The following is a 72,089-nucleotide window of genomic DNA, read 5'->3' as shown; positions in this document are numbered from 1 at the left end:
ATGTTTATTTTGTTAGCTGATTGTGTAAAGAGGAGAATGTGATATATATGTTTATTGGGAGAAGATTTTATCAAAGTTTTACTAATTATGTATTTTAAGGATTTTTGTAAACATTTGGAGTATTTGAGCATAGTTTTTATATATCTTAGAATTTTATGAATTATAAAATTTGAGTTACATTATATCGTAATAATAATTTTCTCGCATTTTTGAGAAATGAAATTAAATGCAGTTTTATTATTATTTATTTATTTTATTAATTAAATTCGTAATATCCGACTATGATGTTACAAAGGCCAAACAATGGAATTGGTGCATCATCATTCTCTTGATGTTCACTGAATGCTTTTCTTAACATTCGAAAAGGATGATTAGATTGTAAAACTCTCAAACGACGCAAATATATTATCTTCCTTCTATGTTTGAATTGGTGAGCTGCAATGTTTTTCTCATATATAGGGCATGCTTTATGACCCTCGACATTGTACCCTGAAAAATTATTGTAAGCTAGGAAGTCATTAATGGTGCAAAATAACATTTCATGCATCATGATAGTTTTAGAAGCAAAAAATCAATTATTTGAACCTCATCAACCCACAACAACTTCAAGTCTTCAACTAGTGGACTGAGATAAACATTTATGTCATTTCCAAGTTGCCTTCAACTAGCAGTGACAGTAGTAGCTATTAGCACAAGTGACCTTAGTGCATGGATTTGATGAAGCTAATGCATGAGATAATGTGTGGTTGATGAAGAATTGATGTGATTCAAGCTTGAGGTATGATGAATCTGGAATTGACGTGAAGATCACAAAGCTTGAAGTTTGGACTCAATTTGTAGATTGTAGGACATATGTATAGATGTGTTTTTCAATCTATTAAAAAGGGTTTTAATAGGTTAAAAGGCTTGTTGCATATAGTTCTAATATGAATGTATTCAACTAGTTAAATTGTTATACAATTGAGTGATTTCACTTAAGTCAAGTGAAATCAACAGATTGTACGAACAAATCAACTTGTCCTAGTATGAATGTATTCAATTAGTTGAATTGTTATACAATAGAGTGATTTCACTTAAGTTAAGTGAAATCAACAGATTGTACGAACAAATCAACTTGTTGAGTTCACTTATGATCAAGCTATATTAGATGGTTTTTTAGAGAGTGGAGTAACTTTTGAGATTTCTGAACGCGAAACAATGAAACCAATTTGGAAAGTTCTCTCTCTCTCTCTCTCTCTCTGAATCACACAATGTACAACTCGTGAGTGGAAGATCTTTGTATCTTGGAGAAAATTTTGCTTCGTTTTGAAGCTTGAAGAATGCATTTTGGTTGGCTATGGAGAGCCACCCCTAGAGTGTGTTTGGATAGAGTATTTTAATGAAGTAATTCATTTTTTTGAAGAATTTAGATTTCTTTGTAATGAAATGCTTTGTTTGGATAGATAAATTAAAAAACATTTCAAATGCAAGCATTTTTTTGAAGGATTTCAATTAGCTAAATTAGTAGAAATTCAAATACCCTCAAAATAGGTGGAATTTGAAATTCTTCTCACTCAACCTCACATCTGGGTCTGCCCGTAGTTGGGTCTGCCCGACCCATCTGGGTTGTCGAGCATGTTTCCAAATTTATCATGAACTCAAAACATAATTAAGCGTAAAATAAATATTGTTAAAATTAAATTTTATCTGACAATAAATTCAATTTTTTTTTCAAACAAGAAATTGAAATTTCAGGTATTTTAATTTCCTTATCCAAACAAGTTATTTAAAAAATGAATGAAATTTAATTACAAGCAATTCAAATACAAAGCATTTCAATTTCTAAGCATTGTTGAAATACTCCATCCAAACACAAGTCCAAGGTTTTATTGTTCTTGTGCTTCTAGGTGTTTCCTGGTATAATTCTAGGTCTGCAAGTGGGATATTGCAGTGTAGGGTTAAGATTATTGTGGGATTCAAGAATCTTGGTATTTTTGTTATATTCAAAAGTGTCATCTTTGAAGGATTTTCTAATTCTTTTGATATAATGTTGTATCATGCTCAAGTTGTCCTAATATACTAGATGTAGCTTAGATATTGAGTGAACCAGTATAAAAATTATTGTGTGATTCTCTCTCCCTTATCGTGTTCTTCTTTCAAATCTCAAGAAAACTCATTAAATAAATCTTTGTAAGGTTTACCTATGCTTTTATGTAACCTGGTGATATAACTAAATTTGTTATATCAATTAGAATCAATCTTGTATGGTAAAGCATGTTGTTTGAGTGAGTTTGGTGTTTTTCGTGTTTCTGCTGAATTTCCCATAATTTCAGCTGATTGTTTTATATTTAAATATGTTGAATCATATAGCATGAACAAATTAAACTATTTTTTTTTATGTTTTTCAATCGACTGAAATGTATGGTCCTGCATCAATAAACTTATGATTTGTTGGTCAATTGAATTCAAACAGAAAGAGTTTTTACAAGTTTTAATTGAGCATATTTTTAAGTACTCAACTAATTTATCCATCTTTTCTTGGTTAAGAAAGACATCTTAAACCTAAAGTAGCATGGAGGTGTGGAGGAGAGCGGAGGGAAGGGATGGAAAGGGAGTAGTGGTGTGATAGCAACGACGAAGATTTTGGTTTGGCAATTACCAGAACGAAAAAAGGGAAGGAAAGGGAAGAGAGTGGCGATAAAACGACAACACAGTATGGATGAGTGTGGAGGAAGGAGATAATATTGACAATAAAAAGGAAAGGAAGGGAGTGAGGGAGTGTCCAAAACGGTGTTCGCAGTGGCGCAACAAAGGAGTGAAAACAGTGGGACCTTCATAAAATTTTGCCTAAATTTACCCTAGGGAACCATTTAGGCTTCAATTATTTGTAAAATAAAGGCCTATATTCGAATAAGCTTTGATTATGCTAATAACCGAAGCCTAAAGGCTACTACTAAGATAAAAAAAATTTAAGTGACAATTTTGAAATTTTAACTTTTAGGTTTCGGTTCCCTAGTAGCCGAAGCATATAGACTATATAGGCTTTGGTTCCTCGATAACTAAAGCCTATATCTCTCGTTTAGATAAAACAATTGAATAATTTACTATAAGGATTATAATTAAAGATTAAAGTATCAATGTATATAACTTGACAATCAAATTAATTAAACATTCAAATTATTCAAATATTATTGATCAACATTCTAGCATTTAAAAATATGAAATTGTGAATATATATAATTAGTAGTAATAAATAAAATTATTAAAAAGCATTAAAAAAAATTGTAAAAAAATGTTGGTAGGTTAAGTTGGTCAACCCACCCTCAACCTAACTCAAACCCGTTTAACTTGGGGGTTAAGTGAGCCAAATTGAATTCAATCCACTTTTAAAAAATCTAAATTTTTCTCAACCCAACCGACTTGAACCCGTGGTGAGCCAGGTCAAGCCGGGTTAACTCATGGGTTGAAACTCATCTTAACATCTCTATTTTGCACGGAGATTAAATATCATAAACTATATTTAATTCGAATATATTTTTTTACCTTCCAAAATTTTAGCTCAAAATCTATCTATAATTTATTAAATATGTAATGTGATAATAAGAGAAACATAAGAAAACAACGAAGATTTAATATATTCGTATAGCCAAGATTATTATATTATAGCTATGAACCTATGTCTTCATCCTATCCTATGTAGAACTAGTAAATTATTGGAAAGGGGAATGCACTAATAATTATCATCATCTATATATATGTATATAAAAGGGAAAAATATATACACATTAAACATGTACAAAATTACCATTTGATCTGTTTCTTGGATTTTGTTTCGAAATAATGCGAAGGTTCGTGAGTGAAACTGTGATATTGTTCCATTGCTGTATCTCCATCCATCAAAAATTTCCTTTTAATGACTGACACGATAGCTAGAAGTACAGACAACATCACCTTCTTTTCTTTACACCACCACTCTTCCTTACCCTACTACCTTGCCTTCTCTTCTTTTTCATCTTCGCACGCAAAGGCTTTCATCACGCAAAGTGAAAACAACATAAATTTTGGAAGCCTTTCTTTTCTTCATCAACAAAAACCCTCACGTGCTCTTGTCTGACACCTCTCGTTTTTTTCCACCAACCTCAATCAGAAATTTCGAATGCCTTCAATTACTTGTCTCCTTCACTCCTTTTCTTTTAACCCCACCATGCACCCTCCTAATTAAACTCTCGCTGTTGTATTTGTTGAGGTTAGTGTTCATCTATATAATGTAAATAGAAGTGTTTTATCATACTTTGGTATCAATCAGGTTCTGTTATAGTGTTACAAAATACTTTGATGATAGAGGTAACTTCTGCTTTGCATGTGTTACGTACGTTTTAAAATTAATCTTCGTAGGAGTATGTTTATTTTACACAAATATATCTACAAAATCTTCAATCATTCAAGTATTTATATACATTGTATATAAATATCGCTTGTAAGTATTGCTTATCTAAATTGTACATAGCTTATAAGTTTTGCATATTTTGAGATTTGTTTGTAATTAACTTAATGTTATAAAGCTCGTTTAAAATGATATTTACTCGTGATTTATAATAAGTAAAAAATGTTTCACAACGTGCAACTTAATAAAAAGGTAAATTAATGTTTACCTGTGAGTTTTAAGCATAATTTAATGTTACAAAAGATAAATAAAATAAAGTTTGGATTCATTGATATTTTGTTAAGTTATCTTTATTTATAATCGATGTGAAATTTTCAACACATTATTTATACCAAGACACATATATCTTAGTGTAGAACTAAACATGAATAAATTATTCAATAACGATTCAATAATATGTGATATAATAAATTCAACAAATAATAAATATTGCTAAAATATACTTCATATAATTAAGATATTATTTGAAAAGGTAAATTATAAACTTAACTCAAATTTATAAAAATTAATTTGTAAAATAAAGTTTATACACACTTATGATAAATATATCTTATTTTAGTTGATATAGCATCTCTAATATTTCTATTAAGATATCATTTACATCTTACTTGTAGGCTATAATCTAACTATACATGAAATATTTCGAAAACAAAAAACTTCTCTTTCTATAAACTTTCTTCTATCAAAAAGTCTTGAAATTGTGTGCATCCCGTTGCTCTTTTTTGTTTGGGATCACTGTTTTCAAAGAAATGGAAAATGAAAATGATTGTATTTTATGTTTGATTTGGAAGATCGAGAAAAGAATGGATAAGATATGTCTGACGCGAAAGGCATGTTTTTCTACCTTACCACTTTCTTTTCCCTGACTTTCCTTTTCCGTCTTTCCCGTGGATTTTGAATTTCTAACCCCTAAATCTTTTCCTTCCCCCCTTTAACCCTCTTCTCTTCTTTCATCACGTTGAGACAAAAAGAGGTTTCTTGCATTTGGGATTTGGTCTTCGTCTATGGTTGCTGCTACTGTCCTTTTTCCCTTCTTGCAGATTTGCTAGGGATATGCAAATCAAACAACTTCTTTCTGCACCATGCTTTCCTTTCTTTTCTTCACTTTCCAATATACACATCTTATAATTAATATATATATATATATATAATACATAACCATAGCATAAACATTATTAGTTATTAATCCATTCTGTAAGATAAATTAAACATTAAGATTGTTGTTGGTCTTTTGTCACTGACTAATTACTAGTAAATCACCACTTTTTATTTAATTTCATATTTGACAAGTTTAACGTTTAGTGTCAAAAATATATTGAAAGCTATATCAACTAAGAATATCATTAAAATATAATATATAATAATACAAACCTAAATTATTTTACGATTAATGCATCAAAGTTGTAATAATGTCATCTTTAGATTGCATGAGGCAATATATTGTGTCCTATATTTAGAGGATCTTAATTAATATCTACGTATTTAACATATCCTCTTTGTCTCATCAAGAATTTAGTATTTTTTTTATGTATGCAATTTGCTATAATCTATATGACTATTTCAAATGCCACCAACTCCAATGAATATAACTTCTTTCCCATAATGTTCCGTGGCTATTTGAGAAAGATAACCATTTAATAAATATTTCGGATATGCATGGAAAATTAAAATATATTAGTTTTTAATAAAAATAATAATATTTTTACAGTATTTTATTCTTTAACTTTTTAGTTTATTTATTAACAGATATACTCTGCATGAATAGCTAAATTGACCAGGACAATTTCTCGCTCATTTTTTTTAAATAAAACATTCTAAAATTTAGCAATGTATTCTAACTATTTTGTTATTTCAAACATTGCTTTCTTATACTTTTATACGAGTAATTAAAAAACAAAAGAAATTGAACTGTAACTACACTGTATGAAACTATTAATCAGGTAGAATTGATCAAAATATCATGTGTTTTCGTTGACAACTTTTTTGAGGAGTTTATTTATATGATGAGTAGAAAATTGAATTGTATACTGATGTGGACAAGGCTTATATTCACATTGGAAGATGCTTTGTGGATAATCCATTTTGTCCCAGTTTATCACCAACACTAGAAAAATCAAATTGAATAATCAAACACAAGTCCATTCCAAAATGGAAAACATAACAAATAAAATTTAGTTCACACAGGAGAAGTTAGGTCACCTTTTTGTTTGCATTCATTTGTCTTGGGATATGACGAGGTCTAAAAATTCTCATTGCAGAGGATCCCAATGTACTTGAGGAATATATGCTAGGAAAACCCCCTAATCCTTTGTACGAAGCTCTAATAATGCAAATTAGAAACATTTTTAGAAGAATAGGGTATCCAGGTTTCTTCGATTCCCTCAACCGATTAAAAAATATACATAAAATAATCAAACGTTCTAATTAACCATTACTTACTATGCATGGCATTGACTTTTGTTGTATCATTCAAATTCAGTGCATTCCAACACCTTATTCGTATCTTTGAATCATGATAAACGAATCTAAGCTTGATTTTGAATTATATATACATTGCAACCATAATATAACTCAACTAAAAAACTTACCTTTTTTTCTCTTTTTCCATGGGTAAAGACAGAAATTCTTGTGCATTTTTTCTTTCTGTTATGAAATACGTTATCACACACTAAATGAGTACATTTTTCTTGGCAAAAAATTGTCATAATTCAAGACTAACTGTTGCACTGAACCTAACCTATTAATATGTGTTTAAATTATATGTTTAGAACATGTCAAAACTGTACAACGTTAGGAAAGTGAAACGAAGTTAAGGAATAAAGGAACATGATATCTTGAAGGGGATTCAAGAAAACTGGTTGGGAAAATTAATAAAGACAATTTCTTGAGGACGGTACGTTTTGATTCCCATTGACACTGCTGTCTCATGTCTAATGCGTATGGCATCTTGCAAGCGTTCTCAACTACCGAAGGAGTAAGAATTAATCTAAAAGCCAAACATAGCATAGATTTTAAAAGCAGTCCAATAATAAAGACACATCAACGTGTTTTCCTAACCCCAAAAACACTGATTCTAGAGAATAAAAAGATACCCTTCTTAATCTCTCCGTCTTATTTGAAAACAATAAACAAGAAAAATCTCGTATTATCACTTTGTCGGTCTTGTTTATATATATACACACCATGTCACAACGCAAAGTTTGTGAGCTGTTTCCCAGGTAAAGCCAACAAACACGGAGAACATAGCACAACACTTTGTAATACGTTCTAGATCTATTGATCATTCTTCTTTCACATACAGATAAATGGAAGATTCAGAGGAAGAAGAGCTTCTAAATCTCACTCTTTCGGTTGCTGCAGGTGGAGAGAGGAAAAAGAAAGGAAGGACAAAAGATGATACAAATTCTCTTGTTATTCCTATGAAGTCCAGTGAAGGGTATGAAGGGAAGATCTTTAGGCTGCTACAGATGAGGGAGCTGATGCTAAGAGAAGATCACAGAAGAAAAGGAGTGGTTGAAGATGGGAATAATAATGGTCTTCCTTTGATTCATTTGCTTCTTTCAACTGCCACTTCTATTGATGAGAGAAACTACTGTGCAACTCTAGAGAATCTGATTGAGTTATATCAAACAGTTTCCCTAATAGGTGATTCAGTTCAACGTGTGGTGGCCTATTTTGCTGATGGTTTGGCTGCAAGGCTTCTCACAAGAAAATCCCCTTTCTATGACATGGTCATGGAGGAACCAACAAGTGAGGAAGAGTTTCTTGCATTCACAGATCTCTATAGAGTCTCACCCTATTACCAATTTGCTCACTTCACAGCAAACCAGGCTATTTTGGAGGCCTATGAGGAGGAAGAAGAGAGGAACAACAAAGCACTTCATGTCATTGACTTTGATGTCTCCTATGGCTTCCAATGGCCTTCTCTCATTCAATCACTTTCTGAAAAAGCAACCAGTGGCAACAGAATATCTCTCAGGATAACAGGTTTCGGGAACAACCTTAAAGAACTGCAAGAAACTGAGGCCAGATTAGTTAGCTTCTCAAAGGGTTTCAGTAACCACCTAGTGTTTGAGTTCCAAGGGCTTCTAAGAGGCTCATCAAGGCTCATCAATCTGAGGAGGAAGAAAAATGAAACTTTGGCAGTGAACCTTGTTTCTTACTTGAACACTTTGAGTAGTTTCATGAAGGTGTCGGACACATTAGGACTTGTTCATTCTCTTAGCCCCTCCATTGTGGTGTTGGTGAAACAAGAAGGTAGCAGGAGTCTGAAGACCTTCTTGTCAAGGTTCACTGAGTCTTTGCACTATTTTGCTGCCATGTTTGATTCACTAGATGATTGCTTGCCACTTGAGAGCGCTGAGAGGTTGAGGATTGAGAAGAAGCTTTTGGGGAAAGAGATCAAAAGCATGCTGAACTATGACATGGATGGTGTGGATTGCCCAAAGTATGAGAGGATGGAAACATGGAAAACAAGAATGGAGCATCATGGTTTTGTGGGAAGAAAAATTAGCTCAAAGTGTGTGATCCAAGCGAAGCTGCTTCTGAAGATGAGAACCCATTATTATCCTCTACAGTTTGAGGAAGAGGGTGGAAGTGGGGGTTTCAGAGTTTCTGAAAGGGATGAAGGAAGAGTTATCTCTTTGGGATGGCAAAATAGGTTTCTTCTCACAGTCTCAGCATGGCAACCAATTTGACAGAATAGATACTCCTTCATTCCTAGGTTCTAACTTTCATCATTTTGGTAAAAATCTGCACTCAAGATGATGAATTTTAACTTATATTTTTCTATATATTTCTTCGGCTAAAATATGTTAACGTTGTTGACTAGAAATATATATATAAAGAGCCTTTAGTACTACTTGCTAGATTGTCTAAGTAATTATTAAAGTAAATAGATGAAATATGTCAAAGCAAGTTATGTTTCTCTGCTTCCCGAGATTGGTTCGATATGAAGAACCCTAATTTAATTTTCCTTTTTCTTTCTTCTTTTAGCTAAAAACAGAAAACCCTAGTTTGAGCCATCGACATATCTATTGCCCAGAAATATAAATGTATAAACATATATTTATTAAAGTTATATATAGCTTCTCTTGAGTACTGTAGTAGCCATAAAAAGCGCATGGCAAGTGCTCTTGCTGATGAAATAATTGTGTACCTATATAAGTAATAGAAAATGTTATTATGTTAAGATATCAGATTTGTAAAACAGAATGTACAACGTTTGGTAAGATTTCATATAAAAGTATTAGTATTATGAAACTTATTTGTTGAGATTCTTTAGTAGCATTAAAACATGCTTGTAAAGAGGTAAGTATAGTTCGCTCTCAGAGCATATAATTTATTGTTTACAAGGTAGGTGGTGGATAACGTGTATATTAAATAATGGAGGGGGAAATCTTCATTTTAGGAATACTTTATATAGTAATTACTCATTTTCGGAAATAATAAACTATTTTGTCACAAAAACGATACTAAATATAGTGATAATAGAATTTCGGATGTATATATAAAATTTGTGTAGTTCTTTTAGTAATTAGCATAACATTCATCGAAGTATCTTTTCTAAATCCAAAACAAAAGTATGAAAAAAATTATTTATATAACGAATTATGAACATAATAAATATTATTAGGAAAGGCCAGTGATATTAAAACCCAGATGACGTGTTGTTGTTGGGAAGATAACAAAACAAATAATAAAAAAAAAAACAAATTAATTCTTTCCTTATATAAATAATATGTAAAACACTATGATGCAAAAAACAAAGAGAAATCCATTAACAGAAAAAAACTTCAATAAGAAAGAAATTATTCATAGGACTTAGTCTAGTAAAAACTTTCACTAATAATAATTAATGTGTAAGCCACAAAGTTCTCATAGGACTTTCATGAATCAATTGATAACTAAACAACAAAAATAATCCAATATATGACATGTGGTATAATTCTTCTCTAAGCTAGGTTCTCTTCGTACCATTTCACATGATACATTGATTGTTCTTTTCTTTTTCATTCTTGTAACATCCCATTTAATAAATAAACTTACTTAAATGATACATCACACAATATAATATTACGAGCAAGGTTCGGAGCATAGAATCATTCCTTAAAGATGTCCAAACTTTATAAAAGGACAATTTTGAGGCACACCACGATGTCAATACAAGACAGGGTACAAAATCTAATAGTATTTAGAATTAAAGCCCAAAGACAAGAAATACGTGGGCTATAGCCCTAAAGAAAAGCCCAGCCAACATAATCCAGCTCAGACAAGCTATGCAGCGGAACCTCCATCACCCTGATGACCAAAGTGTTTCTCACATCTGCTCACATCAACAAGTTGATGATCATCGCAAAAGAGAAAAACCACACCAGACAAACATACAACAAACAAAAGGGTAAGCTAGAGTAGAAAATCATTCATCTCACAGTTGCAGGCAATTTAATAGTTCAAGATGCATATATCAACCAATCATGTTATGACTCCTCAAAAAATATACTAAGACTCAGACACGACTCATCCGGATACATATAATTAGTCAGATTCGGCAGATGCTTACACTTGTGGTGGATTTCCGCTCACCCCCGAGCTGCTCACCCTCGGGCTAAGTGTTACAATGTCTCAACCCCCACACACAAGGTTAGTCCTTAATGGGTTTCGGACCTCCTGCTACTCTCACCACAAGAGTTAGTCCGCTCTATGTGAGACTAACTGACTCCTTAGAGCGTCAGGATGCAACCTTACCTTGAATTCTTACTAAATTATATAGATGGGGCACCACCATGGACTCCCACTAACAGGGGTCATGGAATTACGTCAGAACCACTGAGGCACCACCATGAGGTCTCACCTAGAGGCTCATGGAATTACGTCCTGACCACATATCAATCACATTCAACCAACCAAGTAATACTTATCGTGCACATAAATCTCATGCCAACCATTTATAACCAATCATCATTCATATTCCATGTTGAATCCATACCAACTCATCCTTCCCAAACCATGAATATAGAATTGTATTTTGTACCAACACCATGCCACTTTAATAATCAACCATCCCATACATGCCACATGCCAAGGTCATGTTAAACTTATCAATCACAGACCATAAACCATTCTACTCATACCCATTTGATAATGTTTAATTTTTACCATTATCCAAGCTACATTTTCATAGCAAAATCATCTCTTCCAAAGCTTTTAACCTACTTAATCCTCAAATTTATCTTACTTTTGTAAATAAACACATTTTGGGTTACATTGATCTAAATATACCATTAATCCCCATTTTTTATGTCTATTTATAGATTGGAAGCTTTGTTCCAAGAGTCCAGACAAATGAGTAACCCGGAACAGCAAGGAGAAGTGCAAAAATGTCAACAGGAAGCACTTAGCGACACAAAGGCAGTGCCAGGCGACAGATACCGTCAGCGCCAGACGCCAGACTAGCGCCAACCAGGTGCCACTGTTGGTCACCGCCTAGCGGCACTTGGACGCCGACGAGCGATAGCGGGAAGATTTGACCCTTGTTTGATGGCTAGCGCCTGGCGGTGATAGGCTTCCACCAAGCGCCAGTTTTCGCTGATGTGTCAAGTGGCCCTTTTTCTTCTGTTTTCGCAATGGAAAACGGATCTTGGACATTTTGGAGCTCGAGCAACGCAATTTGGAGAGCTTGGAGGAGTGCTAGGGCTTGTGGGAACAACTCCATCTTCCTCTTTGTATCTTTTTCTCTTTCATTTCCATTGTGTAAGCTTGAGCTCTCCATGACAATGCAGAGCTAAACCTATTTTTGTTGGGGTTAGATGTAGCCACTGAACTTTCATGTATTTTTGAATGATTTGAATATATAAATGCTTCTTCCATTGATTGCTAGTATATTTGTTTATGTGCTTAAAGCTTGCTTTGTTTTGATTATTCATTGCATGATATTTGGGTCATTAGGTATTGGAAAATATCTCTTGAAACCTAGAATTGGAACAAGATACCTAATGGAACTTGTATCTAGGAATGGAACTTTACCCATTAGTTGTCTTAAACCCTAATTTGTAAAGTGAGTTTGTTTATTTAGGGATTCAAGGAATTGACTCTAAATAAGGAAACCTAGGCTCATTCAACTAAGGGATTAGAGTTTGAGTAGACTTGTGGGTTGACATTAGTAATTAATGGAGAAGAGTTTTATTGTTTAATATACATGAGAAGTGAAGTAGGTGAAGTCTAACTCCAACAATATCAATCCATTGCATTTCTAATCTTTACCATTTTCTAGAGTCTTCAAATATCCAAATTCAATTTTACTTGTTTATGAAATATTTACTTTCTTGCATACAAAAACCCAAATTATGGATTTATTCATTAGTTTAAATTAGTCATTAATTACGTAATTATTTAGTATACACAAGTCTCTTGGGAAACGATATCCCGGTCTTACCGGTTACTACTTGCGCGACTTGGTACACTTGCCAAAGTCTTAACACCATTCGCCCAATTCATGCTTTTAAAAGTAATCGAATCAATCCACAAGTTCAAGTTAAAGTAAGGAATTAAAATTCTGCAGCAATTCTCGCTTAAGCTAGACTGATATCGCTTAAGCTAGAAATTCTCGCTTAAGCTAGATTTATCTCGCTTAAGCTAGACTGATCTCGCTTAAGCTAGAAATTCTCGCTTAAGCTAGACTGATCTCGCTTAAGCTAAAATCTCTCGCTTAAGCTAAACTGACAGATTTTCACTAGTTTCAACATGTAAGAACACAAAATTCCAAACAACAAAAACTAAAGAAAGCACAAACACATTGCATAAAACGTTGGCATCATGCTTTAAAAGGGTAAAGAAATCAATCATGGGAGCATACAAGTATTTAAACAATTTTGCTGTCAATCTCGCTCAAGCTAAGGAGTTCTCGCTCAGGCGAAAGGGGTCTCTCGCTCAAGCGAAAAGCTTTCGCTTAAGCGAGTTTGAAAACAGAGAGCACTTTGAGTTCTCGCTCAAGCTAGCCCATCTCGCTCAAGCGAGAGGCCTTTGCTTAGGCGAGCACTTGAAACCAAATGTGGCGAGTTACTGCCATTCTCGCTTAGGCGAGAGCTCCTTGCTTAGGCGAGAGCTTCTCGTTTGGGGAAAAAACAGCTTTCTTAGGTGATTTGGTCTTTTACTTCAATTTCTTGAAACGGGTCGGTGATTCTTTCATTAAAATTGAAACTTTTAATATGAATGATTTGTTTTGTTGATGTGATTAATATAATCCTAATATCAATTTTTTTGACAAAAACAGGAATCAAAAGAGAAATTAAATCTAAATATTTTTATTCTTTATTATATATTAACATTAAATATTATGTTTTATAAAAGCAATAAAAAAAATACACAATTTAAGTTTCACCCATATCTAAAATATATTACCTATAATTTAATAAATTTAATAAAATTTTAATATTATATATATAATTAAAAAAATTTCAAAATTTTGGAGGGGTCATGGCCCCTCCCTGCCCCCATTAACATTCGCCCCTGAATGCAGAGAAAAGGATCAAGGATAGCATTCAAAGTGATAAGAAAAATCGGCCTTGTGACGTTCCATTTTCATCAACACCATATGCCAACATTCTTGTAGTGATTATAATAAAAATAATATTAAAAGTTGAAATTAAACATAAATTCAGAAATTTTTTAGCATTCAAAATATATGTAAAAATTGACATAAAAAATTGTATCATACTTAAATTAAAATCTTAATAATCAACAACAATAATTGAAATTTTAAATTTTTATGCGATTTTTTTTTTTCAAAATTTGTATAAAAATTTGCAACGAATGAGTTTTCTATAAAATTTAGTTCAAATGTAATTTATCCATGGATAATCAATCAAATAGAAATTTAAAATTCACAATAAATCACCTGCAAAAGAAATACATAGGAATTTTGCCTCGAACATTTTTGTCCCAAATGTAAGGCCCACTTATATTTTTGCCCTAATGTTTAAGGGATGCCCCAAATCAGTTGGTGGGTTGGCCTATAAGGAGCCAAAGACCCTAAACCAGCTAACACACTCTCATTCTCTGCACTTTCATAAACCAGTTTACCTCTCACTCTCTTAGAACAACAATTGTGCTCTGATAGGGTTTGAATCTCATTCATCGTCAAGCTAGCTCAGTCATGTTTTCTAAGTCACGTAAGTGGTTACTGTCCCTACTCTTCCTCTCTGGTTTGGTTCTTCGTGATTTTTGTTAGGGTTCCTTGTAATAATCTCGTGCTCCATCTGTATTAAGGTTTTTAGCTCTTAAATCTGCTCTAGGAGCTGTCGTGCTCATTCACTTAAGTATCAAAGTCATTTGGCTAGCTCTTTCCAAGTAAGGGAAGCTAGGGTCTCGCCTTTTTAAATAAATCTTTGCTTGTTTTTGGGTCTGTTTCGTATTTTTGAAGTGTGCATGGTATTTAAAATGATATGAACTTGAACTGTGCATTTGCTCTGGTTGAATCTTTGTGCTGGCCTGTGTGAACAGTGGAGGATCTGATATCCTCGCCCAAGCGAGTGGTGCTCGCCTAAGCGAGAGTATCAGAAACTCCTCCCAGGTACTGCACGAGCTGTCGCTCAAGCGATGAGCTTCTATTTGAGCGAGAGTTCATCTCACTCAAGCGAGGAGGTCTCGTCTAAGCGAGAGAGCGCGACAGCGCCACTGTTCCCTTTTCGAGCTCTCGCCTAGGCGAAAGGAGCTCGCCTGAGCGAGGGACCCCTCTCGCCTGAGCGAGACCCTTATGCCTGAGCGAGAAGTTGGGCGAGAATGCATTTAGTGTTGTTTTTCCCTCTATACTTGGATGTTTGCAGTATGTTTGAATTGATTGATCTGGTAAAGCACGAATTGGGTGAATGTGTATGAGTAAGATGATTTATGGTCTGTAATGGGTAAGTTTAACATGATCTTGGCATATGAAATGTATGGGAAGGTTGGTTATAAAAGTAGCATAGAATTGGCATGAGAAATGATCCTATATTGATTTGTGAAACATGATTTGTATATGGTTAGGGCGTAATTCCACGATAGTTTCGTGGTGGTGCCTCATTGGTTAGGGCGTAATTCCATGAGTCTCTAGGTGAGATCTCATGGTGGTGCCTCAGTTGGTCATGACGTAATTCTATGACCCCTGTTAGTGGGAGTTCATGGTGGTGCCTCATTTGTGTAATTTAGTAAGGATTCAAGGTAAGGATTACATCCTAACGCTATAAAGAGTTAGTTAGTCTCACATAGAGCATATTGGCTCAAGTGGTGAGAGTAGCAGGAGGCCTAGAACACTTTAAGGGCTAACCTTGTGCGTGGGGGATGAAACACTGGAACGATTAGCTCGGTAGAGCAGCTCGGTAGAGTAGTAATGGCCACCACAAGTGTAAGCATCCGCTGAATCCGACTAATTATACGTATCTGGATGAGTCGTGTCTTGTGTCTAGTGTATTGGTTGAAGGTCATAACATGATTGGATGATGTATGTATTTTGGACTGTGAAAGTGTATATAATTGTATGATAAATCCTTTCCGCTCTAGCTTACCTTTTCTGCTTGTTTATGTTATGTGTGTGGTTTTCTCTTTTTGCAATGATCATCAATTTATTGATGTGAGCAGATGCGAGAACTCCCCGTGGTCATCAGGGTGATGGAGGTTCCGCTGCATAACCATCTGGGCTAGATTCCGTTCATCGGAGTTTCTTTTAGAGCTATGGCCCATGTATCGTCTTGTCATTGGGCTTTGTTTTGAAATATTGTCGATCTATTATTATACTTTATTACTAACATCGTGGTGTGCCTTAGTTCATTTCTTGTTTTCTTTTGGACAACTGTAAGGAGTAGGGTTTATACTTCACGGCTTTGCTTCTCATATTATGTGTGACATTTTATTTAATTAAAGTCATTATTTAAATGGGGTGTTACACAAAACTTGTAATATCCTTTGTTGCGAATTATATTTGTTACGAATTTTAAATCAGAAAATAAGTTTCTTACAAATTTTAAACTCGTAAATTTTAAAACTAAATTGATGAATTATAGATAAGTTCATGTCAATTTAATTTGTAAAACAATTCGTAGAAAAATCATGTAAATTAATATTTTTAAAATAGACTTTTTTTCTTAAAAAATTAATGTGTAAATTAAAAATAAGAGTTTAAATAAATTTACGAGATAATTGTTACAAATTAGTTTAGAGTCTATTTAGACAAGTTTATTAAAAAAAAAAACACTTATAAAAGGAAAAAATATTAAACAAATATTTTTTCGTAAGTTATTTAACGTGTATACAAAGTTTATAATATAAATTTAGAGAAACTTTATATGAGAACTTATACAAATTAATTTATGCATAAATTAATTTTATTCTATGAAGAAACTTATTCACTTTTCCTTATTATTGCTCTCCTAAAAGTTACACTAGAGAAGTTTTTATAAACATTACCTTGTTCGAAAACTAATTTTAACTTATCACATATTTTTTTCTAGAAGATCTTAAAAAATCATTTCAAACATGATTTATTTTTATAAAATTAATTTTTCAAAGAGTTATCCCTTTATAAATATAATATTTTAATAAATCTCTCTAACACATGTTATTAGATATCTAGAAGTAGTTTGTTAAAAATCCTAATGGACATATAATATGCACTTGTGTTGCTCTTTAATATTTTTTCAAAGAACATTTGGTTGAATTACATATCGAGGACTCTCGAGTCATGATGGTATTTTCAAATATCAACGAATTATAATATTATTGGAAAATTTATCAACACATGATATGTATGATTATATATGCAATGCTCACGTGCTCCTTGCCTGACCGAAACAAATGTAAAAAATCAAAACTTGGAATTAGAACAAACAAATTTTTTGGCGAACCAAAAAATCACTTAAACTCTTCACTTCCCCAACCCCTCCAAAATACAAAATTCCAGACCACTTTTTCAAAAGAAAAAAAGTTATTTTGATACTATAATTCTCAAATAACTATCATTTGATATCAACTTTTTTTAATAAAATATTATTATTTAAATAAAATATTAATTCATATGAATGTTAAATAGTAATATTGGTGTCAAACTACTACAGTCCTTTCTAAACTAATTAAATGTTTAGACTCTCTATTTGCCTTTTCTTTTTTTACCATTTTTACCAAACTTTTTAACCTTCGTTCACTTGCTCTTGATATAAGAAGTCGTGTTGACCTTTTTCTGCCTTTCCTTTCAAATTTGATCCATATCTTTGATTTCTGAACGCACATGAGCATTCGAGATTGAATGCTGCTTCTGGCTGCCTCTAAAATTTCTGTGACCTCTTTGATAGGATCCTGTATAACAAGAATTCATATAGTGTTTCACGTATAGCTTTTATACTAATAAACAAAAATATCCTACAAGCATGCATTATCTTTTAAATTAGCAAACAACAATTACAACACAATTATTTACTACAAAGTTGACAAACATGACACAAATGTGACATATTCAAAATTGAGATTCATGACTTGTGATGAACCAGATTAGTTTTTGCACCACTCTCTGTCTTTATCTACACTCGAACAGAAATTTTATATTTATGCTCTAATTCTTCAAGGTAAGTGAATAAAATTTTGTACCTTTCCATTTGCAGCAACTCGGTCACCATTGCATAATAAGTATCAACATAAATATGTGGTTATGAATTTTGTACCTTTCCGTTTGCAGCAACTCGGTCACCATTGTTTAACTTGATGTACTTTTTACTCCTCTGGCAGCAAAATGTTTACAAGAGATGAGATACATGACACGTTTTTTCAAAAAACTTAAATAAAATTAAAAAAAAAAAAACTGTCTTTTTTATAAATCAATCACAACCATCATCCGCGACTAGATCAAGGACAGCTGAGTACAATCTAAAAATATTGAGTATCATTAGAACCAAAACCAAACAAGAAAAAACTAAGAACACGAGAATCAATGGATTGTATAAATAAACTGAATCATACATGTTGAAAGTCATAACATAATATACAAGCAAAAAAATTAAGTATCAAAACACAGACATAATCAGCCAAAACTTTTTTTGTTTCAGAAACATAACCACCATGAATATAGGATATATTGTACGATGAAGTATGTAATTCGGATAGAAACTTACTTGATTTTTTGGAATTGAACTTATATATAGTGATCTCTCATCCTTGAAACTCAGGGGCTTTCTCTTAACCACGTGCTGCTAAAACTCAACTTAACAGAATCAAAAACTAATCATCATATTTTTCTGATTTAACTATTCTAGTCTTCTTTCACTCAAATCCTAATAAAAGCATACCCAAGCAAAATAGTCCACCAAATTTTCTATCAATTTTAACCTACAAATTCTTATAAATGACACGGGGGAAACGCATTTCCTGGATGCAATAGGGAAAGAAAATTGCATATCAAACTCTGGTAGAGCAGGCAGTTTTCACAATTTTCTATCAATCATACAGTATATTCAGTGGGGTGGCATGTGAATTTCTAGTGTGATATACTTGAAAGAACGTAGTGATGTAACCACCACACAATATTTAGTATATATCTGTTCTGTACGAGTAGTCAACTACTTTCTTCCAAAGGCATAAGGCAGTACTTAATACAAAGAGAAATACAACCTGGTAAAGATCATTCACTTTAAAAGTTGAAAAATACAATGACCAAACTTAAAGAATATTCAACAACAATATAAATGAAATAAAACCTTTTCTGCCTTTTTCCATGGGAGTACTGATTTCTAATTCGATTTCCTCCTGCAATCAATATATATACATATCCCCAAGAAATTAATACCTGAAAATGAACATCTAGAATAAAATTATCGAGATTGATTCCAAATTCAAGTTTCAGCAGTAGCCACATACCTTTTCCTTATTATTCTTAGATTGTTGTTCCAGAGAGATATATTTTCTTATTATCTTTTTCATTAAAAAAGCACCCACTTGTATTTTTTACTTTATTTTTTTATCTATTTTATAAATTTATTCATAACTCCTGTTTGTCATGTAATTAAAGTCTCAATTCTTCTCTTCTTCTAAATTTTTAAATAAGTTGATTCAGACTTTCTAATTGACATGTCTACATATTTTTATACAAAATAAAAAATTATAATATATAAAACACTATAATATATCAAATACTATTAAAAAAAGATAAGTATATAAAACGAATGAGTTAAAACAATAAAACCTGCTCCAGACTGTCAATAAAGTAAATTCGATAGTAGATTTGTAGTGTCTTAAAGTCTCAAGTTTTTTTTCTCTTCCTCAAGTCTTAACCTTTTTTATAAGCCTGCAGAGTTTATTTTAAGTTTAATCATTATAAAAATAATTAAAAAAAATTATTGTTTTTCTCAACTTGATAGTAAATCTTTTTTCCCTTAAATTATTTTTCTACCAAAAACTCAACTTTAAATTATGCCTCAATTAATCTATTATCTAAAAAAAGACTAAACCTTAATATAATTAATAGTTTTGTAGAAAAATTTTAACTCTTTATCATGATATATGAAAAAAAAAAAAACTCTTGAGAAACTTGTAAATCTAAAAGTATTGGAAAAACAAAACTTGATAAAAGCAACTCATTTCTAATTAAAATACAAATTCAACAAACAAAATAAAAACAATAGCAATACAAATAAAAAGATAAAAGCATACTAACCATAAATAAGGATGAAAAGGTAGGTACACACAAGTAATATGAGATTCAAAAGAAGTAATATGCCACAATAATATGAGTATAAAATATAAGAAAATAAGGAGAGACAACAAAAATTAAAGAGAGATAAAAGAAAAATAAAATCAATATTGATTATAAAAAAATAAAATCATTGTCTTTTTTGTAAACAAAAACATAATTTACTAAAAAAAAGATTTTAATTCATTAAATATCATTTTTAATATCGATACAAATTAATAAATATTATTAATAATGTAATTATATTTTATTCTCACATATAAACTTATAATTAATTTAATAGAGCAATAATTATAATAAAATATTACTTTTAAGGTTTTTTTATTAAATATAATTTTATAATTAATTTAATAGAGATATATTGATATTGAAAAAAAATTAAGCTTTTTTTTCTTAAATATAATATTATAATTAATTTAATAAAAAAATATCACTATAAAAAAAAATTTGAAATTTTTTTTTTTGAAAGACCTAAAACAAATATTTTTACTTACTTTAGTTTTGAACCGGCCGATTGGATAAAGCACTTGACTATTACAAGTTCTAGATTAAAAATGATATTAGAACATAACATTAATTACTCCATACATCTATATTTTCTTAAAGAGTAAGCAAATATAAAACAAAGACAGGAAAATATAATACATGTGTTGTGCAAATGCAATTTAGAGCACTATATAGAACATGAAATATTAGTCTTTCAGAATTTTGAACTTTGTTTTACTATAATTGCAATATTTTCAAGTACTCTTTCATTTTATGAAATAAATTTTATTTCTCATTTGATTGGAATTTGGTCCACAATAATTATAATATATTTTAATTGCTAATGTGCTGTCAAATCAAAGTCGTTTTCCTTTTTATTTTTTAATCAGGGACTTTTGAAGTCTTCGTATTCATCTTTCCAGTTTTATAAAGTCATTGCTATTATTCTAGCCATAATATAAAGTTAGGAAAAATAGATAAAAGTGCTTTTTAAGTTAAATTTTTAGGGAAGAAATGATTTTATGTTAGCAGTTGTGTCCAACGCAAGAATTTATTCTCATATATTATAAGAGATAATTTAATGGTTAAAATACTATTAGGACATGCATGCCATTTTATACCACTTTTTTTTTTCGAAATTTTGTGTTAGAACAAGTTTATTGTTAAAGATGAAATTTTGCAAAATAAATTAAATTTATAAATTGAGTGAATTTCATTCAAAATATTATAACTGTAAGAATAATTCATGTTTATATGAAACCATATTTTGTATAAAATAAAATAAAAATTATAATTATAATGTATTTGGAACAATTTAAAAATTGTAAATATACTTGTCAATAGAACTAGGACCAACAGTGATATGCTATCTATATGTATAATATATTTACAAAGACATTAAGTTTTAAAAAGAATATTATTTATAACATACAGACATATAATTAGATATCATCATTATTAGTAACTTTACTTTTACGAGAGTGGTTTTAGAATTTATTTCCTTTTCTTTATATATTTTTGGATCTATTAATGTCTATATCTTTGATATGACAATATAAGTTTATTATAATCTAAAATTGTTTATATAATTTAAATAATTATTTATTTAAATATTATAAACAATTATGTTATGCCATGAATAGGGTAGACATATTACTTATATATCGCAAAAGTTTTGGCTGATAAAGAAAAACAACGAAAGTTTTAAAAGTTTTGTTGAAGTAGTATTCAATTTATTTACTCTTATATTAATATTAAAAGAATATAACATATTTGACATATCCAATAAAACCAAAAGAGAAGAAGAAAGAGTTATAAAATCATTATAACTAATCGAATTAATTGGGATAAAATTAATTATGTTAATATAAAATTGTTAATAAAGTATGAAAGTGTAATGTTGGATGGGTCACACCTTGAATCTCAATATCCAATCTTCCTTGTACTCAGTGTTTAAGACGTTGGATATGTTTAGATGATTTTTTTAAAATAATTTTAAAATGAGAAAGTAGAAAACAATAATAAAGTTTAAAAGTTAAAATAAGATTTTAATTTCCTAAATTTTTTAAAAGTTATTATGTTTTTTAATTTATACATAAGTTATTTTTAACATATGAAAAAAAAATTAATCTTACTTTTTATGACTCATTTTCATATTTTAAAATTGTTTGGACAGAAATTTGTTGATAAGAGACCGATTCAAAAAGAAACGTTTCACACGCTATGCAACGTGAGATATAAGCCATTAAAGTTTCTACTATTGCAATATTTTTTCAAAGTCTCTTATACATATCAAATCAAAGTTATTTTCTTTTTCATTTAGAATTGTATCCACAAAAATTATAATATGATGAGTAGAAAATGCTATCCAAACAAAACTCGTTTTCCTTACTTTTTTTTTAATCAAAGACTTTTGAAGTCGTATTATTTATCTTTTATTAGTTTTAAAACATTGTTTTGGAAAAATATTTAAAAGATTTTTGAAAATAAATTATTTTTATTGTTAGTGTCATGTCCAACTTAGAAAAGTATCTCTTTTCATAAGTTATAAAAGATATAATTTAATGGTTGTATAAATATTAGGATAAGTTCTACGCTTATTAAGAATCACATTCATGTAATTTTACTATTGAAAGAAAAAAAGAATTTCCAAAAATGTAAATTTAAAATGTGAGCGTATTCATCAAAAATTATTAAATTTAAAACTAATTTGTGCTTAGACGAAATCATATTTTGTATAAAGTGAAAATGTATAATTATGACTAGATTGATTTTTACATGTCAATTATCTATAGCGTATGTGATGGGTTGAATATAAATTTTTCCAAGTCTTATCCTCCTAAATTTTTATCACTTTATAAAGTTCCATCAGTCCTAATCCTTCAAATACTCAACTCTTACACTTGACTTGTTGCATGAATGTGTTAACATATGAACACTAAGGAGTTTCTATGGATTCGAGTGATAGATTGAATTTTTCAAACAAATTAAAAAATAAATTCAAACCAAATCTAATAAAATATATTAGATATAAACTTCAGAGTCATTTTAACTAGAAGAAGTTATATTGAAATTTTCTAATCTAATTTAAATTCAGTCATCCAATTAGATTAAATTTAGATTTTTTTTTCAAATTAAATTTAAAGGAGGAATTTTATCCCAATATTTTGACATTTTTTTTCAGGATAGTCCTATAGTTTTAAAGTTCTAAATTTTGTTCCAATTTTAATTAAAATTAGATAATGCAGTGACTTTCATTAAGATAAGATTAATGGTGTTGAGAAAATGACAATATGATAGAATATGTATATAACATCATAGATGAGAGGAATAAAAGTGTTATTGTTCTCATGTCATACGTCCATAAATCAATGGAAATTTGATGAAGGAGAAACAAATGAAGGAAAAATAGATAAGAAAAGGTAGACATTAAGGACAAATTTGTAAAAAAATGCAGACATTTATTGGTTATCAGATCACACCCGGCAATGTTTATAAGATTAATACTAATGATGCAATTTTTAATCAACTCAGCATCAGTTAAGAATTCAAATATGAGTCTAAATCTTATATTGAGTAAAAATAAAAAAATTAAGCATCGCATACAGAATGTTCTATTTACATATAGAAACATCACAAAAACGAGCAGGACCTACCATTATATCATTGATCAACAAAGACTCTTATAGAAGATTAAAAGGACACATGCAAGTGAAAAAGTCTTACATGCAACAGAAACTAGAAGAATACCATGGAAAAAAGGTAGGAACTTAAACTTATGCGAACGGAGAAATTGATTAGTCCAAATTGAAGAGCTCGCTCCGAGATCACTCATACGGTCTCAAATCTTCAATCAATTGAACAAAGAACTAAGAACTAGAACTCCTAGAAAAAAGTTAGGGAACTCTAGAAAAATAATTTCTAGAAAGATAGTCTATTTTAAAAAAAATGAAATTCATTTATAACAAAATAATTTATACTAAAACATTTTAATATTAAAATAATTAAGTTTTATTATTTTTAAACTACTATCATTACTAAAATGTCTATTTTCCAAAGTTTTACTGTATATCACAAAAAATTTAGAAGTTTTGGCTGAAAATAAAAACAACAAAGTTTTAAAATTTTTGTTGAAGTAATATTCACTTTATTTACTCTTATATTATTATTAAAAGAATATAACATATTTGGCATACCCAATAAAACAAAAAATAAGAAGAAAGAATTATAAAATCATTATAACTATCCAATTAATCGGGATAAAATAAATTATGTTAATAAAGTATGAAAGTGTAAGTAGGGGTGTCAAAACGGGCCAACCCGGCCCGTTTTGGCCCGTTTTAAATGGGCCGGGCCGGGCTGGCCCGACAAGACAAAATGGGTTGTTTTTTTGGGCCCGGTCCGTGGGGTGGCGGGCCGGCGGGCCGGCGGGCCAGCCCGCCATCCTTTTCCTGATATGTTCATTTTGTGGCCCAAAATCAGATTTTAAATCTTTTCATTTCAAATTTAGTTGACTACATGCAAATATGCTTATATTAACATACTACATATGCATTAATACAACAATAGTCCATCATCACAAAGTCCAAACAAATTGAAATGATTAAAACAAAATGTAAATGACGTCTGCCTCTTTCATAGTCATCATGAAGATCACGGTTGCAGTTCCAAAGTGCAAGCTACATAAAAAAAAAAACAGAAGCATTATTTATCACAATGAATATACAAACTATGTTATTACAGTGAATATACTAAGTATCTGTAATTTATATTAACTATGTTACTCACCTTCAATTTTCATCAATATCCAATTCAGTGCCAGGGTTATTAGATGCAGCCTTAGAAGTACTACTCTCAACTATTCCATTGTCATCATCATCATCATCTTAAAAGAATACATGGAATTATTATTGAAAATATTATTGAAAATATTTAAGTCAGAATTAAAAATTCAAAAGTTACCATATTCACGAAACCCATGCATCCAGCTGCTAGTACAAATAATTGCTTCAACATGTTTTGACAATAGACGACTTCTATACTTATTCAAGATCCTTGAACCAATGCTGAAAGCAGATTCAGATGCAACAGTAGTGATTGGAATGCTCAGCAAGTCCCTAGCCATGATTGACAAATATGAGAAACGTTGACTATTACTCTTCCACCATTCAAGAACATCCATACTTTCAGTAATATCAGCATCCAATGTTGGCTCATCCAAGTATATGTCAAGTTGGTTCTTCCCCGTATTAACAGAAGCTTGAATCTTGCGTTGTTTTAATTCCTAACATAAAAACAATAATCATAGATTAATCAATAAGTTTATGCATAGTAATTTATGTACTAGAAAGTAATATGACTTACATGAAGTGCATTGGACTTGATAGAATCAATTGAGGATGATGTTGTTGACATATGCATATCCATATGCTTACGCTTTAGGGGATTGGAAGTGTCATTCTTGGAACAATATTCAGAGAACAACTTGTACAATTTTTCTTTAATCTTCTTTAACTTTGCTTCCCAAGTTAGAGGATCTATCTTCTCAAAGCAATAGCCCAATGTTTCCAACTTCATCCTTGGGTCTAAAATTGCCCCAAATGCAAGGACAATGCTACATTCATCCCAGTATTTATCAAACTTTACCATCATCCTTTCAGCCATATCTCTGATAACTTCGTCTTCATCTTTTAAGCTTTCCAGTAAATGGGTTTGGATGGTCCACACTTGTAAAAAGTACAAGTTTGATGTAGGGTAGCATGTGGCAGAAATCATATTTGTGATCTCATAAAAAGGCACTAAGAAAACACAGATTTTTTTCACTCTTTTCCATTTCTCATCACACAGACAATACTTATAATTTTCATCAACCAAGTGGAAACTTCCAAACACTCGTTTATATTTGAGGGCACTTTCAAGCATCAAAAAAGTAGAGTTCCACCTTGTAGGAACATCTATACACAAAGCAGTTTTTGCATCAATGTCCCCTAATTTTTCAATGCATTGTTTAAACTTCATCATCCTACTTTCAGAACCCTTTACATACTTTATGCTCTCCCTAATAAGATCTAATGAATCACCAAGAGCTTTTAGTCCTTCTTGCACAATCAAGTTAAGAATGTGTGCACAACAACGAATATGCATAAACTCACCATCACATACCAAAGAATTTTGCAAAAGAAGCTCACTTTTTAAAGTTCTAATTAGAACATCATTAGTAGATGCATTATCCAAAGTCAAAGAAAATATTCTTTTCTCAATTCCCCAATCATGCAAAAATCCATTTATTTTCTTTGATAGCTTAAAGCCAGTGTGAGGTGGTGGGAAGTGGCAAAAGTTCAAAATTTTAGAGCACAATTTCCAATTTGTGTTAACATAATGTGCTGTCAGAACAATATATCCCTCACCAGTTATAGAAGTCCACAAATCGGATGTCAAACAAATCCTATTTCTGATTTTCCTGAACTCCTCCTTTAGAATTATTTTTTCTTTCATATGTATTTTCATGACATCATTCTTTATTGTATTTCTAGAAACTAAACATGCATCAGGATTGATATAGCTTATCCAAATTCTAAGAGCTTCATACTCAACAAAGTTGAAAGGTAAACCGTGTTGGATAATTAAATTGGCACACAACTGACGGCAAACCATTGGATCTATTCTTCTAGCTTTTAACTTTCCTTGCCCATCCACTATCATTTGCCTAACATCTTCAAATTTAAGTTTAGTACATTTGTCTATGTGACGCTTCAGATGAGATGTGCCACTTTGACTACCAATAACATATTTTTTGTTGCACCCATTACACTTTGCCCTCTCTTTTCCATCATCACCAGCCCCAATCCTTGTAAAATATTTCCATACATCAGAAGTTCTTGACTTTTCAGTTTTCTTACTACTAGAGGATTCTCTAAGTTTTACACTATCATCATCCATATCCTCTTCAACCGCATCAACATTCTTAGACTCATACTCATTACACACAGTTTCAGTTTCATGATCTTTACTTGGAGGAGGACTACTATTAGACTCATGCTCATCCATGATATTAAATCTGGTTCACTAAATCCTAATAACAAGATGATAAAACAAAAATGAGTATACTGACTCTTCTACAAAGTTACATCAAACTTACAGCAAAATGAGTATACTTACATCAAAATTAGAAATTCCCCCACCGTATAGCATCCAAATGGGGACTGTCTTCTTTTCAACCTTTCGCAAACGTGAAAATTAAGTGGCCAAATCCTTAAGAACCTGTAACATCAGGTCAAACACAGTTTAGTACAACTTATTTAAACAAAGGATTGGGGGAATTTCAGATATCATAACAAAATCCAAATATCAGAACAAAGTTGAAAATTGAAGGATTGGGGGAAAATTGAAGGATGAACAACGAAATTGAAATTGGGGGAAAGTCACGGCGACGGGGGAATTAGGGTTTGGAAAGTACTGCGGCGGGGAGAGAAGGGGATCGGAGTCTGCCGGGGTGGATACAATCGGCGGCGAGAGTGGGTGGTGGTGGAAAAGCGACGACGGCTTCAGTATAAGAAGGAAGGAGGGTCGAGTCGAGGTAAGAGGAAGCGTCGGGGGAGTTAGGGTTTGGAAAGTACTGCGGCGGGGAGAGAAGGTGATCGGAGTCTGTCGGGGTGGAGACAATCGGCGGCGAGAGCGGGTGGTGGTGGAGAAGCGACGACGGCTTCAGTATAGGAAGGAGGGTCGAGGTAAGAGGAAGCGTCGGGGGAGTTAGGGTTTCGAAAGTACTGAGGCAGGGAGAGAAGGTGATCGGAGTCTGCCGGGGTGGTGGAGACAATCGGCGGCGAGAGCGGGTGGTGGTGGAGAAGCGACGCTCTGCCTCTGTGTGTGTGGCGCAGAGGTGAGAAGAAGAGTCGTGTTGTGGTTTGGTGGTGGGGTGGGGGGTGCGCGCAGTAGGAAAGGGTGGCACTGGCAAAGGAATAGGAAAAAATTAAGAAAAGCAGAAAAATGAATTGTGGGTAATGTGTGTGCGCAGTGTCCTGTCCTCCACCTGTTTTTGTCTTACGGGCCGCGGGCTGGCCCGTTTTGGCCCGCGGGCTGGCCCACCGGGCTGGCATGGGCTGGCGGGCTGAAATTCGTGGCCTGGCCCATACCTTTTCAGCCGGGCTGGCGGGCCGGCCCATCGGGCCGGACCCATTTTGCCATCCCTAAGTGTAAGGTTGGATTGGCCACAATGCACCTTGAATCTCAGTATGCAATCTGCCTCTTACTCTGTTTAAAACGTTGGATATGTTTATGGATGATTTTTAAATAATTTTAAAATAAGAAAGTAGAAAACAGTAATAAATGTTTTAAAAGTTAAAATTAGATTTTAATTTCTAAAATTTTATTATATAGTTTTCTCAAAAAATATACACTTTTATTTTATACATAAGTTATTTTTAACATATAAAATAGTTAATTCAACTTTTTGTAACTCATTTTCATATTTTAAAATTGTTTAGACAGAAATTTATCGAAAAGAGTTCGGTTCAAAAAGGAACGTTTCACACACTATAGAACGTGAGATGTAAGTGATTTAAAGTTTTAAACTTTTGTCTACTACACTTGCAAAGTTTTTTATGTTTTCAATTAAAACTCTGTCCACAAAAATTACAATATTTTAAAAATAAATATATGCTATCCAATCAAAAGTTGTTTTCTTTACTTATTTTTAATCAGAGACTTTTGAAGTCGTAGTATTTATCTTTTATCAGTTTTAAGTCATTGGAATTATTCAAGCCCTAATGACAAGTTAGGAAAAATATTTAAAAGAATTTTTCAAACTTCAATTTTAGAAGGTAAATTATTTTTACTATTTTTTGTATGTCCAACTTAGAAAGGGACTTCTTTTCATTATAAAAGATATAATTTAATGGTTGTATAAATATTAGGATAAGTTCTACAGTTATTAAGAATCACATACATGCCATTTTACTTAAAGTACTCATATTTTATTTAAGAAAATGAAAAAAAAAAACTACTTCGTGTACCAAGATGGGTGATAAATCATAATTTATAAAAGTTTGTAATCAATTTTAAAGTCCTTTTCTTATTTTGTTCTTTTTGTAGACTTTTGAAGTCATCTCCCTAAAATTTTGTTAATTTTAAAAATATAATTAGTTATTTTGCAGAAATATTTTTATCAACTTATGCTTTGAAATTGATGTTATTCTACCAATAATTAAGAAATACAAAATATTCTTTAAAATGTAAGGCCCATTAAAATTCTTATTCTTTTCTGCCCTAAATTAAAAGGGTTGTCCCATGTGAGTTGGGCCTAAGGGCTGGTCCAAAGGGAACCAGACCCCTAAGTCTGCCCTAACACATCATTCTCTTCTCATTTCAGAAAAATAGTCGCTTTGCCCTTTCTTTCCCTAAAACAGAACCTCTGCTAGAGTTCCACTCTTTGGCCTCTTCAAGTGAACTCCAACCAGATCTCCACTTTACGTAAGTCTGTTCCAACTCATACCTTGTTTCCATTTAGTTCCTTCTTCGTGGTTCCAACACTTCCAGGTACAGAAAGTTAGGGTTTGCGTCTTAATGCTTTATTGATAAGTTTTGTGGCCATTTTCGTGATCTTGAATGCATGATTGAAGTTTTGGTGCTGCGAATATGTACTGTGTGTTTGGTGCGATTAAAATGTTTGGTCTATGCATGCGTGAACAGTGGAGGGTCCTGCTTTTCTCGCCCAAGCGACCTGTCTCGCCTAAGCGAGATTAGAAGCACTCGCCCATTTTTGCCTGCGCAAGCTATCGCTCAGGTGATGAGCTCCAGCTTTGAGCGAGAGCATGTCTCGCTCAGGCGAGGAGGTCTCGCCCAAGCGAGAGTGCGTGACAACGCCACTGTTCCTCTTTTCGAGCCCTCGCCTAGGCGAAGGGAGCTCGCCTGAGCGAGAGACTCTCTCGCCTAAGTGAGACTCTTCTGCCTGAGCGAGGGGCTGGGCGAGAATGCACCAGGTTCTGTTTTCTCTATTGTTCTTGTATGACTACTATATTGTTGGGTGATTTGGTCTGTTTAAAAACATGAGAGGCACGATGTGTATGTATGGGATTGGTTCATGAATTTAATATGATGAGTTGGTTATGGAGTTGATATGAAATATGGAGGGATTCATGGATAATAAATGATGACCCTTGACATGGTGTTGTTATGAGCAATAATTCTATATTCATCGTTGGGAAAGATGTGTTGGTATGAATTTCACATGTGATTCAAATGAGAAGGGATTGTAAAGGTGGGCATGTGACTTATATATGCATGATAAATATTTCTGATTGATTATGATTGGTTTGTGGTCAGTGCGTAAATCCTTGAAATCTCTAGGTGAGATTTTCAGGGTCGTGCTTTAGTGGTCGGGACGTAATTTCATGGCCCCTGTTAGTGGGTGTCCATGGTGGTGCCCCATCTATATGGTCTGGTAAGGATTCAAGGTAAGGTTGCATCCTGACACTCTAAGGAGTTAGTTAGTCTCACTTAAAGCGGACTGACTCCTGTGGTAAGAGTAGCAGGAGGCCTGAAACTCATTAAGGGCTAACCTTGAGTGTGGGGGATTGATCCATGGTAACACTTGTAACACTTGTAACACATAGCTCGGGGGTGAGCAGAGGTATCCACCACAAGTGTAAGCATCTGCTGAATCCGACCAGATTATATGTATCCGGATGAGTCGAGTCGAGTCTTAGTGTATTGAATTGAGGAGTCATAACATGCTTGGATGACGTGTGTATAATTAACTTTGAAAGTATATATGATTGCATGATAAAACCATTTTTGGCTCTAGCTTACCCTTCTGTTATTTTTGTGTGTTCTGTTGTGTGGTTCTCTCTTTTGCGATGATCATCAACTTGTTGATGTGAGCAGATGCGAGGAACACCCGTGGTCAATAGGGAGGTGATGGTTCCGCTGCTTAGCCTTTGGATTGACTTCTGCTTTTGGACTTTTCAATTAGGGCTAAGGCCCATGTATTGCTTTCTCTAGGAATTTGTTTAAGTCATTATCACTCTCTTACTTTACTTTGTACCTGGCATCGTGGTGTGCCTCTTTTATTCGTCCTTTAAGTAATTGGGATATATGTAGGAGTGACGTTATACTCTATTATTCTCGCCTCTTATATTATACTGTGTGACATATCCTTTATTTAGCTTTATTAAATAAATGGGGTGTTACATAAAAGATATTATTAAATATTTTAGTGGTGACAACTTGAAAAGTTTATAGAAAGAAGAATAACTTGTACAATTTATTTTCATAACTTAATAAATTATTTTACACGTATATTAGATTAAAATCTCAATATGCAATCTGAATCTCAATATGCAATCTGCCTCTTACGTAGTGTTTAAAATGTTGGATATGTTTATAGATGATTTTTTAAATAATTTTAAAATAAGAAAGTATAAAACAGTAATAAATGTTTTAAAAGTTAAAATGAGTTTTTACACTACTAAAAAACCTCATATTTCCTGTAAATTTTGTTTTAAAAAATTTTTCGTAGGAAATACTAGGGGTGGCAATGCGGGTCGGCCTAGCCCGTTTAGGCTCAGCCCACACAACGCGGGCTGGCCCGCCCTACCCTGCATACTCCTTGGCCCGCGGGCCCGTGGGTCGGCCCGCTTTTTTTAAATTTTTTAAATTTTTTTTAAATTTTTATGATAAAACTTTCAATGTTTAAAAATTGGGAAAATTTAAGAAGTTCACAAAATTAAGTAAAGACTTTGGGGAATTAGATGATAAATTGTTAATTCAACATTTTCATCATATTCATACTATGACATACACAATGTATTCTTTAAATTTTAGCACATTAAAAATTACATAATACTTGTCTTTTCCAGTTATACAAGAATTTGAAATGTTAATGCTAGAGTCCATAAAAGAAGTAATTAATATACACAAGTGCAAGTTTTTTTTTTATGCGGGCTTGCGGGCCGGCCCGCGGGGACCGCGGGCATATGCGGACCAAGCCCGCGCAGGCCTGCGGGCTCATTATCCTGTCCCGCCCTGCGTTTTTTCTACGGGCCGGGCCCGCGGGCCAGGCCCTAATTGCCATCCCTAGGAAATACTTACAAATTTTGTTATGAAAAAAAATTTGCAAGAAATTGCTACTATTTTTTTACAAAATATTTTGTATAAAACACTCTTCGCAAAAAATTTTGTAGGAAATACTTACGAATTTTATAATTTTGTAGGAAATAATTACCCACAAAATAATTACCCACGAAATAAATACCTACCAATTAAGATTCTAAGGAAAAATGGCAAAAAAAAGTTTTTCTTGCAAATTTTTTCAACAAATTTGCAAGAAAATTCTCCTGTAATATAAAAAATTCTAGGTTTATTATATAGTTTGCTCAAAACATATGTTTTTAATTTATACATATATTATTTTTAACATATAAAAAAAATTAAATTACTTTTTGTAACTTATTTTCATATTTTAAAAATATCCAGACACACTTAAACTCATATTTTCTGCCAATTTTATTTTGAAATTTTTTTCATAGGAAATATTTATAAATTTTCTTATGAAAAAAAATTTGCAGAAAATTGCAGCCAATTTTTTTGCAAAAATATTTTGTATAAAACACTTTTCATAACAAATTTTGTAGAAAATACTTACGAATTTAATAATTTTGTAAAAAATAATTACCCACGAAGAAATTATCTGTCAATTAAGATTCTTAAAAAAATAATAAAAAAAGTATTTTCTTACAAATCTTTTTAACAAATTTTAAAAAAAATCTTATATAATATAAAAAATTTTAATAGTGACAGAAAGTTAATGACTAAAGACCGTTCAAAAAGAAATGTTTCACAAGCTATAGTATAGATCGTGCGCTATATAGTATAGAACGTGAGATGTAAGTCATTGAAGTTTCTAAAATTGCAATATTTTTCAAAGTCTCTTATACATATCAAATCAAAGTTATTTTCATTTTCAATTATTTTTAATCAGAGACTTTTGAAGTCTTGGTGTTTATCTTTTATCAGTTTTAAATCAATGCAATTATTCAAGCCGTAATGATAAGTTAAGAAAAATATTTAAAAGAATTTTTCTAACTTAAATTTTAGAAAATAAATTACTTTTATTATTAGTTGCATGTCCAACTTAGAAAGGGACTTCTTTTCATAAATTATAAAAGATATAATTTAATGGTTGTATAAATATTAGGATAAGTTCTACATTTTATTAAGAATCGCATACATGCCATTTTACTAAAAGTAGTAGTATTTTATTTAAAAAATAAAAAATAATAAAAATTACTTTGTGTACCAAGTTGGGTGATAAATGACAATATATAAAAGTCTGTAATAAATTTTAAAGAAGTCTTTTTCGTATTTTCCTCTTTTAGTAGACTTTTGAAGTCATCTTCCAATAATTTTGTCAATTTTAAAGTTGTGGTTCATTTTATTTTTATAATTTTGATTGGTTGGTATTTTGCAGTTATATCTTTATCAAACTGCTTGGAAATTGATGTTATTTTACCAATAATGAAAAAATAAAAAAATAAAAAATATTATTAGATATTTTAGTGGTGAAAACTTAAAAGAGTTTAGAGAAAGAGAACAACTTGTACAATTTGTTTACGTAACTTAATAAACTATTTTACGCGTATTAGATGAATACTTTAGTCTTCTTTTTTCATGTTTTAGTTTTTTATACATTAAATTTCCACATTAAAAGAACTGATTGAGATATTTGTTTATTGATAAAGTTTTAAGAGTTTCAATTCAATATTTTATATTTGTAAAAACATTTTAGCCATCTTGAACTAATAAATAGATCAATAGACACAGCTACCAATAATTTTGTTAACCTATTAAACGATTATATTAAAAATATATAATGAATCCTTTTAAAATATAAAATACTAAATTAAAATTTTAAAACGTAGTATACCACAACACAGAAATACAAAAACATAAAATAGTAGTTTGTAACACTGTTTTTGTAGTTTGTGTAGGTGGGTGAATCTAGAATGGTATATATATGGCTTAATGGGAATGGTAACCTAATCAATATCATCTCTTTTGATAGATTGTGAAGAAGAATTGAGTGTTTGTGATGATAAGCATTAGAGTGTCAATGATGAAAGTGAAAATATTTATGGTGTGTTTGGTGGCATTCCAGATTGTTGGTGGTGAGAAGGAGATAAGGTGTTTAGAAAGGGAGAGGGAAGCACTCCTCCGATTCAAAGCTTCCATTGTTGATCACCATGGCATGCTGTCTTCTTGGACCACTCCTGATTGCTGCCAATGGAAAGGGATTCGCTGCAGCAACCTCACTGCTAATATCGTAAGCCTCGACCTTCATGGTGAGTATGATTATGAAACTGAATCATGGTCTTATTATATCAGCGGAAAGATCCACCAATCATTGATTGAGTTGCAACAATTAAAGTATCTCAACCTCAGTGACAATTCTTTTTCACATATCCCAGAGTTTCTTGGTTCTCTCAGGAACTTGAGATACCTTGATCTCTCATGGTGTGGTTTTGACGGAAAAATTCCAAGTCAGTTTGGGTCTCTTTCTCATTTGAAATACCTTAATCTCGCTTCGAATAATCTTGAGGGTTCTATCCCTACTCAACTCGGAAATCTCTCCAAGTTGGAGTATCTTGATCTCGCAGACAATTCTCTTGTCGGAAATATACCATCCCAACTCGGAAACCTTTCTAAGTTGGAACATCTTGATCTCACAAGAAATTTTTTTGAAGGAAATATTCCATCCGAATTTGGGAATCTGTCAAACTTACAACAGCTTTATCTTGGGGATTATTACAATGGAGTACTCCAAATCAACGATGGGGGTAAGTTCCTATCTAATCTCATTTCTTTAACCCATCTTTACTTGTGGTCCGTCAATGGTCTTAATACTTCTCATACTTTCCTGCAAAACATTGTCATGCTACCAAAACTAAGAGAGTTAGGCTTAATTGATTGTAGCCTTTCTGATCATTTTATCCTTTCATTGAGGCCTTTCGAATTCAACTTTTCTACTTCCCTTTTGGCCTTTCATCTTTCTGACAACACCTTCACGTCACCCGTGATATTCCAGTGGGTGGCAAATATCACTTGCAACCTTGTTGAGCTAGACCTTTCTTATAACAACTTGGAAGGTTCTGTATCCAATCATTTTGGCTTGGCAATGAATTCTCTTGAGCGCCTTGACCTTTCCTTTAATAATTTCAAGGGTGAGGTTTTGAAATCCTTCGTGAATATATGCACCTTACACTCTTTATACATGCGAGGAAACAATTTAACAGAAGACCTTCCATCAATTCTTCATAATATGTCTAGTGGTTGTATTAAATACTCGCTACAAGATTTGGATTTGGGAGACAATTATATTACTGGATCTTTATCGAACTTTTCAACATTTTCAACTTCGAAATCATTGCATCTTTCAAATAATCGATTAGTTGGAATGTTAAAAGAAGGTAACAAATTACCATTTCGATTGGAATTTTTATCACTCTCATCAAATCTTCTAGAAGGCGGAATTCCAAAGTCATTTGGCAGTGCATGTGCTTTGCGCTCATTGGACATAACGGATAATAACCTGAGTGATGAGCTTTCAACAATAATACATCACTTGTCTGGATGCGCTAAATACACACTAGAACATTTGAGCTTGCAAGGAAATCAAATCAATGGTACGATTCCTGACCTTTCAGCTTTTTCAGCTTTGATGTCATTGGATCTTTCAAACAATCACTTGAATGGAAAGATAAGAGAAGATAGTAATTTACCATTTCACTTGGAAACTTTATCAATCTCATCAAACTTTCTAGAAGGTGGAATTCCCAGATCATTTGGAAATGCATGCGCTTTGCACTCATTAAGAATGGAGGATAACAGATTGAGTGTAGAGTTTTCAATAATAATTCATCATTTATCTGGATGTGCTAGATATTCATTAAAAGAATTATATCTACACATGAATGAAATCAATGGCACACTAATTGACCTCTCAATATTCACATCTTTAAGAGTGTTATCTATTGGTGAAAACAAGCTAAGTGGAAAGATTTTAAGAAATATTCAATTTCCACCTCAAGTAGAAGAATTAGACATACAGTCAAATTCCTTAAATGGTGTGTTCACTGACTGCCATTTTGTTAATGTAACCAAGCTATCTTACTTGGACTTATCTAACAATCCATTAACCTTGACATTTACCCAAAATTGGGTCCCACCTTTTCAGTTGAGTTCGATAAGGTTGAAATCTTGCTTGTTAGGTACATTTCCCAAATGGTTGCGAAAGCAAAATAAATATGATGAACTTGACATTTCAAATTCTAAAATATTGGATGTGGTTCCAAGGTGGTTTTGGGCTAAATTAGCTTCTGGAAATGTGGGTTCAATAGATATTTCAAACAATAGTCTTCATGGTATAATTCCAAATATTGTTGGAAAGAACATTGTTGATTTCCTAATTCTTTCATCAAATCAATTTGAAGGTCCTATTCCACTATTTCTACGAGGTTCCATATTTCTTGATTTATCTAATAATAATTTATCAGATTCGCATTCATTTTTATGTGCTAGTGGTCCTGAAAAAATACTATATCAGTTAGACCTTTCACATAATCATCTTTCTGGACAAATTCCAGATTGTTGGAGCCATTTTAAGTCATTAGCTTATTTAGATTTGAGCCACAACAAATTTTCAGGAAACATTCCTACTTCATTAGGATTGCTTCTTGGTCTTCAAGCATTATTATTAAGAAACAACAACTTAACACATGAGATCCCTTTCTCCTTAAGACGTTGTACAAAGTTAGTGATGCTTGATATGTCAAACAACAATTTATCCAGGCAAATCCCTGCTTGGATCGGGAGCGAAATGCAAGAGTTGCAAATCTTAAGTTTGGGAAGTAATAATTTCGATGGAATTTTACCATTACAAATTTGTTATTTGAAAAGCATCCAAATATTTGATCTCTCACTAAATAACTTATCTGGAAAAATTCCTGCATGTATAAATAATTTTACATTAATGGTTAACAAGACGTTTTCAAGTTATTATGGACGCCATGGGTATTTTATCAACATTAGTGATTTCGAAACCTATCGGTCATACAATTTGAATGCATTCTTGATGTGGAAAGGTTCAGAAAAAATATTCAAGACTACTGAGTTATTACTTTTAAAAGGCATTGATCTTTCAAGTAATAACTTTTCAGCAGAAATCCCAGTGGAAATAGAGAATTTAGTTGAGTTGATTTCATTAAATTTGTCAAGAAATAATTTGATTGGAAAAATCCCTTCAAATATTGGAAATCTAAAATCACTTAAATTTCTTGATTTGTCAAGAAACCAATTTATTGGTTCAATTCCTTTAAGTCTTGCTCAAATTGATCGACTCGCTATGTTAGATTTGTCACATAATCATCTAAGTGGAGTTATTCCAACTAGCACACAACTACAAAGTTTTAATGCCTCAAGTTATGAAGATAATCTAAATCTTTGTGGACCACCACTTAAAAAGTTGTGCATCGATGATGGGCTATCTCAAGATCCAATCTTTGAAATTGATGAATATTCTCTTTTCGGTCATGAATTTTACATCAGTATGACACTGGGATTTACAATAACCTTTTGGATTACATTTGGCTCAATCTTATTCTTCTTGAAGACCTGATGAACAATTTAATTGACGACATTTATATGGTAATGGTGAAATTCTCCAATTACAAATGGTTGGTGCAAAGTGGATTAAGAGGTAATGTGTGTTGCGGTTTTCTTACACATATTTGTTTGAGCTTTTCACATTATGTTTATCTATACCTATATATATATATATATATATATATATATAAATAAAAGAATATTGTATTTTGATATCTACATTTCTATTTACAATTTTATCCTTTAATAAATAACCATTTGTTTAAATTAAAACAACTGTTTTACTATTTTTATTTTTAAGTAACCTATTTGTTACTATTTCATTCATTTGATTTTTTAGAATTAATCATTTTTAAACTAAATTAAGAATGTTTAATAAAAGAAATTATCAACAAAATAAATAAAAAATTATTTATAAAAAAATTAAAAAAATATATTTACTTTTATTTTAAAAATTAAAAAAAGTAAACGTACACCATGTATTTTCACTGATTTATCCAATCAGCTTTTCGCATCATGTTTATATATATAATGGTCATAAACGTTAGTTTATGTATATATGAGAAACTTATCTCATCAAAAAAGCCCAAATAACTAATAAAAATAATTTTGTCACGAGTTAAATTTATGTAATATTGTTGTTGTAATGGTTTAATTTCTTATAAATTGTTTACAAAATACTAATAAGCAAATATTTTAATAAATAGTAGATTAAAAATTATAACTATGGAAGGTTTCAGTAGGATTTCATATATTTTTAACTATTTTAATATAATTAATTTTGATAATTATATAATCATGTAAATATTTTAAAGAGACATATAAATAAAAGATAAGTTTTATGAAAAACTGATGTGTGTCTGTTCCAGCTGAAACATAATATTTTCACACTATATTACTCTTTATCATATTAATTATTTTTATTCACTAAATAAGATTAAAAAATTAACTATTATTTAAAATATCATAAAAATTTCTTTACGATATTATTGTATATTTGTTAAAATAGTTTTTTTTTTCTTCTATTTTGAGACTTGAAATGACAAAATAGACCTGTTTGCTTTTTTTTTCTTTTTTGAAAAACGAAAATTCAATTTTAAAAAAAAATTATATTGCGAAAGTTTTTTCTTTTTTCATCACTGTTTACAAAACAACGTCTGTTTTAGAGTTTTTGTTAAAAAAAATCCAAACATCTCTAATTTTCGATTTTCTATTTTTAAGTTTTTTACATTTTTCCCACATTTATTTACATTGTGAAAGTTGGCCTTGAAAAAGTATGTTATAAAATAATTTTTGAAAAATCATAAAAACTAACATGTCATTTCTTTCATTTTAAAACATAAATATTTTCCTTTTTATTCTCTCTAGTCTACTCAGCTATTACATTACGTTTTACAAATATTTTTTTTCTCTTACAGTTTTTAGTATTATTATGTTCTTAAAATTAATAAATGTGATATCTCTAATTTATAAGGATATACATCTAAAAGTCACTTCTTCACTTGATAAGGAATTTTGATGTCAAAGATTAAAGTATAAAAAAAATAGATATTAAAATAAATAACTTTTTAAAATTCAAAATAAAATTAACCAATTATTATAGGAAATAAAAGTTATTTAAATTCTTTTATTTTCATTAAGAATATCTCTTAGACAACTTTTGAAAATTTGGATGAAAATATTAATTAGATCACTATCCTTCTCAATTTGTACTTTGAAAAATATTTAGTTTCTTTTTGTAAAACATAATATAATTCATTCATTAATTAATTGAGAATAACAATTCGTTTACACATTTGGGGTATTGACATTTTTTTGTTGTTATTTTTTCAGTATCTCAAAGATCACACATATCTCAAATGTTTGAGGTTGTAAACTTGGACGAAGCTGGAAAGTATGGTTGGTTTGGTTGTTTTAAACATGTTTTCATTTTATATGGTGTTTTTAGTTCTGTAATTTCAGTTAGAATTGTTTGATGTTGTTCTCTGTTTGAATAAACTGAGGGTGATGAAGTTTGACAAGAAAACTCATGTTTAATTCTAAGTAACAAGACAATATATTTGCCATCTATTATGATAATAATTTACTTGCATATTTTTCATGATCAAAAACTTTGTTTATTAATTTAAAGATATTCGCCTGAAGAAATTCAACATTTTATCATGTGCCTCATTGTCATTTTATTATTTATATAGAAATAAGTAAAATCTGAATTCATGAACCCATCATTTCTATTTTTGTGACACTAAAGCAAAATAATTTTACAAGTTGTTAAATTAAATCAATATTCACTTTACTTCTCAAAATATGCACAAACGTAAATATTATTTTGAAAATGAAATTAAAGTATATGTTTTGTAGCATCAAGTGGATAAAATGTGTATTTAGTCCTATAAATTTTCAATAAATTAAATACATTTTAAAAATATTGTATTTTTTTCCTTTAACTTTAAAAATATTTGTTAAATTTGTATTAATGAGAAGGATAATCGATAATTTTTATAATTTTAGCACGTAAATTATCAATTAAAAGTATAACTCATTAGCAGCAGATCTTAACCATAAGTTTTAGATGGATCAAAATAATATAATTATTTAATCATTAAATTGTTGGATCTGTAACATTCCAATTAAATAGATAAATTCAATTTAATTAAACGCCTCATACATAAATGTCCAGAGGGTACGAAGATTTGAGATATGAAGTACACAGTATCCCAAACATGTTCATAGGAAAAGAAAGAGGCTCCACTTAGCCTAAGACAAGGTTCAGAGTCTCATTAAGGAGAAACTTAAACTACTAAACTCCAAAAGTCATGGGCCCCACAGTGAGCACGACACTCGTCCAAGATTCATCAAGCTGCAGTGTCTCTACCATCATTACCACTGTCAGAGATTCTCACATCTGCTCATACCAATAAATTGATGATCATCGCAAAAGAGAAAACCACACACAACATATAGGCAAACGAAAGGGTAAGCTAGTGTAAAGAAATCTTACATCATAATAGTCAACATACAATTTCACAATCAAACACAAATAACAGACATTCACTCATAGATTTCCAATTCCTTTGAGACCCCAAGACTTGACTATCCGGATACGTAAACTGAGGCACCACCACCAAGCAGTGGAATTACGTCCTAACAATGAGGCGTCACTGCGAGGCCTTCGTGGAATTACACCCTTACAAGAGGCACCACCACGTGGCCTTCGTGGAATTACGTCTTGGCCTTGAGGCACCACCACGATACTCGCGTGGAATTACGTCCTTATGTTGAGGTACCACCATGAACTCTCACCACGAGGTCCATGGAATTAAGTCCATTAGGTGAGGTACCACCAAGGACTCCCATTAGGAAGGTCCGTGAGATTACACCCTACAGATGAGGCACCACCATGAGCTCTCACTACAAGAGTCATGGAATTACGCCCTACTCACGCTTTGTACATGATCCACCAACCAATCAGAAAGTTCCCATAATACTGAAGTCATGTATAAACAACTACTCATACAACTCATGCTTTCCAATTCATACACCATAAAGCAACATATCATTTCCACCACAACCTCATATATCAATCATGGCATCATCCCTCAAACCCTCCTAGTAAAGCATTTAGATCAGACAAGCAATCAACACATCAGTGAACCATTCAACAATAGTACAAAAACATGCCCCCAATCTCGCTCAGGCTAACAAGTCTCGCTCAGGAGAGGGAGGTCCTCTCGTTCAAGCGAGCCCCGTCTCGCCTAGGCGAGGGCTCGAACAGGGGAGTAGTGGACTCTACGAGGTCTCACTAAGGCGAGCCCCTTCTCGCCTAGGCGAGACCACTCCTCGCTCAAAAAGAATACTCGTCGCCTAAGTGACAATTCGAATAATAGATCCAGGGCAAGCCTCTATTAATCTCGCCTAGGCGAGACTAGCTCGCTTGGGCGAGAAAACCAGTGCTCGCCACTGTTCTCTCGTACAACAGCCAAACATTTAAATCAAATCATGCTTTTACATATTCCAAATCAAACACAATGGCAACCAATCCATACAAACACGAAACAAAAGCAAAGCGGCAGAAAAATCACAAGAAATCAAAAACCGTAGCTTCCCTTACCTGGTTATAGCTAGAAAAGGGATTCCGACACTTAACAACTGAGCACAGCAGCTCTAAGAGTAGATTCAAGAGCTGAAAACAAGGGAAAAAAAAGAACATAATGTTATCACGACGAATCTTTGTTGGCTCAGAAAATCAGCTTGGAAAGGCGAAGATGAGCTAAGAGAACTTACGTGGAATAGAGGAATAGAAAAGATCGATTAGCTAGCTTGGAAGGAGGAGGGAAGCCAAAACCCTAGTAGAGCGTTGTGACGAAGAGAAGAGTTGAGAGTGAGATGTTTTCCAAGTACAAGCAGAAAATGGGAACTGAAAGGGCAACTTAGGGTCCTGAAGCCTCTAAGTGGGCTGATCTTAGGCCCATTAAAAGGCCAAGCCCTAAACCTTAAGGCAGTAAGAAAAAAAGGCTTTACAATCTTCCCAACAACAAAATTTTTAACCTCGAAAATAGAAACTTACTAGGTAAACAAATGTGGATGGGACTTCCTCATATCCTCCTCCAACTCCCAAGTCGAGTCGCTTGTTCTCCGATCCCATATGACTTTGACTAGACTGACTGGTTTTCCTCCTCAACTTTGCTACCCTCTAGAGCCACTGATGGTACTTCCACAATGAGATCATCCCTGATCTGTACATCCTCTGCTTCTAGCACATGAGAGGGATCAAAGACATACTTCCTCAACTGCGACACGTGAAATACCGGGTGAAGATTTTCCAACTGAGGTGCCAAAGCTATCTCATAAGCCATTAGTCCAATCCTCCTTGAGATCTGATATGGGCCAAGGAACTTAGGAGAAAGCTTTCTTGAACGAAGAGCCCTTCCCACACCAGTGGTTCGGGTCACCCTCAAGAACATGTGATCTCTAGCCTTGAATTCCAAGGGCCACCTCATGCGGTCTGCATAAGCCTTTTGTCTGCTCTGTGAAGCCTGCATTCTATTCCTCACCAATCTCACCTTCTCGGTGGTCTACTCCAATAATTTTGGCCCAACTAACACTGTCTCCCCATCCTGATACCAACACAAGGGAGTCCTACACCTCCAACCGTAAAGAGCCTCATATGGTGCCATCCCAATGCTTGCATGGAAACTATTGTTGTAGGTGAACTTAATCAATGGTAATACTTCATCCCAAGCACCAAAGTGATCCAATATGCATGTCCGCAGTAAGTCCTCAAGTGACTGGATCGTCCTCTCAGACTGACCATCTGTTTGTGGATGATAGGCTGAACTCATCGTGAGCTTGCTTCCCAGAGCACTCTGCAAGGTTTGCCAAAACTGCGATGTGAACTGTGGATCCCTGTCTGATACAGTGCTCGAAGGTACCCCATGCAACCTCACAATCTCCTTGATGTACAATTGAGCCAGCTTAACCATAGACATCCTCAGGTTCATTGCCAAGAAATGCGCACTCTTGGTCAGTCGGTCCACTATGACCCAGATGGTGTCATGTCCTCTAAAAGTTCATGGCAAATGAGTCACAAAGTCCATCGAGATGGTATCTCACTTCCACACTGGTATCTCTAAGGGCTGCATAATCCCACCGGGTCTCTGATGCTCCACCTTTGCCTTCTGACAGGTCAGACAGGCTGACACGAACTGTGCTACTTCTTTCTTCATACCCTGCCACCAGAAATTTTTCTTGAGGTCCTGGTACATCTTAGTCATGTCCGGATGCAAGCTAAGACGACTTTTGTGTCCCTCCTAAAGGATTAGTCTTTTCACCTCAACATCATCAGGTACACACACTCTGCCTTGGAACCTGAGTATTCTATCAATACCCAAAGTAAAGTCCTTCGCTTCATCCGACCCAAGCTGTTCTCTCACCCTGTTCAAGCTGGCATCCAGCAACTGCCTCTCCCTAACTAAGTCCAAGAAATCACTAGATATAGTCAAGGTACTACACCTAATGAACTCGGATTCCATCTCTACACGCAGCTTCATTTCCCTAAATTTCTCCAATAGTTCCACCTCCTTGATCATAAGGTGTGCGGTATGTAGAGTCTTCCTACTCAAGGCATCTGCTACCACATTTGCCTTTCCCAGATAATATAACAGTTCAAAATCATAGTCCTTCAGGAATTCTATCCATCGTCTCTGCCTCATGTTTAACTCCTTCTGATCGAATAAGTACTTGAGGCTCTTGTGATCGCTGAATACTCGAAATTGAGCACCGTAGAGATAGTGCCTCCAAATCTTCAAGGCAAATACTATAACAGCCAATTCCAAGTCATGAGTGGGGTAGTTCCTCTCATGCACCTTGAGTTGTCTCGACGCATAAGCCACCGCCTTCTTTTCTTACATCAGAACGCAACCAAGTCCAAGGTGAGAGGCATCACAATAAACTTCAAAGGGTTTACGGGATAACCAATATCGGAGCACTCATCAATCGTCTCTTTAGCTTTTGAAAACTTTCCTCACACTTATCTGTCCAAGCGAAGGGTTGGTCCTATCGGGTAAGTTGGGTCAGAGGTGCCACTATCTTGGAGAATCCATCTATGAACCTCCTATAGTATCTAACTAAACCCATAAAGCTTCTTATCTCCGTCGCTAACTTGGGACTTTCCCACTTTACCACAGCCTCCACCTTTGTTGGGTCCACCGCTATCCCCTGGGCGAATATTACATGCCCCAAGAATTGCACTTCATCCATCCAGAATTCACACTTGGACAGCTTAGCATATAGTTGTTTTTTCCTCAGAATATCAAGCACTACCCTCAGGTGCTCGGCATGCTCCTCGTGAGTCTTGGAATATATAACGATGTCGTCTATGAAAACCACGACAAACTTATCCAAGAATGGTCTGAAGATCCTGTTCATGTAGTCCATAAACACCGTTGGAGCATTGGTCACACCAAAAGGCATAACCACGTACTCGTAGTGTCCATATCTGGACCTAAAAGCTGTCTTTTGCACATCATCTGTCTTTACTAGAATCTGATGGTATCCCGGCCGTAAATCTATCTTCGAGAATATCGCTGCTCCATGTAGTTGGTCCATCAAATCGTCTATCCTTGGGAGAGGATACTTGTTCTTTATAGTCATTTTGTTCAATTGTCTGTAGTCCACACACAGGCGTGAACTTCCATCCTTCTTTTTCACCAATAATATTGGTGCTCCCCAAGGTGAAGTACTAGGTCGTATGAACTTCTTTCCCAACAATTCCTCTATCTGCTTTTTGAGTTCCACCAACTCTGCCGAAGCCATACGGTATGGAGCCATCGACACTGGCCCGATTCCAGGTACCAAGTCAATCGTGAACTCCACTTCTCTATTGGGAGGTAACCTCGGTATTTCATCTGGAAACACGTCTTCAAATTCTTGCACCATTGGTATGACAAACTTCATCTCTCCTCCATCTACATCTAGATGTGTGAAGATTAGGAAACATTGAGCACCGTCATGTAGCTCCTTCATAACCCTATGAGACGATAACAACTCAGGCTCCTCTGAGTTGGGAAATAACAACTTCTTCTCTCGGCAGTCTATAAGGATATGATTGGTAGAGAGCCAATCCATTCTTAGGATCACTTCCAACTCCTATAGAGGTAGGCAAATCAGATTCACTTTGTACCTGCGTCCTTCTACCTCCATTGGACACCTAGTACACAAGGACAATGTCCTGACCAAACCCGATGCGGGAGTAGATACCACATGGTCATATTACAGTTCACAAACCAGCAGACCTAACCTTTGCACACAAGTTTCAGACACAAAAGAGTGTGTCGCTCCAAAGTCATACAATACACATGCAGATTTACCAGCAATCACACAACGACCCATGACGAGGTTACCTGAGCCTGCTGCCTCCGCTCCAGTCATGGCGTACACTCTGCTCGATGCCTGGGGCATGTTGCCTCCCCTCCTTTTCTGGTTCTAGGCTGGGGCCAGAATTGTGGTACGCGTCGTTGTCCTCGCGAGGATGGGGCAATCCCTGCCGAAGTGGCCTTCCTTGCCACAATTGTTGCACCTCTTGATGCCTGCAAGCTGGGGGCAAACATTCCTCTTGTGCGGTCCCCCACACTAGTAGCATTGAATCCTGCCCTGCTGGGAAGAAGACTCCCTAGACCCTTGAGACTAGGAAGGGGGCCTAGTATAGGGTTTTCTCCTCTCCTCGTGCCTATGCCTGGACCCAGATGGTCCTCCCACTCTTTGTTGGTGTGGGTGCTGAGTTTCCACCTCCACTTTCATCTTCTCCATGACCCTAGCCTTCTCCACCAAGGTTGCAAAGTTCTTGATGGATAGTGGGGCCACCATCAGCCGAAGATCTCCATGGAGATCGTTCTCAAATTTCCTGCACCGCCATTCTTTATCCAGCGGCATGTTGTAGAAACAACTAAGATGCTTGAATTTTTCTGCATACTCAGCCACAGATTTGCTTCCTTGAGTCAACTGCAAGAACTCCACCTCTTTAGCATATTTGACACTGCCAGGGAAGTACTCGGAGAGAAACTTTGTCCTAAAGACCTCCCAAGTAATTGGTTCTTGCCTCTCCTCCATGATGGACTTCATACTGATCCACCAGTGCTCAGCCTCACTCGTGAGCATGTACACCGCAAAGGCCAGCCTACTCTCCTCGAGGCACATCTTAGCATCAAATATTCTTTCGATGTCCTTCAACCACTAATCTGCGACATCTGGACTGGTCTTTCCATTGAACTTAGTCGGATGGTGCTTCAGAAAGTCTTCCAAATTCCATTCCCGATGGTGAGGTCTTGGTTCAGTACTGTGGACAGGGGCAGTGGTCTTGTTTTCCTCCAATTGACGGAGGGCCTCCATGTGTTGTCTGTGAGCGTCCTCAACAGCCACCCTAGCAGCCTCTATCTACTGCATTACCAGCTACTGCTGCTCAAGCGATGCCGCTTGTCACTGCATTGATGCTTCATGTTGTTGCATCATTGATGTACTCTGCTGTGTCATAGCAGCCACCATCGCTTCTATCGCCCTGATGATATCTGGTGCGTCGCCTTGAGAAGTACGCTGAGGTGCCATGTCACTAGCACACAGGAAAAACAAGAGTTAGACTTGGTTAGCTGAGAGCTTAGCTAGCAACACACAAACTACAATGGTAGCTAAGTAGGCACACTAGACCATAGATCCTAAGGAATGACCGCTCTGATACCATAAATGTAACATCCCAATTAAATAGATAAATCCAATTTAATTAAACGCCCCATACATAAATGTCCAGAGGGTACGAAGATTTGAGATATGAAGTACACAGTATCCCAAACATGTTCATAGCAAAAGAAAGAGGCTCCATTTGGCCTAAAACAAGGTTCAGAGTCTCATTAAGGAGAAACTTAAACTACTAAACTCCAAAAGTCGTGGGCCCCACAGTGAGCCCGACACTCGTTCAAGATTCATCAAGCTGCAACGTCTCTACCATCATTACCACTGCCAGAGATTCTCACATCTACTCACACCAATAAATTGATGATCATCGCAAAAGAGAAAATCACACACAACATATAGGCAAGCGAAAGGATAAGCTAGTGTAAAGAAATCTTACATCATAACAGTCAACATATAATTTCACAGTCAAACACAAATAACAGACATTCACTCATAGATTTCCAATTCCTTTGAGACCCCAAGACTTGACTATCCGGATACGTAAACTGAGGCACCACCACCAAGCAGTGGAATTACGTCCTAACAATGAGGCATCACCGCGAGGCCTTCGCGAAATTACACCCTTATGCGAGGCACCACCACATGGCCTTCGTGGAATTACATCACCACGATACTCGCATGGAATTATGTCCTTATGTTGAGGCACCACCATGAACTCTCACCACGAGGTCCATGGAATTAAGTCCACTAGGTGAGGTACCACCAGGGACTCCCATTAAGAAGGTCCGTGGGATTATGCCCTACAGATGAGGCACAACCATGAGCTCTCACTACAAGAGTCATGGAATTACGCCCTACTCACGCTTTGTACATGATCCACCAACCAATCAGAAAGTTCCCATAATACTAAAGTCATATATAAACAACTACTCATATAACTCATGCTTTCCAAATCATACACCATAAAGCAACATACCATTTCCACCTCAACTTCATATATCAATCATGGCATCATCCCTTAAACCCTCCTAGTAAAGCATTTAGATCAGACAAGCAATCAACACATCAGTGAACCATTCAACAATAGTACCAAAACCTGCCCCCAGTGTCGCTTAGGCTAACAGATCTCGCTCAGGCGAGGGAGGTCCTCTCGCTCAGGCGAGCCCCGTCTCGCCTAGGCGAGGGCTCGAACAGGGGAGCAGTGGACTCTGCGAGGTCTCGCTCAAGCGAGACCACTCCTCGCTCAAAAAGAATACTTGTCACCTAAGCGACAATTCCAATAATAGATCCTGGCGAGCCTCTGTTAATCTCGCCTAGGTGAGACTAGCTCGCTAGGGCGAGAAAACTAGTGTTCACTATTGTTCTCTCGTGCAACAACCAAACATTTAAATCAAATCATGCTTTAACATATTCCAAATCAAACACAATGGCAACAAATGCATACAAACACGAAATAAAAGCAAAGCGGCAGAAAAATCACAAGAAACTGAAAATCCTAGCTTCCCTTACCTGGTTATAGCTAGAAAAGGGATTCCGATACTTAACAGCTGAGCACAGTAGCTCTAAGAGTAGATTCAAGAGTTGAAAACAGGGGAAACAGAAGAACATAATGTTATCACGACGAATCTTTGTTGGCTCAGAAAACCAGCTTGGAAAGGCGAAGATGAGCTAAGAGAACTTACGTGGAATAGAGGAATAGAAAAGATCGATTAGCTAGCTTGGAAGGAGGAGGGAAGCCAAAACCCTAGTAGAGCTCTATAACGAAGAGAAGAGTTGAGAGCGAGTTGTTTTCCAAGTACAAGCATAAAATGGGAACTGAAAGGGCAGCTTAGGGTCCTGAAGCCTGTAAGTGGGTTGATCTTAGGCCCATTAAAAGGCCAAGCCCTAAATCTTAAGGCAGTAAGAAAAAGAGGCTTTACAGGATCATTAGTATAATGTTTCAAAAATTGCTTCCTCTAACGGTATAATTTGATCATAAGTATAATGTTGTGAAAATGTATAATCTATCTTATTTCCATCTTCATGAATAGCTTCACTTTTATCAGTTTTGAAAAAGAATCTATATTATTCTTCATCAATATATCTATTTTTCTAAATAATATTAAAAATAATTTATCATACCTTAATAAAAAATTGAGAGGCGTAAATATTAAAGGAAAAATATATTATAGTTAAGTCATAATTAAAAATCGGTTATGAAAAAATGCATCATTACAAGAAAATACTTCATTAGTAACTAATTTTAGTGACTAAAAGTTATTAGTCACTATAGTGACCGATTTTGATATCAATTTACAAAGTAAAAAATTATTGGTTACTAAAACCGTCACTATTATAAATAAAAAAATATAATTGCCACTAAATTTGTCTTTAAAATTAACTACTATGGTTTTGGCTACCAAAATTACTTAGTTTCAAAATTGTCTTTGATTAATTAATGACCAATTTAGTGACCAATTATAATTTTTTATTTATAATAGTGACTATTTTAATAACCAATGATTTTTTTATTTTTTAAATTGGTATCTAAATTTGTCACTATCGTAACCACTTTTTGTCACTAAAATTAGTTATTAATGGAGTATTTTCTTGTAGTGCATAATACATTTTTTTCTATATTCATAAAAAATGAATATACCAAAGGCTCATGAGATAAAAAAAAAAGAACAATGTTAACTACTAGATTAATATTTATCAAGTAAGATAAAAGAGAATTACTTTTTTTTCTTCAAAAAAGAAATAGGGCAAATGAGAAATGAGAGAAAAAAATAATGAGTTTATATATAACTCCCTTTTTCCTTAAAAAAAAAACATATGAGAGTGAGAGACGAGTATATTTTTTGTAAAACTAACAAGACAACAAGAAAGGACATAAAAAATATCTTAATAAATATTTGGTTTAATTACTCTTTTGGTTATGGTTTTTGTTCAAAAATGTTAAGTTGGTCCTTCAAATTTTTTTACTTTCAATTTGGTTCTGAATTATAAAAACACTAATGCAATGTGATCATTTTTATTAAATTTCTTGAAACGGATCAATGCTTTTTGAAGCTGTAAATAAAAATGATTTGTTTTGTTGGTGTAATTAACATAATTTCACTGTCAATCTTGATAAAATCCTTAATCCGCTTCAACAAATTTAATGAGAATAACCAAATGGCATCAATTTTTCAAAAGTCAAGACCAAATTGAGACTCGAAAAGACCTGAGGACCAATTTGACATTTTTTAATGAAAATAATGACCAAAAGATTACTTAAACCTAAATATTATTATTCTTTATATATTTATTTTTATTTTTTATTATCTATTAATATTAATTATTATGTTTTATAAAAGGAATAGAAATACAAACAATTTAATTTTCATCCATTTATGTAATATACTACTTATAATTTAAAAATGTTTAATTTTTTTTTTAAATTTTCAAAATATATAATTTAAGAAAAATTAAAAATCCTTGGGAGGGACCATGATCTCTCCTAGCCCCTACAATGATCCGCTGTTACATTTGATAATAATTAATCTCATCCATGTAAGTTCGTCTATCGTTATTATTAGAGATGACAAATAAACATGTCCCCGTAGGTATTGCCCGAATTCGTCCCTGTGTTGACGGAAAATCCCCGTATCGACTGAGTATGGGTATGGATATGGGGAATCCCCGATTTTTCAATTGGGTATGGAGATGGGTATGGGGGTGTACATATCCCCGCCATAATATTCGTTCCCGCCATATCTCTATCTCCGTTTAAATTATTAAAATATTCATAATTAATTAAGTAACCATATATATACTTTCTACTTTTTATTTCTTCTAATTATTTGGTTTGTCATGAAACTCATTCGCAGCTCCAATATATTTTTCATCTTATCATAACCTTTATGTAATTATGTTAAAATGATGTATGTGAATTAAAAAAGTTTGATGTCTCACATTTGAATATTTTTATTATTTTTTTAATATTTTTATTTATTTTATATTTTGAGAATGTTTAATACTCTCAATTTAAGTGATTAATAGCATAAACATTTCATTTACTAGGTAATATAAAAAGAAATTACTTATTATTATTAATTTTTGTTTCATTTGAAGAACTTTTGCTTTGCTAAAACAATTTTCGTTATTTCTCAATCATTGAGTATGTATGTATGTTGATATTTGAAATTTTTTTCATAGATGTCTAAGGTATTTTTCATCTTATCATATCCTTAATTATCCATTTATTTTCCTTTATGCGATTTCTTTCAATAGTCACTCATTGTTTCTAAGACACACATTTGTTAATTTTTTAATATTTTTATTTGTTGTTTATTTTCATCATGTACATTATCAGTTCGATATATTTTATCTAACTATTTTTTATCTTTTTAACTCATTATCAATCATACCGTAATTTTTCATTATAATTGTATAAATAAATTTTATTTACTATAATATAAAAATTTAATGTAATTGTCATGAATTTTTTTTATCACCATTCAACATACATTGAAGTTCAAAAGATACAAGATCTATGTTAAAATTTTATTATTATGTTTATTATTTTTTCTTTTCATCATTTTGATCAAGTGATGTATTATAACTTTTATTAGTGTATAAAAAAGATATTCATTAGAATTTTAAAAATTGAAGTAAACAAACATTTAAAATATATTTTAATTTGAATATTTGTTTTCCTTTTATATTTTTAAATTTTATCAACTAGGTTTCATTAATGTTTGTAGTTTGCAAATTTAATAAATGTTTTCGTTCTCATAAAAGTTTATTTGGTATTTTAATATAAAATGTAAACAATTACAATTTATTTAAAAAAAAATTATATCGAAGAAACAACCATCCTCTAATATTGAATATTTGATAATATAATGTTTCTTTTACCGTAATTTTTTATTATTTTATAAAAATTAATTAAAATTAATATTGGAGTAGTGAGAAAATGGGTACGGGTATGAGTACGAGATTATACTCGTTACCCGATGGGGATGGGGATGGGATAAAAATTTTATACTCGTTGGGTTTAGGGATGGGGATAGATTTTTTCTACGGGATGGGTATGGGATAGCGAAATATTAACACTGACATAACAAATATTAAATTTTGGAAGAATCTAAAAAAAGCAAGCTTAAATTTTTAAACGACAAAAAATTAATAAGAAAAATAGATATATTTTTAAAATTTTAAAATCTTTACCCACAAATTTGGGGTTTTCTTCCTGCACCCCCAATATTTCTTCTGCACCTCCAAGTTTTTTTTAAAATCCAAAATTACCCTTTGATCAGTTTGAAATTTTAAATCAATCACTTCTCTCTCTTATTTAATGAAAACTACTCCCTCACTTTCGTTTAACCTAGTAGTTGTCCTCACCCCCAAACCCTCACTATCCTCACTCTATAAACTCACCCTCAAGCCACTCCTTACTTGTTTTGTTTTTTGGTCTCTCCTCTTCCCCTCTGTCGTTTCTCTACATTAACACAGATAATGTGACACCCCGACTACTATACTAAATAATTATTATTTGATAAAAAGATGTGGAATTAATTTTTTTTTCCATAAGATTATCCTTGAGAGAACATTAATAATAACATAACTTCATATTCATATATATAGTTTACATCTTTATAATTGTTCGTGAAATATTACAAAAATATATATTTGTAAAATATTAAGAGTTCTACATTAGAATAGAAGATTATCTATATTTTTAATATCTCCTAAACATATTAATAGAAATTATCCATGAGTCAATCTTTAGAAGATCCACCAACAATATCCCGAATAACTCTCACTGAGCAGGTTCATCTTCTGTTCATGCAACAGGTACATATGAAAGAAAAATATGAAAGGAGTGAGGTCTTTATAAGCCTTAAATATCAATCTTAATAAACTCAACAAACAATGCAGACACCGGGGGCCTAAATTTGGACCTATAACCACCAAACTTGATCTTGTTTTACCAGACATATGGATCCATATTCCACTTCTGATGATCCAATCTGAACATCAAAAGTTACTTTGGGAAGTGATTAGGTAGTTGAGTATTTCTCATAAAACATTGGTACAATAATAATTATTTCTTTCTCGAGAATATTAGCCATTCATCGGCTCACAAAAGAGATATATACTCACTACCTAACCTTGGCGATGCCGAGCAGGTATCGGATAGTCCCAAGTTTGGCCTATGAATATCCTAGTCCAGGGCGCTATTCTGAACTATCCAGATATTCACCTACTTGGTAAAACTTCCTTAGACCCCACCATGGTCCCTGCCTTTCATCCCGCAGTGTACCAAACTGTAACTTCCCAAATACAAACACCTTGACACTGGTTTAATCTCAACTTATTGAAATCAGACTTAACTCTTACTTAACCAACATACTCTTGGATATTTTCAAAGGTCATTAAATGTGATGACTATCAATTCATGTCATCGTATAAACTATACAAAGAATATAAAACAACGATAAAATGTACATACAATTTTCTTATATCCAAGCTCACTAAATAAAATAATATATACTTTAACTTCACATTTATTTATTTTTAATTGTAAAAATAATGATAAAATAAGAATCAAAGCAAGAACTTTAAATAAATAATTAGATAAGGGTAAGAACATTATAAATAAACAAAAATATAAATTAAACAGGAGCAGTACGTAATTGGAGATTAAATAAAATAAATAAACAGGACCAGTGCATAACTGGAGATAAATTAAATTAAATAAAATAAATAAATAGGACCAGTGCGTAACTGGAGATAAATAAAATAAACTAAATAAACAGGACCAGTGCGTAACTGGAGATAAATAAAATAAAATAAAATAAATAAACAGGACTAGTGAGTAATAAAATAAAATAAATAAATAGGACCAGTGCGTAACTGGAGATAAATAAAATAGAATCAGTGCGTAACTGGAGATAAATAAAATAAAATAAAATAAATAGGACCAATAAAATAAAATAAATAAATAGGACCAGTGCGTAACTGGAGATAAATAAAATAAAATAAACAAATAGGACCAGTGCGTAACTGGAGATAAATAAAATAAAATAAATAAATAGGACCAGTGCGTAACTGGAGATAAATAAAATAAAATAAATAAATAGGACCAGTGCGTAACTAAAAATTAAATAAAATAAATAAACAGGATCAATACATATTTGGAGATTAAATAAAATAAATAAATAAACAGGATGAGTATATAATTGGAGATTAAATAAAATAAATAAATAAACAGGATCAGTATATAATTGGAGATTAAATAAAATAAATATAAGAGGATAATAAATGAAAATAAGTTAAATGAAAGTAAAAAGAATAATATATGAGTCAAAATAAATAAAGGATTAATATAAAACCCATGAGCTTATCAAGATTAATATATAAGAGCTTAACCTCACTCCCCCTTACCTTATTGATTGAAGAGCACACTAATAATATTTGAAGAGGACTAGGATCTCTTTGAATCTTTGCTCTAAACTTTTTTTTTCTCTATTTTCTCTTTCCCTCTCTTCTTTCTCTTTCTCTTTCTCTTTCTCTCTCTTCTTTCTTTCTTTCTCTTTCTCTTTTCTTTCTCTCTCCTTTCTTTCTTTCTCACTTTTTCTCACTTCTCCCGTAACTTCTCATTTCATACATATATATAAGCTTATACATGTGCTTATCTTTCTCATCATTACCTACATTAATGAATGTTTATCTCTTAAGTTTTTTTTTTTTTTTTCTTTCCTTCTTATCTTTTCTCATCTTATCTTCTTTTTTTTTTCTTCTTATCTTTTCTTCTTATCTTCTTATCTCTTCTTTTTTTTTTCTATATATTTTTTTTTTCTCTTTTAAAAGATTCTTCATATATATATATATATATATATATATATATATATATATATATATATATATATATATATATATATATATATATATATATATATATTATATTTGTTTAATATATATATTATATTTGTTTTGTTTTTATTGTTATTTTCAATAAGTAAAAATTACATCATAATAAAATATATTTTTAATGTTTAAACTACATAAAATATAAAACATTAGTAAACATAGAAGATTTTCTAAGTGTTTTATTTAAAATAAATAATACAGTTTATTAAAAAAAAGGGATGTTACATTTCTCCCCTCCTTTTAGGAATTTCGTCCCCGAAATTCACGTGGTTGCAAAAAGATGGGGATACATCTCTCTCATATTACTTTCTAATTCCCAAGTTGCATCACCTTCATCTTGTTGACTCCACAATACCTTTACCAAAGGTATGTCCTTTCCCCGAAGTTGTTTAATCCTTCGATCTCCAATCCTTACAGGAAGCACATCATAAGTAAGGTTTTCTCGTATTTGTACTACATCAGGTTCTATCACATGAAAAGGGTCATGAATATATTTACGAAGTTGAGACACATGAAAAATATTGTGAAGTTTTGAAAGGTTTGGAGGTAAAGCAATTTGGTATGCGACAGAACCAATTCTTTTAAGAATTTGATAAGGACCTATGAATTTGGGTGTAAGTTTTCTAGATTTGAGAGTTCTACCAACCCCAGTTACAGGTGTAACTTTCAAGAAAACATGATCTCCTTCTTCAAACTCAATGGGTTTCCTTCGTTTGTCATAGTAACTTTTCTGCCTATCTTGAGAAGTTTTCTCTTTTCCCTGATCATTTTAATCTTCTCAGTTGCTTGTTGAATTACCTCTGGACCCAAAACTAAGGAATTTCCATTCTCATACCAACACAACGGGGTTCTACACCTTCTCCCATATAGAGCCTCATATGGAGCCATTCCTATGCTTGAGTGAAAACTGTTATTATAAGTGAACTCTATAAGTGCTAGAAATTTCTCCCAACTTTCAGTTTGTTCTAAAACACAGGCTCTCAACAAGTCTTCTAAAGATTGGATAGTCCTTTCTGATTGTCCATCAGTTTGAGGGTGATAAGCTGAACTGAGCCTAACTTTTGTTCCCAAGGCTTTTTGTAAGCTATCCCAAAATCTAGATGTGAAACGAGGGTCTCTATCAGAAATTATACTAGAAGGTACTCCATGCAGCTTGATAATTTCTTTTATGTACAAATGAGCTAACTTTTCTAAGGAAAATCTAATGTTAATAGGTAGAAAGTGAGCAGATTTTGTTAATCTATCTACAATGACCCAAATTGCATCATGACCTGACACAGTCTTTGGTAAACCTGTCACAAAATCCATGGATATGCTTTCCCATTTCCATTCTGGGATATCTAAAGATTGTAGTTCCCCATAAGGCTTTCTATGTTCAACTTTTGTTTTCTGACACACTAGACAACGTGCGACGAACTCCACCACTGCTTTCTTCATCCCAGACCACCAAAACATTTTCTTCAAGTCTTGATACATCTTTGTAGCACCCGGATGAATACTTAAGCTACTCTTATGAGCTTCCTCCATTATCAACTTTCTCAACTCTTCTTTTGCAGGTATGCAAATTCTATCTCTAAACTTAATGATTCCATTTGAATCCTTGTGGAATTCAGATTCCTTTCCTTCAACTTTTGCTATCAACTTTTCTTGCAATAATTGATCTCTTTCTTGAGCTCTCTTTATTTCTTCTAAGAATTCACTTGATATTTTTAACATTCCTAAGCATATGCTATTGGGTCTAAGCTTCACAGCTAAGTTCAAGTCTCTGAATGATTCTATCAGATCCAATTCCTTCACCATCATCATGGATGCATGTATAGACTTTCGACTCAAAGCATCTGCAACAACATTTGCTTTTCCAGGGTGATATTGCAACTCAAAGTCGTAATCCTTAAGAAATTCCATCCATCTACGTTGTCTCATGTTTAGCTCTTTTTGATCAAAAAGGTATTTCAAACTTTTATGGTCACTAAAAACTTCAAACCTTGCTCCATACAAGTAATGTCTCCATATTTTCAATGCAAACACCACTGCAGCTAATTCCAAATCATGTGTAGGATAATTAAGCTCATGTTGCTTAAGCTGTCGTGAAGCATAAGCTACAACTTTTCTTTCTTGCATCAATACACATCCTAATCCTTGTCCACATGCATCACAATACACCTCAAAATTTTTTGTAAGGTCAGGAAGGATTAAAACAGGTGCAGATGTTAATTTTTTCTTCAACTCTTGAAAACTAAACTCACATGCTTCATTCCATTCGAAAGGTTGTCCCTTACGTGTTAATTTAGTCAAAGGCAATGCTAATTTAGAAAATCCTTCAATGAATTTTCTATAGTAGCCTGCCAATCCTAAGAAACTACGTATTTCTGTGATATTCTTTGGTTGTTCCCAAAGCAATACCGCTTGAACCTTTGAGGGGTCAACTGCAATGCCATTTTGTGATATCACATGACCCAAAAATTGAACTTCTCTCAACCAGAATTCACACTTTGACCATTTTCCATACAATTGTCTCTCTCTTAGAATTTGTAACACAATCCTCAAATGTCTCTCATGTTCTTCATGATTTTTGGAATAAATTAAAATGTCGTCAATGAAAACAACCACAAATTTATCCAAAAATTCATGAAAAATACGGTTCATATAATCCATGAAAATGGCAGGAGCATTGGTCACACCAAAAGGCATTACCAAGTACTCATAATGACCGTATCTTGTCCTAAATGTTGTCTTTTGAATATCTTCCGCCTTGACTCGAATCTGATGATAACTAGATTTTAAGTCAATTTTGGAATATACCACAGCACCTCTCAATTGATCCATCAAATCATCAATCCTTGGTAGAGGGTATTTGTTTTTAATGGTGATTTTGTTAAGCTGACGATAATCCACACACAACCTCATAGTGCCATCCTTTTTCTTAACTAACAATACTGGCGCACCCCAGGGAGAAACACTAGGTCTGATGAATTGTTTATCCAACAATTCTTCTATTTGTTTTTTCAACTCTGCTAACTCTAGAGGTGACATCCTATAAGGGGCTATAGACACAGGTCTTGATCCTGGTACCAAGTCTATAGTGAATTCTATTTCTCTTTGTGGAGGTAACCCAGGAACATCCTCAGGGAAAACATCAAGATACTCACAAACAACAGGAAACTTATTAATGTCTGGAATTTCCTTGACTTTTAAAGAAGTTAAGATCATGTATACTTGAGATCCTTTTGGGATTTCATTGTGGTTGGTAGTACTCTCTTTTAATTCTTTTGAGTCAAAAATTTCACCTATGTGTGATTCAAAAATTAAAGTCTTATCGTGACAGTTTAGGAGAACATGGTTGGAAGATAACCAGTCCATTCCAAGAACAATATCCAAATGAGACAAGGGTAGACATATAAGATTTACAGAAAATTTTCTATTCCCTATAGAAATATGACAATTTGTGCATGTAAGTGAAGTCGTGACTGGAACATTAGTAGGAGTAGACACAGTTAAATCATATGGTAATAAAGAGACAGGTAACTTTAAATGTTTGACACATTCATGTGATATGAAAGAATGAGTAGCACCTGAATCATATAGTACATTAACGAGGTGACCATTTATGATGCATTTACCTTGGATTAGATCTTCAGATTGAACAGCTTCAGTACCATTCATTGTGAAGACTCTCCCGGTTGTCTTTGGTCTTCCAAGTTGATTATTTCCTCTGTTGTTGCTTCCCCCACTTCCTTGCTCCTTAATTAACTCTTTGCATTCATTACGATAATGACCCAACTTCCCACAATTGAAGCAAGTTATAGTCCTTGTGGCGCAGTTTCTTGACAGATGAGGTCCTCCACAGTGAAAACATTTGATAGGGTGGGTTGCGCCTGAATTATTGGCAAGAGAGGAATGCTTTTTTTTGTCCTGAAGAATTCCAGGAAGCATGAGATGGACGTTGGTAGGGTTTCTTATTATTAAAATCATTTCTTTTATGCCTCAAAGGCCTTCCTTGTCTCCACTGAGTTTGTCTTGCCTTAGTATCATCCTCATAAATCCTACAACGATTTACAAGAGTGGGAAAAGAAGAAATCTCTAAATAACCAACTGCTTGTTTAATATCAGGTCTCAGTCCACTTTCAAACTTGGAACAACGGGAACGTTCATCAACTCTATCATGAAAGTAAGGACAAAATTTGGACAATTCGTCAAACTTTGCTGCATATTCTCCTACAGACATGACTCCCTGCCGAAGATTAAGGAATTCAACCTCCTTCCTCATTCGAAGATCCTCTGGAAAATATTTTTCCAGAAACTTTTGTTTGAAGACTTCCCAAGTAATTTGTCTCCCTTCATCCTCCAATTGTTGTTTTGTAAATCTCCACCAGTTTTCAGCTTCTTCAACGAGCATAAATGTAGCAAATGTGACTCTATTTGCATCTGCACACGTCATTGCGATGAAAATTTTCTCAATTTCTGCTATCCATGATTGAGCACCTTCAGGATTAAATCCCCCTTTAAATTTTTGTGGATTATTCCTGCGAAAGGTTTCTAATCCTTGATTTTCCATGGGTTCAACATTTTGTTTTTGGCTCATATTTTCCAGGACAATTGTCATTCTTTCCAACAACTCATTGGTAATGTTTGGTCCGTTATCCATCTTTTCCTGAAAGAATGAACAATTTCCTTAGTTTTCTTTAGATTTTTTTTTAACTATTGTTAAAACTTATCCTTACTACAAGTATTAATTGTTGTTATTACTTACTTTTATTAGTCTACTTATCTTGCATTTCTCCTTTATAAGAAAAATGTAAGAACAAACAACTTGCACCTCTACTTACTAGTAGAGACTACAAACATGGAAGACACCATACCCAAGGTCTTGACAGAAGGAACTGCTCTGATACCACTAAATGTGACACCCCGACTACTATACTAAATAATTATTATTTGATAAAAAGATGTGGAATTAATTTTTTTTTTCCATAAGATTATCCTTGAGAGAACATTAATAATAACATAACTTCATATTCATATATATAGTTTACATCTTTATAATTGTTCGTGAAATATTACAAAAATATATATTTGTAAAATATTAAGAGTTCTACATTAGAATAGAAGATTATCTATATTTTTAATATCTCCTAAACATATTAATAGAAATTATCCATGAGTCAATCTTCAGAAGATCCACCAACAATATCCCGAATAACTCTCACTGAGCAGGTTCATCTTCTGTTCATGCAACAGGTACATATGAAAGAAAAATATGAAAGGAGTGAGGTCTTTATAAGCCTTAAATATCAATCTTAATAAACTCAACAAACAATGCAGACACCGGGGGCCTAAATTTGGACCTATAACCACCAAACTTGATCTTGTTTTACCAGACATATGGATCCATATTCCACTTCTGATGATCCAATCTGAACATCAAAAGTTACTTTGGGAAGTGATTAGGTAGTTGAGTATTTCTCATAAAACATTGGTACAATAATAATTATTTCTTTCTCGAGAATATTAGCCATTCATCGGCTCACAAAAGAGATATATACTCACTACCTAACCTTGGCGATGCCGAGCAGGTATCGGATAGTCCCAAGTTTGGCCTATGAATATCCTAGTCCAGGGCGCTATTCTGAACTATCCAGATATTCACCTACTTGGTAAAACTTCCTTAGACCCCACCATGGTCCCTGCCTTTCATCCCGCAGTGTACCAAACTGTGACTTCCCAAATACAAACACTTTGACACTGGTTTAATCTCAACTTATTGAAATCAGACTTAACTCTTACTTAACCAACATACTCTTGGATATTTTCAAAGGTCATTAAATGTGATGACTATCAATTCATGTCATCGTATAAACTATACAAAGAATATAAAACAACGATAAAATGTACATACAATTTTCTTATATCCAAGCTCACTAAATAAAATAATATATAATTTAACTTCACATTTATTTATTTTTAATTGTAAAAATAATGATAAAATAAGAATCAAAGCAAGAACTTTAAATAAATAATTAGATAAGGGTAAGAACGTTATAAATAAACAAAAATATAAATTAAACAGGAGCAGTACGTAATTGGAGATTAAATAAAATAAATAAACAGGACCAGTGCATAACTGGAGATAAATTAAATTAAATAAAATAAATAAATAGGACCAGTGCGTAACTGGAGATAAATAAAATAAACTAAATAAACAGGACCAGTGCGTAACTGGAGATAAATAAAATAAAATAAAATAAATAAACAGGACCAGTGAGTAATAAAATAAAATAAATAAATAGGACCAGTGCGTAACTGGAGATAAATAAAATAGAATCAGTGCGTAACTGGAGATAAATAAAATAAAATAAAATAAATAGGACCAATAAAATAAAATAAATAAATAGGACCAGTGCGTAACTGGAGATAAATAAAATAAAATAAACAAATAGGACCAGTGCGTAACTGGAGATAAATAAAATAAAATAAACAAATAGGACCAGTGCGTAACTGGAGATAAATAAAATAAAATAAATAAATAAATAGGACCAGTGCGTAACTAAAAATTAAATAAAATAAATAAACAGGATCAATACATATTTGGAGATTAAATAAAATAAATAAATAAACAGGATCAGTATATAATTGGAGATTAAATAAAATAAATAAATAAACAGGATCAGTATATAATTGGAGATTAAATAAAATAAATATAAGAGGATAATAAATGAAAATAAGTTAAATGAAAGTAAAAAGAATAATATATGAGTCAAAATAAATAAAGGATTAATATAAAACCCATGAGCTTATCAAGATTAATATATAAGAGCTTAACCTCACTCCCCCTTACCTTATTGATTGAAGAGCACACTAATAATATTTGAAGAGGACTAGGATCTCTTTGAATCTTTGCTCTAAACTTTTTTTTTTCTCTATTTTCTCTTTCCCTCTCTTCTTTCTCTTTCTCTTTCTCTTTCTCTCTCTTCTTTCTTTCTTTCTCTTTCTCTTTTCTTTCTCTCTCCTTTCTTTCTTTCTCACTTTTTCTCACTTCTCCCGTAACTTCTCATTTCATACATATATATAAGCTTATACATGTGCTTATCTTTCTCATCATTACCTACATTAATGAATGTTTATCTCTTAGGTTTTTTTTTTTTTCTTTCCTTCTTATCTTTTCTCATCTTATCTTCTTTTTTTTTTTCTTCTTATCTTTTCTTCTTATCTTCTTATCTCTTCTTTTTTTTTTCTATATATTTTTTTTTCTCTTTTAAAAGATTCTTCATATATATATATATATATATATATATATATATATATATATTATATTTGTTTAATATATATATTATATTTGTTTTGTTTTTATTGTTATTTTCAATAAGTAAAAATTACATCATAATAAAATATATTTTTAATGTTTAAACTACATAAAATATAAAACATTAGTAAACATAGAAGATTTTCTAAGTGTTTTATTTAAAATAAATAATACAGTTTATTAAAAAAAAGGGATGTTACAGATAATGATATCCCTTCGTATTTTTTCATTTTTTGTATTAATTCTGCCATGTTTGTCATGCATCTATAGGTATAAGCATAATTTAGTTGATTGAAGTATAGATCTATGAATATCTATGCTTGAAACGTAAACCACAAATCCAAAATCGACTTTCGCAAGTGATTTAATTTTGGAAGTCAACTTCCGTAAGCCATAAGATGACGGAAGTGGACTTCCGTAGACCAAGATAAATTTCGAAAGTGGACTTCCGTAGACCATTGTGAACAACATGAAAATGGCACAACCGAAAGTCGACTTTCGTAATTTAAACTGACTTTTGTAGGTGACTTCTATAGTTGAAGGTAACTTCCGTAAGAGATAAGTGATTTCCGTAAGAGATGAGTGATTTTTGTAAGAGATGAGTGACTTCCGTAAAAGAGGGGTGACTTCAGTAACTATTGTGCCCGAAAGTGGACTTCCGTAGGTGTCCGAAAAATATCACCGGAAGTCGACTTCCATAAGCACGTGGGTGAATTTCGATGAATGGAATTGGACAACATTAGTTTAACCTACCGGATGTCGACTTCCAGAAATATTCGATATCGGATGTCGACTTTCAGTTGCTTTTTTTTTCAATTTAAATTTTTTAATATTTATTATTCTATCATTGTCGTTATGTAATTTTTTAGGTTACGTTGTAATTCTTTTTACTTAATTTTAATGTAAATAAGTTTAAATATTAATTAATTATAATTTAAATTAATTATAATTTATAATAATTTTAATTATTTACTATTTGAATAATTTTAATTTTAATTAATTCTTGAGTAAATATAATTTTAATTAATTATAAGTTTAAATAATTATAATTTTGAATAAATTTATTTAAAATTAATTATAATATTAATTAAATAAAATTTTAATTAATTAAAGTTTTGATTAATTTTATTTATAATTAATTACAATTTTGAATAATAATAATAAATTATAATTTTGAATAATAATAATTTTAGTTAATTATAATTTTGAATAATAATAATTTTAATTAATTATATTTTTGAAAAATTATAATTATAATTATTTATAATTTTAATTAATTATATTGTTTGAATAACTTTAATTTTATCTAATTAGAATTTTAATATGTTTTTAAATTTGTTAATACCACTTTTTTCAGTGCCACTTTTATCAAATTAAAAATATAAAAAAATTAAAGTATTGGTGTAACAATAAAGAAATATAAAACAAAATTAATTTGGGGAATCTGGGCATTTACGGAAGTGGAGCAATTTCCGGAAGTGAAGACAATTAAAATTGGTAATATCTGGAAGTTGACTTTCGGTTAAGTGAATGTTCGGAAAACTTCCATTTTTTGGTTTTTATAATATTTTTTTAAGTAATTATATATATATATTTATTGGTTTTTATGTTACTTTTTTTTGTATTTTTATGTTTTTATTTTAAATTATAATTAATTTAATTTGTAATAATTTTAATTGTCATAATTTTAATTTGTAATTATTTTACTTTGTAATTATTTTAACTTTTAAAAATTTTATTTGTAATTATTTTAATTTATAATAATCTTACTTTGTAATTATTTTAATTTACAATAATTTTAATTTGTAATTATTGGCAATTTTGTTTTTTAGTTTTTATGTTTTTTTATTACTTTTATGTTTGATATTTTTAGAATTGGAGACAATTTTTGAAAGTGGGGACAAGTGAAATTGGTGAGTTCCGAAAGTCGACATCCAGTTAAGTGAATGTTTGGAAGTCGACTTTAAGTAATTTTTTTTATATTTATTTTTTGGTTTTTATGTTACTTTTTTTTAGTATTTTTATGTTTTTATTTCAAATTATAATTAATTTTAATTTGTAATAATTTTAATTGTCATAATTTTAATTTGTATTTATTTTACTTTATAATTATTTTAATTTTTAAAAATTTTATTTGTAATTTTTAATTTATAATAATCTTAATTTGTAATAATTTAAATTTGTAGTTATTTTAATTCACAATAATTTTAATTCGTAATTGGGGCCAATATTTTTTTAGTTTTTATGTTTTTTTTATATTTTACTTTTATGTTTGATATTTTCGGAATTGATGACAATTTTTGAAAGTGGGAGCAAATGAAATTGGTGAGTTCCGGAAGTCGATTTCCGGTTAAGTCAATGTTTGGAAGTCCACTTCCAGTTTTGTTTTTTTTATACTTTTTTTAAGTAATTTTTTTACATATATTTTTTTAGTTTTTATGTTAATTTTTTTTAGTGTTTTTATGTTTTAATTTAAAATTGTAATAGATTTTAATTTTTAATAGTTGTAATTTGTAATAATTTTAATTTGTAATTATTTTACTTTGTGATTATTTTAATTTGTACTTATTTTAATTTGTAATTATTTTAATTCGTAATTAATTTGACATTTAATTAAAAAATTATGAATTACGGAAGTCGACTTCCTGTTATCTCTCTTTTTGGAAGTCGACTTCCGTAAGTGAAGACAGTTTTTTGAAGTGTTTATTTTTTTAGTTTTATGTTATTTTTTTTTTTTACTTTTTATGTTTGATATTTTCGAAAGTGGGAGTAGTTTTTGGAAGTGGGGTAGTTTTCAAAAGTTGACTTCCACTCGAAGGATAAGAGATTTAGGGTTGCAGATCATAATATAACATTTACTATCATTTAATTTGTTTGTTGAGCCAACCACCAACCTCCTCTGAAACTTCATCGATGCTTAATTATTACTCTTACCTTATTTATTTTTAATTTAATTTAATTTTTCAAAGGGCATAAATGGAACACCACAAATCTTTGGAGATACAGAAGAAATATTAGGGGTGCAGGAAGAAAACCCCACAAATTTTAGCCCTATAAAGTTGAATGATAACATTATGATCCAAAAGAATGTTTAGGGATGAGGGATGTTTGTGCAATAAAATATTTCTTACAAAGGCTATGTGACAGGAGAAGAGGGTATAATTGTAGTTTCCTTAAAGATATGGAGTGCGGGAAGAATAAAGGGAGATGCAGGAAGAAAAATTCATGAAGCGAAGGCCATATATTAAGCTGGGCATGATCAGGGCTCGATCCAATAAAAGGCCCAGAAAGAATGGTTCGAGAAAGAAAAAAAAGCAACAACATTTCAGTTTTGACGAAAGGAAAGTTCCAGCTTAAGAAAATCTCTTGCAGTGTTTTTATGAGACAAAATTTTTGATTATTTATTTATACTAATGGATGTAGTACGTAGGTTAAAGTTATTCTTTTCCCATTTTCTTATCATATGAAATTCAGTTTTAGATGTTTGAAGTACCGTTACTAGTGTTTTAAGCTATGATGGATCGATGCTTCAACTTGAATTACGTATCTATATTTGATACGTATTTGTGTTCAATATTTTAAGATATTTTATTTATATTTATTAATGGAGTATCTCATTTATAAAGTTGTAACACATAACAAAAAAAATTAAATAATGACCAATTTTAATGGCAACAAATAAGTAGTTACTATATAGTGACCATAGGGACCAACTTATAAACTAAAAATTATTGACAACTAAAATAGTTCCAAAAATTATAATTGGTCGTTAAATTGATAATTAAAATAGTTTTTATTATGAATTGATTTCTAAATTGGTCACTAACATTAGCTACCAAAGTTTTGATTATCAAAATAATTGATTTTTAAATTGGTCAATAATATTAACTACCAAGGTTTTGATTACCAAAATAATTGATTTTTAATTAGGAAATTGGTCTCTAACATGTTTCTATGTTTTTGGTTGCTAAAAGTAATCATTATTTAAGATTTTTCTTATAGTAGTACTTTTATGATGATAATAATTTATATTTTTTATGTTGACAACTTTAGTATGTATACTTTTATTTTGAATTCAACAATAACAATCACATATTTTTTATATTTTTAAGATTTATTGTAAATTTTTTAATATTTATATATCACGTATCTATTATATATCGTATTATATTATTTTCAAAATAAATATATCAATATATAAGATAAATATTGTATCCGTACATCGTAAATTTCAAGTTCAAGAAATAACTTAGAAAATCGAAAGAGGAAGTGTACTTCCCATTGTTGCATTGGACCCATACTTAGGAAAACAATTATTCACCTTTTGGCAATGGAATGGCGCATTACATATTATTTTTAACAATTAATCAAAATTATGAGTGTTTAACTTTTCTTTCACACAACTAATTCCGATTTTACATAAGAACTACTTTAAAAATAATGGCACAAGGTTAAATAAAATTTACAAATAAAGGAACCTTACCTTTTTGTCTAATTATTTTACATGAAAAAAATCCATGGAAACAAATTGTTCTTATATTTTCCTCTTTCTATGCATAAATCAGAATAATTATTTAGTTTTAATTTTTCATCTAAACAAATTTTAGAACTTTTACTGAATGAAGGTTCTTTTAGAGTTGATTTTCTTAATATTTTATGTTTTTAAAATATAATTTATATGTTTAAAAATGTTTATTTATCATAAATTATATTGCATTTTTTAAATTTATGTACTTCAAAATATTTATTTATGTGTATTTTTAAATTTATGGATAAAATATTTATTTTTAAATTATAAAACAGTTTTGGTACAGTTTTGCTGTTTTCTTTTTTTTTTCTTCTTTCATCCATATCTCAACTTCTATCACACACCAAGGAAGGGGCACTAACTTGGAGACACTCCGGTGGTGGCACGGCAACACTGAAAGTGACTCTGGTGGAGGAGAGGCGTTCACAGTGGCAGTAGAGGTGCTGAACGGCGGCGCTGAACAGAGAGGTCGCAGCGGTGGTTGCGAGTACTTCCGGTGGAGACGTTTGACGCAAGGGCGTGCACAGACAGATGTGTTGACGCCGGCGAAGCACCACTCTCGTAGCATCGTTGCCGGCGAGGAAGAACTACGAGCTTGGCGTGTTCGCGACGGCGACTCCGAGCGAATGGCGGGCAGCAGCGGCCTGATGATGAACAACGCCGTCGGAGGCGACTCTGGTGTTGGTGGCCATGCGCGTGATGAAGATGCAGATGAAACCTGGCTATTTTTTGTGAAGAAGATGACGCAATGTGTCTTGAAACACAATGAGAAGAAATGGGCTGGACCGGGTCTCTTGTGCAGCCCCATTTTCACTATACACACTTCCTCTTTTTATTATAATAATAATTTCACCCTATACATTATAATAATTACGTGGTATTTATGATTTATGAAAATGATTTTTTGACAATCAAATTTTGACTAATTTTTTTTATAATCTGAAATGTTATTTTTTAACTGGTTTTTTATTTTTTTATCTTTATATTTTAAAATCACTTAAAATATTTTATTTCAGATGATAAAAGAAAAATGTCTTTTTATTTTTTTATCTTTATATTTTAAAATCACTTAAAATATTTTATTTCAGATGATAAGAGAAAATTGTCAAAATTTAGTTGTCAAAATATTATTGTATTAAAAGGAAAGATAAAATTGAAACATGAAAAACTCTATGGACTAAAGCCCCCTCCAGCAGTGGCAGATCTTCGACTAATATTTTGAGGGTGTCAAAATTTTGGTTGAATTATTCTTTTGGTTCAGTTTTTTGTCCAAAAATGTCTTCTGATGTTTCTTAGTCTCAATTAGGTGTCAATTTTTAAAAATGTGATGCAATTTAATCTTTTTTGTTAAATTTCTCGAAACGGAGTAAGAATTTTTCATCAAAATTAATACTAAGATTATGTCCATTAGACCAACAAAGTAAACCATTCTTATTCAAAACTTTCATTTTGATGAAAAAACCTTGGTCTAATTTAAGAAATTTAAGACAAAATTGCATCATTTTCTAAGAAATCAGATCAAATTGGAACTAAAAAAAATTAGAGGACCAACTTCATATTTTTGAATAAAAATAAAAACTAAAAAGAGTAATTCCAAAATTTTTATAAAAACCAGTAAAAACATTGTACTTACCTTTTTATGATAATAAAAAATAATAAAATAATAATTATTGTTATTGTTATTATTATAACTATAAAATTAAATATAAATTATTTTTATAATTTTACTATAATTAATTTTCATATTATTATTATTGTTATTGTTATTATTATAATATAAATTAATATTTAAAAAATAATCAAATAAAAAAATGTTAAATTAAATAAATAATCATTTAAAAAATAATATTAATAAAATAATTATCTTTTTTTCAAAATATTTAAAATGTAAAATTAAAAAATAAATATAGAAAAAAAATATTTTTTCTCAAATATTATATAAATGTATAAAATTTTATTAGAATATAAAATATATTAAAAATATTAAATTTAAAAAAAAATGTATTTAAAATAATAAAAATAAAAATAAAATAATAATAAATTGAGGGGGCCATGGCCCCTTTGTCAATACCAAGGTCCACCATTGCCCTCCAATCATGCTTGCAGCCTTTGCCTGATAAGTTTTCGGAGATGGCAGCTATAAAATTGCTAATATGGTACTCAGGACTGTCGATGCCGCCCCCACCATGAAAGACAACAAGTTCCCACCACCGAACAGACCACCCCAATAACCACTCAATGCAGACACCAGTATTTGTTTGTACATTCACATGTGGGTAAATACATACCCAAACAATATTCACTAATCATTTATAATCATATTCAAACAATTTTTCTGCTTCAATTAAAAAAAATATCAAGTTACTGAATTCTAACTTGTGGTACCACAATTGCGTGATTAAGTACTTCCAATGATAAACCTAAATCAAGAAAAGGGTTAGTTAGTAAAATCCAATTGAATAAATGAATGGACCAAAATTATGATTTCAGTGTTTCTAGTGTAACTTAATTAACTTGTTCAAAATTTGAAGTATGATTATAAATAAAATTATCTAATTCTGACTTATTTTGTACCTTGCCCTGATCCTCAATGGAGTATATTGATGCAAGAGAAAAAGGAACATGAAAGTAGGTGTATATATTATATAGTAATTAGGGTTGTGTGTAATCTCATATCCAACTAAAAATATATATTATATTTAAACTAGCAGAAAAACAAGTGTTAGCGCAAATGTATATTCACTTTTTTTTAATATTTGAATTATAATATATAAATGCATACGCATGCACGCACCAACACATTCACACATGCATGCACACATTTGCACGCACTCATACATACATTCATTCATACTAGCACACATTCACACCCACATTATCATTTACAAAAGTAACAATTTATATTATAATACAAATATTTTAAAAATGCGGACACATAGATGTGACGACACCTATGTGTGTGTGAGTGAGTGCATGTGTGTTTGCGACGGTGGCCGCCATAAGTGTGGTGTTAGTGGTTTTTCTGTTGTCAACTCTGAAGCCAACAAATGTGATCAAAGCGTTTGTCCTTGTAAGGAGTTTCTATTAGTATAGGGAGTTTTACATGTTTAGCTATCACACCTTTGTTTTGACGTGGAAAAATTGATTAAGATCTTTTATTTAACTTTTATTATACCCAAGAAAAAAATACTCGTTATGTTTAGTGTTGACTTTTGTTTAGCCTATTGCCTTTAATATATAAAAAAATTAAAATGCTATGCATTTTTAGCAAAAATAAACATGTAAAAAAACAATCATATATCATATGATTCAGGTATAATGTTTGGTGAAGATTCTCAACTTTTTATAGCCTGAACCAAAAGTTGTTTATGTTTAACCTCTGTGTCAGTTAGCTAAAAAAATGTAATATAGTATCCTAAATTTGAACCCACATAGTCACATGGATGTTCTGAGAAATAATAACAATAATGAATTTTAGTTATGACATTTTCATTATACAACAAAAGTGTTTTATATACTAGCAGAAATACAACTGTTGTTACACATGTGTGTCTGCATTTTTTAAATATTTGTATTATAACACATGCACACACATGCATGGACGCACCCGCACACATCCCCACACATGCACGCACACACGCACTCGCATAAACATCCATCTTTTGTGAGATAAAAGTTTACGATGCTCTTCTCTAATCTCTCTACTATGATTCCCATTGATGCAACACTCACTTCTCAATAGGGGACTTTTTTCCATCCATTAGATTATTACAAAATTTGTGAAGTAAAAGTTTGTGACGCTCTTCTCTCTCTCTCTCTCTCTTTGCTCTGAATCCCACTAATGCAACGATCACTTCTCAATAGGGTTTTTTTTCATCCATTGGATTCTTACACAATTTGTGAGGTAAAAGTTTAAGACGCTCATCTCTACTCTATCTGCTCTAATTCCCATTGAAGCAACAATCACTTCTAAATAGGGGGTCTTTTTTCCATCCATTGGATTCTTACAAAATTTGTGAGGTAAAATTTTATGACATTTCTTTGCTCTCTCTTTGTTCTTATTCCTCCTGTGCAACAATCACTTCTCAATAAAGGGGCTTTTTTCCATCTATTGGATTCTTACAAAATTTGTGAGGTGAAAGTTTATGACGTTGTTCTCTGCTCTGATTCTCAATGATACAACAATCATTTCTCCACAGGGAGCTTTTTTTTCCATCCATTGGATTCTTACCAAACAATTTGTCTGACTTATCTGCATAGAAAGATCTTAAATCATTCTAGCATTGGGTAATCATTGAAGTGTGAATATCCATGATGTAGGTAACATTATGAACATTAGATTCATAATCAACAATAGTCCACTGTGAACCAATGTCCTTCCCATATCGTATTATGAACAATCGGTCGACGTGTCCAAAATCCTTCACAAATGAGCAAAGAGAGAGAAGAGTCTTGCATGTCTTCGACCTCTTCATTTCAACCATTTAAACTAGAACAAAGATTGGTTCAACGCAAATATCAGTTAGATAAAAGCAAGAACAAAAAAGATGATTTTTTTTTTCATTAAGAAGGTTGAAAATAACCGTAGGTTGAGTAAAAGTAAATACTTTACATACTGTTCTCATTGTGCAATGTAAAAAATCAAATCTTGCACATGGCCCATCTTCTACTCATTTCATTCATCTGAAAAAGAAAACTAAAATAAAAAAGAAAACAAAAAGAACTAGAGATGTGAAGATGTTAGTGACAAACATTGAAAAGAAGAATTGAAAAAAAGCAAAAATAGAAAAAGATCTGAATGTTAAGTGAGAAAGAGAGAGAAGAAGTTGAAGAGGTCGCGTTGGCCATGGTGTTTTGTATGAGTGAGAAAGTGAGAGATGAAGCTGAAGAGGTTGTGTTCACCATGGTGTTCTCTGTCAGTGAGAAAGAGAGAGATGAAGCTGAAGATTATCTGAAGGCCATGGTGTTTTGTGTGACTGAGAAAGAGAGAATAGTCAGAGGCCATGGTGTTCTGTGTGAGTGAGAAAGAGAGAGAAGAAGCTGAAGAGGTTGGAAAGAGAATGAGAAAGAGGTATTCTGTGTGGGACACGGAGGGTTAGAACAAAATAGTGTGAGAGTGATTTGTTTTTAATATATATTTTAATCTTCAAATTTTTGAGAGATTGACACGTAACCATATTTTTCTCTTATAGAAAGTAAATTTTGAATCGAAGTGGTTCAGAAATATTAAAATATTGAAGTTGTCATTTGTTAGTTCAAAATTGTATATATTATTGTTATATATATATATATATATATATATATATATATATATATATATATATATATATATAATTTTAAAATTTTAGATTTTTCTGAAATAATTTTACCCCTAAAGAAATGATGATAAAATAATAACAAAATGATTAAA

The 72,089-nt window shown here is 32.0% G+C and overlaps 4 protein-coding genes and 1 long non-coding RNA gene across 7 annotated transcripts; 2 read left to right on the top strand and 3 right to left on the bottom strand.

The window, feature by feature from the left end:
* The first annotated feature begins 7,452 nt into the window (after positions 1-7,452).
* On the top strand, positions 7,453-9,284 carry LOC114182413 (GRAS family protein RAM1-like). Its single transcript, XM_085672415.1, has 2 exons — positions 7,453-7,641; positions 7,725-9,284. The coding sequence occupies exon 2, from the start codon at positions 7,729-7,731 to the stop codon at positions 9,118-9,120; it is 1,392 nt and encodes a 463-aa protein (XP_085528541.1). The 5' UTR covers positions 7,453-7,641; positions 7,725-7,728; the 3' UTR covers positions 9,121-9,284.
* Positions 9,285-26,667: 17,383 nt separating this feature from the next.
* Positions 26,668-27,641, bottom strand: LOC146887107 (uncharacterized). The gene is made up of 3 exons (XR_014994504.1): positions 27,571-27,641; positions 27,273-27,374; positions 26,668-27,186 (listed from the first exon to the last, which is right to left on the bottom strand). It is a non-coding gene; the product is annotated as an uncharacterized LOC146887107 (long non-coding RNA).
* Positions 27,642-34,153: 6,512 nt separating this feature from the next.
* Positions 34,154-39,828, top strand: LOC114180708 (uncharacterized). Of its 3 annotated transcripts, XM_085672351.1 has the most exons (3): positions 34,154-34,945; positions 37,777-37,863; positions 39,603-39,828. In XM_085672351.1, the coding sequence occupies exons 1-3, from the start codon at positions 34,201-34,203 to the stop codon at positions 39,743-39,745; spliced, it is 975 nt and encodes a 324-aa protein (XP_085528477.1). In that variant the 5' UTR covers positions 34,154-34,200; the 3' UTR covers positions 39,746-39,828. The 3 variants fall into 3 exon arrangements, 2 of the variants coding, with proteins under 2 accessions (XP_085528477.1, XP_085528478.1); XR_014994435.1 differs by having other exon boundaries at positions 34,154-37,863; positions 39,603-39,731; XM_085672352.1 differs by lacking the exon at positions 37,777-37,863.
* Positions 39,829-42,424: 2,596 nt separating this feature from the next.
* LOC114180707 (uncharacterized) lies at positions 42,425-42,811 on the bottom strand. Its single transcript, XM_028067009.1, has one exon. The coding sequence runs from the start codon at positions 42,809-42,811 to the stop codon at positions 42,425-42,427; it is 387 nt and encodes a 128-aa protein (XP_027922810.1).
* A 3,142-nt stretch (positions 42,812-45,953) lies between these two features.
* Positions 45,954-46,463, bottom strand: LOC146887106 (uncharacterized). The gene has a single exon (XM_085672031.1). It carries the CDS (start codon positions 46,461-46,463, stop codon positions 45,954-45,956), a length of 510 nt encoding a protein of 169 aa, XP_085528157.1.
* Positions 46,464-72,089: the final 25,626 nt, after the last annotated feature.

The sequence above is a fragment of the Vigna unguiculata genome, chromosome 4 (genome assembly GCF_037176805.1).
Source record: "Vigna unguiculata cultivar grain cowpea cultivar isolate G323 ecotype 2 chromosome 4, ASM3717680v1, whole genome shotgun sequence".
NCBI lineage: Eukaryota > Viridiplantae > Streptophyta > Magnoliopsida > Fabales > Fabaceae > Vigna > Vigna unguiculata.
The sequence above is the reverse complement of the archived record's forward strand: the minus strand, read 5'-3'. Positions and strand labels throughout refer to the sequence as shown.

Bases quoted from the DNA above. Each gene is read 5' to 3' on its own strand.
- LOC114180707 (XM_028067009.1), bottom strand. From the start codon at position 42,811: ATGCAGGCTTCACAGAGCAGACAAAAGGCTTATGCAGACCGCATGAGG.
- LOC146887106 (XM_085672031.1), bottom strand. From the start codon at position 46,463: ATGTGCCTCGAGGAGAGTAGGCTGGCCTTTGCGGTGTACATGCTCACG.
- LOC114180708 (XM_085672351.1), top strand. From the start codon at position 34,201: ATGATAAGCATTAGAGTGTCAATGATGAAAGTGAAAATATTTATGGTG. The intron at 34,946-37,776 runs GTAAGTTCCTAT...TTCTTCTTGAAG, and splicing joins ACTCCAAATCAACGATGGGG to ACCTGATGAACAATTTAATT. The intron at 37,864-39,602 runs GTAATGTGTGTT...TTATTTTTTCAG, and splicing joins GGTGCAAAGTGGATTAAGAG to TATCTCAAAGATCACACATA.
- LOC114182413 (XM_085672415.1), top strand. From the start codon at position 7,729: ATGGAAGATTCAGAGGAAGAAGAGCTTCTAAATCTCACTCTTTCGGTT.